Raw genomic sequence first — 72,089 nt, 5'->3', positions numbered from 1 at the left:
TGAAACTGGAAAAGGTCGGCTGGGCGTGGCTCAGCGGTTGAACGTCGACCTAGGATCCAGGTGATCGGGGTTCGATTCCCTGTCAGGGCACATGCCCGGGCTGCAGGCTTGGTCAATGACTCTCTCATCGTTGATGTTTCTATCTCTCTCTCCCTCCTTTCCTTTCTCTGAAAAAAAAAAAAAAAACTAGAAAAGGCAAGGAAACAGGTTCTCATCTATAGCCTCCACAAGGAATGCAGGCCTGCCAGCACCTTGATTTTAGCCCAGTGAAACTGATTTTGGACTTCTGATCTCCAGAATGCTAAATTTGTATTAATTTGTTACATCAGAAATTGGAAACTAATATACTATACTGTCTTACTAGTGTGTATTGGGTGTGTGAAGGAAAGATAACTTGTCTTATTTCACAGATCTTTAATCCTGAGGAATTGCAGGCATGTATCTCTAGATCTGGCATAGATAGTGATATACTGGATTTCATGTATGGGCCTGATGCCATAATGGGCAGAGGCTCTGGAGTACGTAGAAGGTACTTTACATGTACATACAAAGAATGTACTTTGCATGTGGGGAGATCATTAATTGTGTGGCCAGAGGATGAACTGGAGTAGATATATTCTGAAAATAGTTGCCATCCATTCCTTCCCTCTCTGCATGTACATGCTGCTCCTCACATCAGGAGGTGAAGTTCATTACCCTTCCCCTTGAATATGGTCTGGCTTTGTAGCTTCTTTGCCCAGTAGAATTCAGGGAAAATGAAGCGATCAGTTTTAGATCTAGCATTTAAGAGGATTGACAGCTTCTGCTTTCTTTCTCTTGGAAGTAAGCCATCACGTAAAAAAAAACCTGTTTGAAGACCATCTTTGTGTGAAGAAGTTAGGCACAGTCAGGGACTGCACTATAAGAGAAAGACACTCTGTAAATTTCCTGTTATTCCACCCATCCTAAATGATAAAGCCATCATTAAAGACTACATGGACCAAAACCAAATTAACTAACTAGTTAACTAACTAACTAATCAAAACACCCAAATACTCTTAGCCTTAGTTGCAGAATCATGAAAAATAATATACACGTTGCTGTTAAGTTTTGGATTGGTTTATGTGCAGCAATATATAACAGAAAGAGTTAATATGTTAGTAGTAAAAAAAATAATTTCAGGATTTGTTTGTTTTCACTTTTAATGTTAGTAAATCTAAAATTATCATTTTACATTGTTCCAAGAGGGAAAATTTTAATACAATATGATTTGGTTAAAGCAAAACCTCCTGTTTTAGCAAAAAGTTTCCCAGTATACCTGCCTCAATAGAGATGGATTAAATTGTATTTGCCATGGTTTTATTGTTTACTTAGAATTTTTTCTGCTTTCAACTGTTTTTTCATTTTCTCTGCCTAAGATTGTATGTTATGATTTCACCACTTAACACCATAAAGTATCATTGTATAATGAATAACACATTAAGAAAGAAAATTAAACTCTTGAAGATAAAATCAGTCATGCAAAACGATTTTGCCCAATTTAGAAGCAATAATCTTGACTGTTCATATTCAGGTAGAGTATGCTTGATCTAACTTCCTAGATAGAAAAATACATCAATGGACAGATGGATAGACAGATGGATGAATAGATAGATAGGTAGCTAAATAGATAGATAGACAACTAATTTGATGGATAAGCACACAGATAAGGCCTTGTTAACTTGGAAATATCTTGCACAAAAGGCAAAAGAACATACTGATAATAATAAAACCTAAAGTATGAAATAAGTACGTTTTACCAATATCCATAGATCACAAATAGCAAATGCTACAAAGTGAATTATGCTGTCAGTCTTCAAGTTATTTTTTTAAATTTAGCCTTAACTAGTATGTCCAAAGAAATAGTTCTTGCTCATTCTGTATTTGTGTATGTTACTTATTGCTACACAATAAATACCTCAAAATTTAGCAGATTGAATATATTTATTATGTCACACAGTTTCTAAAGTTCCAGTATCCTAAAGCAATTTAGCCTAGTGATTCCAGCTCAGGGTCTCTCAGTAGTCAAGCTGTCTAATAGGTCTGCTGTCATCTCAAGGCTTGACTAGGGATGATGGGTCAGCTTTCAAGTTTACTCATGTGGGTATTGTCAGACCTCAATTCCCTCAAATTACCATCTTGTATTGTCATTAACATAAAAGAAATTACATTTGAATATATAGTAGGAAAAATATAATCAAAGACTAAAGAAAAGTCCCTTCTGATAAAGTTGTGAAATTTAAAAAGATATAAAAAGATATATCCTAAATGTTTAAAACATCTACGCAGACTGTTAACACTTAATATTTTATTTTACATTATACACTTTACCTATCTTCAAGGATATTACAATACACCATGGATATGTTTTATAAATGGTTTAAGAGGAAAGAAGAAAGTCTATTATTTTAGAAAATGATAAATTGTGCAGGTTCTCATGGATGTCTAGTCTATGTTAACTGCTTATATTAAATAATAACTATTTATTTAGCATGTGGTGCAGGTAACATCAGAAATGTGATGCATTTCTGAGCTTAAATATCTGTGTATATGCCCAGTTCTGCTTGATTATCTTGTGATACAAACCTCTTAGGAGAAAAGGAGTGTCTTTTTTGGCTTCTGAATGTTTTTTCTTGTTCTTTTTAGTGCCCTTAAAGGAAATTTCAATGATGATACAGATGACTGTAGGCCATAGTGATGAGTGATTTTTGTGATGATAACTTGAAAACTTCAGAAACTGCTTCAGGGATCATAAGTACCAGGGAGAGTATCAGCAACAGCATTGCACAGGTGACCAAGTCTCTGAATTTTGAATAGTTTGCATTGAGAATTTATTGTATGACAATCTTTTGCAGAAAGATAGAGTGAATTCTTATATTATTGATGATGAAACAATATACACAAAATGTAAATGAATTTCTTTTTAGCAAAACTATCACTTAAATTATGGTTAGAAGCATCCTTTGTTTTGTATTTTTTTAGCATAATATTGATCTGAAGATGGAAAATGACAATTGTTTTATAGGCAATATAATCATAATTAGAGCTGGATGGAAAATTTTCACATCATCTGTGAAATTATTTTTTGCTGGAATTTTTTCATTTTTTTTGCCCAGGGCATTTTTGTTAATTTAGTCATACATAAAGATAGTTTTTGTGTAAGAACAACTTTCCATATTCTCTCTTCTAAAATTATGATCTATTTTTTCCCCCAGGAAAGAATATAGTAAGCTTGTATGTGAACTGGAAAAATCAATGAATATAGAGATCCCAGTAAATTCATATTTGATTATTCAAGATTTTTGCACAGAGAAGTAAGTTTGGATCATTTAAGGAGGCTTTCAGCCTCCATAAGACACAGCTCAAATAAATGTGGCTTAAATAATAAGAACAATTAATTCAAGAATTATAACAAGAAGCTCTACTATCTGTGGCTCCAGAGTGTTGAATTCGACACCTCTAAGAGGCTCTTGGCTTTACTGTCATGGTGACAAGATCAATCATGCTACTCCAAGTACCTTGTTTTTCCACATGAGTGACAAAGGCAAGAAGAAGGGCAGGAGTTTCCTTCAATGAACTATCCCTTTATCAGTGCAAAGTTCTCCTCAAGGTGGACAGCAAAAGCAATTCCTCTGGAGGGATCATCCCATGGTCCACACCAATGAACTGAAAGTGCCTATAGATTAGTTGCCTTCTTTAGTAGGTGCCCAAAGTCAACTTATCGACTTGGAGTTATGTCTTCTTTATAAAATAGGACATAAGAGAAAGTATTTGATTTTTTTGTTTTTTTCAGATTTCTAATAAAGAAATAATTTAAATATATTTTACCTCTGAACATTTTGAATAATCTCATTAACATATTTCTGCAGTTGGCTTCCCTAGATTCAATCTGAATATTATTAGCAATGATAGTAACTATGCTGGGCTAAAGTTCAGTGTGTAGAATCATAAAGACCTAAGTTATAGCTAAGTATATGATTTTGGGAAGGTTGCTTTTCTTCATTTGTAAAGGTGGATAATGGTATTTCATAAGATTTGTGTGTGTGTGTGCATGTGTGTGTGTGTGTAGAGGGGACATTAAGTGAGGTCATGCATATAAACTTCAGGCATGCTGTCTCACAGAGTAAATCTTCAATAAACATAACTTCAAAAGGTTGTTCATGATGATGAAGAAGAAGGTGAAGTCAGTCTCTTATATCTCTTGCTCTGAAATAAGCTAAATATGTGCCAAATGAGGCACATATTCATAATCATATGTTAATATAAGATAATTGAATATTGAGCATTCAGTTTAATTGAAGTCTTTTTTTTACTATCATTTATTGAACATTTACTGTTTTCTAGGTACCATGCAAAGACCTTTACTTACCTTATTTCTTTTGTTTTCTTTGCATGTTACCTCATTTTTGCTTTTTAATTGAATTTATTGGGGTGGCATCAGTTCCTAAAACAATACAGGTTTCTTGTATCTGTGTATTATGTATATGTTTTTGGTTAAACCCTTCACCTTCTTTCCTCCAGCCCCTCAACACCCCTTCCATTGACAGGTCATTTATATGTGGAATCTAATGAATAAAATAAACTGATGAACAAAATAGAAACAGAGCATGTATACATGGAACTAAACTTATATCTTTTAACCTTCAATTATTATTTGTTTTGCAGAAGTAGATATAGGTTCAGAAATGTTAAATAACTTGTACAAGTCACAACCGGTTTGTGGCAGGACAGGGATTCAGGCACACGTCAACTTTGTTCCTGGCCTCTGCTTTTAATCACTGAACAGTTTTGCTTCTCTTTTACAATGGTTTCATTATAATTATTATTTTTTAAAACTATCTAAATAATATAAGTTCTAATTTATAAATGTTGCCCTTGGGTTTTGACACCCTAGAGTTTTGTGTTCATTTTCCCCCTTTCTTTGGTACTCTTTATTCTTGGCACTTTCTCTCAGGACTACATACTTACTGTACTTGTGAAGGATTCTTATAAAAACTGCTGCAGACTGTTAGCTAGTTTCCTTGAACAAACATTGGCATTTGAGATAATTTCTTGATTTTCACCCATTAAATTTTATTATATTTACTGAATTTCTTCCTATTAATAAAATAGTTTAGATTTCTTGTAGAAAGATCATGTGCATATTTTGTCTAAACATATAGTAATGAAATTTTACAAGTTAAAATTTGTCTCTCATATTGTAATCTTGGATTTGGAGTGGATGGTGTAAATGTTCATAGTTCATGTTATGGGCTGGATTATATTGTCCTGAAATCATGTTGAAGTTCTAACCCTCAGTATCTCAGAATGTGATTGTTTTGAAGATAAGGCCTCTAAAGAGGTGATCAATTTAAAATGAGGCTGTTAGGCCTTGTCAGCGTGGCTCAGTGGTTGAGAATTGACCTATGAAGCAGGAGGTCACGGTTTGATTTCCAGTTTACGGCACATGCCCGAGTTTGGGGTTTGATCCCCAGTAGGGGGTGTGCAGGAGGCAGCCAATCAATGACTCTCTCATCATTGATGTTTCTATCTCTTTTTCCCTCTCATGTTCTCTCACTGAAGTCAATAAAAACATTTAAAAATAAACAAACAACAACAAAAAAACCACAAATGAGGCTGTTGGGTGGGCCATAGTCCAAGCAGACTGGTGTGGTGTGGTAAGAAGAGGAAGCTTGGATACACAAAGGAACACCAGGAATGCCTGCGCAGAGAAGAGATCATGTGAACTCACAGCTAGAAGGCAGCCACCTGCAAGCTGAAGAGAGAGGCTTCAAGGAGAATCCAAACCTGCCGACACCTTGATCTTGGACTTCTAGCCTCCAGACTGTGAGAAAACATATTTCTGTTGCTTAAGCCACCCAATCTGTGGTACTTTGTTATGGTACCCTAGTAAACTAATGGAGTTTATTTATTTAATATTTATTTATTTAACAAATATTTACAACAAACATCTACTCTACTCTAGATATGTTCCTAGCACCTGAAGGTGTAAGGTTAAAAAAGGCAGAGCATCTTGGCAGCTATGAAATATATGTGGAATGCTAGTACATTGAGGAAACAGAGTAGAAGGAACATCTGAGAGCTTTTTTTTCTTACTGATGTTGTTGTTGAAGAGAATAATCAATATCACGACCATGGTAATGTACCATGAAAATAACTTCCAGGTTAATTTTTGTTTATTCCTTACCAGAGGATATGTTCAGAAAGAAGAAAGGGGAGAGAGAGAGAGAGAGAGAGAAAGAAGGAGAGGGAGAGAGGGAGAGAGAGAGAGGGATGTGAGAGTAAACACTGATCAGTTGCCTCCCATACACTCCCCCTCTGGGATCAAACCTGCCACCTAGGTGTGTGCTCTGACTAGGAATTGAACCCCCAACCTTTGGATCTGGGAACAATGCTCCACACAACTGAGCCACCCGGTCAGGGCTTCAGGTTGATTTTTGATAAAGACAAATATATTTTTCATTAGAGATTATGAAATTATATATAGATCACAATTTAGACCTTTTTAAGTTGATATCATTTATTTATTTGTAATTATCTTAACAATGTAGAAATACATGTTTTTGTACCTGGGGTAGCTGAATGTTATGCGTGACTTATAGAAATAGGTAACGCCTTTTTCTCCATATCCTGTTTTCACCTAGTTTATGCACTCCTTCTGACTTACGCAGAAGCTGAAATGCCTCATAAGAAAGTGGCATATGTAGATTTATAAGGTAAATAGATTTGAATATGAGAATGGTGACAGGTGGAGAGACTGCGTTTTCAAAAACAATCTGCCTTGGAACGTGTGAAGTGTGGCATGGTGAGGCGCTCACAGGGCCTGGGCCGCCTGGTGCTGCTCTGTTACCTGGACCTAGCCTTTCTGGATCAGGTGTATGCTGTGGAGATAAAGCACTGTGTGAAATTCTGAAAGAGCCATGTTTCTAAAATCTGGTTAATTTGAGGCTCTTTTGTACAGAAGCAGAATAACGATAAAGGAGACATTTCACTGTCCTCTTCAGAACAACCAAGATGACACCGTTGTCTGGGGCAATGCATGAGCATTAACCTGTCAGCCAAAACGGAAGAAGAAGAAAAGAAAGGAAGTTAATAAGACAAAGACAAAAAGACTATATATATATATATATATATATATATATATATATATATACATATATACATATATATATATGAAAAAACAAAAAGAAAGCTAGCTTAATATCTTTCTAGTTGTATTAGTTGTATGCCTTACATGTTTTTTTTCTGTTTATTGTTGAAAATACTACAGATGTCCCCTTTTTTCCCCATTGATCCCTTCCACCAAGCACCCATCCCCTGCCCAGGCCTTCACCATACTATTTGCCCTAAGTTTTTAAAAATAGAACTTCAGTAGCTCTAGTTTCTCTTAAGTTAGAAATGTTCGCTATTACGTATTTTGTTAATAATTTGTCTTAAATGTTATTCATTATTGTTATGAAAGTATCCTTTCACTTCAAATTGATCAAAATTATTTTGCCTTTAATTTTACTTTGGAGTACTTAGGGGAATATGATCAAGAAGCAGTTAAAATAACAATCTTGAGCCCTGGCCTCGTGGATCAGTTAGTTGGAGCGTCATCTCACACCCCCAAAATGATAGCGGTTGGATTCCAGGTCAGGGCACATACCTAGGATGCTGGTTTGATTCCTGGTCAGGAAGCCTAAAGGAGGCAACCAAATGATGTTTTTTCTTCTCTCTCTCCCTAAAATCAATAAAAACATATCATCAGGTGAGGATTAAAATAATAATAATAATAATGATGATGATCTTAAATTCAAAGGCATGAGCTAGGACAGATATTAGAACTGGATATTAATTACATAAAGATATTAGCTGGCCCGGTTGGGCATGGCTTAGAGGTTGAGCGTGGACCTAGGATCCAGGAGAGCGCAGTTGGATTCTGGGCCAGGGCACATGCCCGGGTTGCGGGCTTCATCCTCAGTGGAGGCGTGCAGGAGGCAGCCGATCAATGATGACTTTCTCATCATTGATGTTTCTACCTCTCTCTCACCCTCTCCCTTCCTCTCTCTGAAATCAATAAAGATAAAAATAACTGTATCAGTCACCTTGAGAGATTATTCACTTCTTCAAAATATGCTGCTTCAGCATTTAAAGACTTTTTGGAAAAGGAAACAAGAATAAAATATATGTATTTATACATAAATACATTTATGCAATGATGTTGATATAACTATTTTAAATGTTTTCCTTAAACTTATATTCAGAACCTGTGACATACTTTTTCAAAAACAGATTCGAAGATAATAAAGGTTTATTCCGAAATTTAGAATTAAAGGAGAGTTTCTACATACTAAGCATGATCGACATTTTGATTTTGTGAAATGAATTATACATAAAGGTAATTATTACTGCAGAGGAAATAGACTCCATTGGTTTCACTAGTAACTTTAAAGCATACATCCTTTTGTGCATCAGACATCTTCAATTTTTTTCCTTGGATTTTGACATATGTTTTTGCATAAGCCTAGACACCTATATTTCCATCCTGACAAGTATTTTACATAGAAATGCTTTGCTCTGTTTCCCATAGAAGAAGAAAATGAATGTTTATCACTCAAAATGTGAAGCATGATGTTCAGTAGAAATATTCCACATGTTCATGATGTTTTCAGAAGTAGTCTGACCATTGTTCTCACAGCTCTAATATTTTTATTAGTACTAAAGTTAACTTGAAGGCTGTTTTGTATACCATATTGACCCTCTTCTCTATAATTTTTAATCCTTTTGTGCTGATAAAAAATTTTATTCTTGACATTATTTTATAGACTTTCTAAAAAAAGTCAGTTGTCTCATATGAAGCTTTTATTAGTTATGCAAATTGTAAAAGCATCCCCTTATATGATAAATAGCGTTACTTATTCATCACCATAACTGTTTATGTGAGAATGAATGGTTAAACTTGAATGTGGTGCTGTGAGATGAAATATGTATTTGAATCATTGTGCCTCAGATTCTATACATGTCAAAAGTTCCACATCCTTACTTTTGTCTAATGTAATAAATGAGCTAACTCTGTACTAGCTCAAGATATGAATATTTAACAAGTGGTTCTTAAATTGTATGTGAGCTGATCTTTTATTTTTATCATCATCAACAATCAGAGTACTAATAGATAAAGGCACAAAAAAAATCAATGCGTGAACATTTTGTTATCAACTTGTGACATGTTACCTTGTTGCCTATGTTAACTTTGTGCACAAGATACAAAAATAGAAGCTGAATGCTCACGGTCAATTTGGATTGGCTGAAATAAGTTTCAAAGACAATTAATGAATCATTTATTGTAAACTAGGAGAGAGGTTGCTACCATTTGCATTTATAGCTATTTTATTCAATACTTTTGATAAACAATTTTGATTAATAATTTTTCATATTCGTTACACTAGTTACAGATTTAAGAAGAGAAAATCAAGTGAATTTGTGCCAAAAGGAAAAAAAAAAAGATGACCTGCCTATTTAGGATGAGACCACTGGTTTTTAACAGCAATGTGTATTTAAAAATTCTTAGAACTTTTACATGGCAGAAATCTCAAAATTAGTCAGTAGAGACATATGGTTGCTAAAAGTAATACATATTTTTTAAGAATAAAGGAAGACATGGTTTTATATTTTGTCTCACAATAACTTGGAGTGTTATTTAGAGCAATAACATTAAGATGAAAAACAAATGAAAGAGTATCAATGGATTTAGAGACATTTGAAAATGTACCTGAAATATGTTCCTTAAGATTGGGAAATTTTACCTTTAAAAAATAGACTTTGGGGAAAACTGATGTTTGTTTAAGAATGTTTGAGAATGTTTATTGGTGAAACCTGTGGACTTGTAGCCTGTCTGGCCATTAATTGTTGAGCCATCAGAAAGGCAGATGTTTTTTTTCACTATAAGAAAGAGCTTTATAATACTGATAGCTATCTTGAAAAGTGGTGAGGTGTATGCTACTGTGAAAATATATTAATAATCTGTGATTTTCAAGCTCAGGAGATGTTCCAGGGCTAAAGAAATAAACTGGTAGAACAAGGGGCCTCCACCTCTAACTCAATAAAAACAATAAAAATAATTCCACATTTGTATTTTTTATGTATCCAGCTTTTGTAAAATTGAAATTAAAAAAAATTTTTTTATTATAAAATGTTTTAAAACTTTGCAACCACTGAATTACATAACTATCTGGCAGTAGTGCTGTTCAGAAAATTTAAGCATTTACAGGAGAGTTTAACTAGGTGACCTTTAAAGTCTAATCAAGTACCGTTTTAATAACACTTAAAATGAAATTATAACATTGCCCACAAATAAACTCTTTGAGAAGTTTACAAATTCTATCTTTAACAGTCACCACAGTCTTAAACGAAAGCAGTGTTATTGTCCCCCATGAGAGAAGTGAGGACCACAAAAATTTAACAGATTATGCAAGGGCCAATAATGTGTGGAGAAATCTGGGTTTCTAACTTGCTACACTTTTACCATTATATGATATTATAAAATCATAGAACAAGCAATTATCTTAGACATCATATCCTAAACCATTCTAGCTCTGATATTTTAAGACTCACATACAACATCACCATTCAGTGATTTGCTAATCATTTTTTTAATATCTTCAAACTCACTTCGTTGTTCTTGAGTTATTTTATCTGGGGTAGTTCTAGGTATTACAATTGCCTTCTTATGTGAGTTGAAATTTGCGTTTCCACATGACCCAATTCAAGATGTATGTGCTTTTTCATGGTCATCTGTGATGAATTCTTCCTTGAAGGAGTTTATGTTTAAATTGGGTAAATACAATATGGAGACAAAGCATAAGAAAATAGTAAGGGTTTCTGCAATGGGATATACCTTCAAAAAGTCTTTCTCTCCATAATAGACTCTATTTTGAAACAAAACGGCTAACACAAATACTTATTATCATTTGTTCTTTTCTGGGAAACATCGTTGTAAGATAAGAGATTATAATGACAAGCATAGTCACTGTTCAACAAACAAACATTCTTTCAGAAGTGAGGTTCAATTGGCAACTGAGTAAAAAGTATAGACTAAAAATCACCAACTATTTCTTTCTAATTGGTGTTTTGGGTTTCTTAAGATATATTCTTAGAAGTGGGATCACTGGGTCAAATGGCAGTTCCATTTTTAACTTTTTGAGTAAACTCCATACTGCTTCCCACTGTGGCTGCACCAGTCTGCATTCCCACCAGCAGTGTAGTAGGGTTCCCTTTTCTTCCCGTCCTTGCCAGCAGAAAGAGTTTATGCTCCCCTATGTCCATAGCAGCACAATTTACAATAGCTAAGATCTGAAAACAGCCCAAGTGCCCATTAGTAGATGAGTGGATAAAAAAGCCGTGGTACATTTATACCATGGAATACTATGCAGCTGTAAAAAAGAAGGATCTCTTACCCTTTGGGACAGCATGAAGGGAACTGAAGAGTATTATATTAAGCAAAATAAGCCAGTCAGAGAAAGATAAGTACCACATGATCTCACTCATATATAGAATGTAATAAACAAAATAAACTGATGAACAAAATAGATCCAGAGACATAGAAGCATGGTACAGACTGAGGGATCTCAGAGGGAAGGTGGGGGTGGGGAAGTGGGTGGGGAGAGAGATCAAAGAACTTACATGTTTATAAGCATAACCCATGGAAACAGGCATTGGTATGGGGAAGGCCTGGGGGTGAGGTGGATGCAGGGTAGAGGGGATCAATGGGGGTAAAAAGGGGACATTGTAATACTTACACCAATAAAAATAAATTTAAAAATAGATAGATAATAAATAAATAAATAAATAAATAAATAAATAAATAAATAAAAATTAAAATCACCCAAAAGCAGTCTAAACAGAACTCTCATCACCTCCAGGGCAGTTAATTAGGGAAAGGAAAATTAGTATCACACAGAAGTGTAGAGCATGTCTCTGGGGTAAGAGAGCCATAAGTTCCGGGTGGAATCTCAGCTATTAGGGTTGGCTAAATCAATCAGTAGGTAATGAACATGTTTCTAAAATGGGAAGAGAAAGGTATAGCAGAATTTGACAACAGAAAGGTATGTGTTAAACAAGGGAGCTTTTGCAGAGGGCACTGGGGCACTCACTTATGAAAATTGAGCTTTCAAGACAGCATTTAATGCCCGAGCCAAGGCAAGATCTCACTCTATGGGTACCAGTCAGAAACAAAGCCGATGTTGCAAATAAGAGGTATCTGGTTACTGGATTGCAATTCATCTCAGAATAGTAGTCAATTACTTAAAGTCAGGAAGAAAGCTACAAAGCAATTATAGAGTGACCATACTGAGAGACTGAATTATAAATATATATATGTGTGTATGTGTGTAAATATACATATAAGATCAATCTCATTTATCTATCATATTAATCATAAGGAGCATTTTCATTTTTCTCCATTACCCTATGGTAGTAAGTTGTTATCATTCAGAGGACAAATTTTAGCTTTTTAGATAGAACTGTGTTTCTGTGTGTCAGTGGTCTAAAATGGCAATTAGTCAAGCTACCTACGTATAAAAATATTCACATGGATAAATTATCAGTTGCCTCATGTACAAAAAGGTGTAATGTAATCTGAGATACAATAATTATCATTAAGCTATACCTCATGTTCAAGTGTGCTTAATATGTTTTATACAGTTGTACCTCGGTTTTCAAATGTAATCCATTCCAGAAGACCGTCTGAGTTCTGAAACATTCGAAAACCAAGGGATCCACAGCCAACAGCTAGGCCTCAGGATCTTGCACTCAGCGGAAGCCGTGTGGCATGTTTGACTTTGAGGCATGTTAGAAAACCGAAGCATTTACCTCTGGGCTTACTTCGTAAACCAAAATGTTCCTCAATGGAGACATTCGAAAACCGAGGTACCACTGTACTATTACTTGAGCATCAGTTGACCCAAAGGTGTGCTTTCCACTTTGGCTTTAGATTACCACTGAAGACAATAAAAGCTGAATACAAGTAAAATAACATTTTAGGTACAATTATAGTATTTATTTCCTCAAAAGAACATAATGCATCTTTAGCAAATAGAACTATGATTACTAAAGCTGAGATACAGTACACATATAAGACTCCAAAAGATCAAAATGAGAGCTGCTGTTTCTTCACTGTTTTTATTATGTGATGCTGTTATAGGCAATAAAGGGGAACTAAATATGCTTCTTTTCATTTCTTTTTTAGTTTTTCTAGCCTCTAATTTTATGAGTTCCCAGGAAACTATAGAGTCTTCTGGGAAAATAGAACTTCATTTTAATGGAAATATGGAAATGAAAGAAAGCAAAGTCATAAACAATATTATACATCACACACACAGAAGTATCTCATAACTTGTCATTATCTGGCAATCAAAATTTTAGACTGATTTTTTAGTCCTGTCTAAGATTTCAGGTCCAGATCCTCAAAAGAAATATTTCTAAACTTCTGTATATATTATTTTCTTTAAAAAAATTGTGAAATAACTTTATCATTGCACTTTTATACCTTAAAAAGGACCAGTATACATTCAAACCTCTGTCCCGTTATAAGGAAATGCACTGAGTAACAATAACTAGAAAGAACTATGAAGAGTGTTGGTGCGCTCAGATAAAGTTTTAATGGGAGTCATGAAAAGAATTGGAAAGCTGTCATCGTTTGCTAATACATTCTACAATGACAGCTTAAAAGCAAAAAAGTTATTCTTTTCTTAAATCACATCTCTATGTCACTCCTGATATATCATTTTAGCTATCCTCTGTAGTTGTGCTTTTTTTATTATAATTGGATCATATTTGTTTTCATTTTACAGAACTATGACAGCCCCAGGAAAAACACTGAGAATTCTAACAGAGCACCAATAATACAACAGGAAGAAGAAGGAAATTAGTATTTCAACCCCATTTCGTTCTCACTCTCATAATTTGGAAATAGTTTCCTAACTGCAACTTGGTAGCAGTTTGCTACAGGACAGAATCAACTCACTTTTTAAATTCTATTTAGTTATTAGCTTTCCCTCTTAGTTTGGGAGGATGGTGTACAATTTTGGCATTGGCTGCCTTTTGAACTTAAAATTTCCAAGGAGGAAAAAAATAAACCATGTAATCGGCTTTCCCGTCCTCTGTGGTTATTTTCTGGAAGACGATATGTGAGGAAACCTGAGTGATGCTGCGCCCACCAAGCTGTGGTGGAGGCCTGCTTCAAAGAAGTTAACAACTGTGCAACCAGCCCCTTATAGGTGTCCCCTGTGTGCGATGGTGCAGAGTGAAAATATGGGGAAGATGAAAGGGAAACTGTTAATGTAGTTTGCGTTTCAGATTCTGTGCCAATTTAATAATGTGTATTAATGATGCATTTTGGCAATAAAGCTATTTAATAATCATTAAACAGAATTGTCATTCCCCATTATCAGCAGACTATGTTATAACACATTGGCTAACTCATTAAATTCAACATAGATTAAATAACAGATTTTATGTGTATAGCTAAAGAGAAAGACCCCTTCATTTTATTTTCCTAAGAAAATAAACAGCCTTAGGGAAAATTGGCCAAACCTTCAGATTATAATTAGAGAACAAAACAGAAAGCTTCTTCTTCTTTATTTTTTTATGTTCAAAAATACAGTTCAAAGATAGTCCAAGAAAATGAAGATTGTCTCACTGTGGTATCTTTCAGGAAAATGCCTGTTCAATGTACAATTCAGATTTGCAAACTATAAATGTATTTGACTTTCAAAGTCATTAAAGATACTCTGAGAAAAATTAATTCAGAGATTGTCAGCTGTGTAGGGTTAGGGAGGAGAGGACAATGATTCCAGCGCCAGCCTCTCCCACTAGCCCCTCCCCACCATCGCCCATGCATGGTTTGGACATATTCTAATAGGCGGGATTCAGTGACTTTGATTCTGCCAAGTGAAGTATGATGGCACTGCTCTTCTCATTGGTCTCTATGTATCTGTGAAAGTCAAAAGACTTCTGTACTAAGCAAACTGACACTCCATTGTAGTCCAATAGAAGTTCAAACATATTAAATGAGATTTGATAGAGTTGTATTGACCTTTTCTTGATTATGGGGAAACTCAACAGAGGCCCCTAAGAAGAAAATTAATGTAAAGGAAGACATTTGAATTTTTAGCTAGACTTGCACTAAGGTCAAGTTATTTGAAAGAATTTGGGATCTGGATAAAATTTACATACATAGAGTGACTGTTTAAAAACTTTGCTTTTGCTTTGTGAGATTTGGAGTCAGGTTTTAACATTATTCTTTATTTTTAATATTCTTCCTTATATTTTCAGTATTATTTGAATTTCTATATAACTATTTTTAAATAAGAAAAATACTGGAAAAAATCATTGTTGAAATAATTATATGGAATATAAAGACAAGGAAAAATTAAAGACAATGAATACATTTAATGGCATGAAATATATAGAATATATGCTATATAAAAAGTTTAGTTAGAATGAATCAATCATATTATACAGCCTCCTTTTAATTTAATGGGAAATAATTGTAGTGGTCATCAAATAATTAATCAGATGAAGACTTTTTTTCCTTCTTATGATTCAATCAGCTCAGAGTTTATTTAAAGAAAAAATAATATTCTATTTCTAAAATGTGTCTGTGTAGTCTGGTGACTGATGAATGGAGGGGATGGGTGGAAAAGGAAAATGGCATAGAGGAGATGAATGGTGATAGAAAAAAAATCTCATTAAATTAAAAAAAAGGGCGTTCACCTTTACTTTAGTTTTGTGATTATATAGCTGCTTTAAAATTTTTAAAATAATAATAATAAAATGTGTCTGTGTAGGGTTGAGACATAATATCGGGTGGATATGTGAATCTATAGTTAATGCCATATTCATAGTTTTGAATATTCCTAGCTCAAAATAATCTTGTGATGCCTAAGAAAGTAAGGATATGTTTCAATACTTTATAAATTACTCATGGAGTTGAACATGTCTGTGCAGTTTTGTAAATAACATTGTTTGGGTAACTGGACCATGAGGAACTTCTGAGAATCACCCAATTTTTCCCTTTGCCAGTTACTAGGAAAGGACAGTACCAAAAACCTTACCAACCTTTTTAAAATACTATAATGTTCTTTCAAATCTTTTAAAATCCATTTCTGTCAGCCCTTCTACATTTCTCTGCCCAGCTTTCCCAGTTTTCTCACAGCTTAATTTAATATGGATGCTTTTAAATTTCTATCCAGGTGTTAAAGTAATACTTGCCAAGGCAGTAACAGTGCTAATACTATCACACTTTACTGTTTCCCTTCCAGACCTATTCAGGTATTAAGGCGCATGTTAAATGAGATTTCCTGGCCTCTAGTGCTCCAGTCCCCACTTACTGCAGCTCCCTCTTTTTTCTTGACTTTACTCCCCTGCCAGTCAGTCTCTGGACCTGTTTCTCAGCTCCTTTTTCTTTTCATAGCTCAGTCTTACCCTCCAAACTGCTTGCTAGTTTCTAGTAATAAATCTCTTTCCCCTTTATATTACTACCTAAATTGTTTCTAAACACTGGACTTTTGCTTTGGGACGTGCTTGTAAGTTCTGACTCCCCTCTTTATACAAACATTGGAACCCTTATCTGTACTAAATTCTCTCTCTCTGTATTTGATTGATCGTCCTCATGGAAGTGAATCATGGACCCAGACTCAAGCTTAGAAACTGCTGCCCTGCATGCCGTCAACCAGCCCACCTCTGATTTCCAAGAACTAAGCACCCTCTGTGGGTGACTACCTCCAGCACACAGCTGAGGCAGGCCTGAAAACCAGGTAGGACATAGAGATGAGACACCAGCATTAATAAGCTACTTCATAGCAAGCCTCAGCTCTTTCCTTACTGAGGAAGCATAGTGGTCATTCTGCCACAGACTCAGGTTTGAAGTCTTTTAATTCTACAATGTAATGCTTATGTTGTGCTCACATATACAACCAGTTTGATCATACCACATTGATTGGATACTAATCAGACTAAACTCTAGCCAGACTAATTGGGAAGAAAAAAGGAGATACAAATTAACACTGAGTAATTGACCATTGGCATGATTATGAATTCTAGAAATATTAAAGGGTAATAAGAGAATATTAAGAACAATTTATATCAACAAATTCAACAATTTCAATGACATGAAAAAATTCCTTAACAGCCACAAACTACCAAAGGACATTGAAGAAGAAATAGATGCCCTGAATAGCCCTTTATCTACTAACAAAATCTAAATTTGCTGTTGAAAACCTTAACAAGAAGAAAATTCTAAGCTTAGTTGCTTTCACTAGTGAATTCTACCAAACACGTAAGGAAGAATTAATACTAATTCTACACAAACTCTTTCATAAAACTGAAGAGTAGGGAATAGTTCTCAACTCATTCTGTAGGTCAACATCATCTTAAGCAAAAGTGACAAACATTCTAAGAAACAAAAATCCACAGACTTATAGTCACCTAAATGTATACCCATAGTTGGAAAAATTTTAAATAATATTTCAACAAATCAAATCAAACAATATATAAAATAGTGTGGTACATCATGAGCAAGTAAGTTTTATTCATATTTGCATGGTTGTTTTAACATTGAAAATCAGTCATTGAAATCCACCATATTTGCAAACAAAAAAGGAAAAATATATGGTCATCTCAATATATATGGGGGAAAAATTTTTGAAAAAATCTAATGTCTCTTCCTGATAAAAACTCTCAGCAAAATAGGAATTGAAAGGGATTTTTTTCAACCTCATAATGGGCATCTATAAAAAACCTACAGCTAAAATCATAATTATGAAAGTCCTAGTGATTTCCCTCTATTATCAGGTGAATGAAAAGAATGTTCAGACTCAGCACTTCTCTTTAACATTGTACTGAATGTTCTGGCCAGTACAGTAACACTAAAAAAATGAAATTAAAGGCATCCTAATGGAAAAGAATGATGTTAAACTATGTTTATTAGCAGATACTTGATCATCTATGTAGTCAATCTGATGAAATGTACAACAAATCTACTAAAACTAATAACTAAGTTTAGCAAGGTTGCAGGGTAAAAAATTGATATAAAATATATCAATTGTGCTACTCTATTCTTACAATGAAAATAAGAAAGCAAAATTTAAAAATACAATTTTCAACTGTATTAAATGTATGAAAGTACTAAATGCTTAGGAATAAATCTAACAAAAAATGTACAATACCTGAATACTGAAAACTAAACAACAATAACAACAACAAAATCCCAAAACATTGTTGAGAGAAATTAAAGAAGACTTAAGTAAATGGAAAAACATATTTTGGTCATGGATTGGGATATATAATATAGTTAGATAGTTAATATCATTACATTTCTCTCAAAAATTGATCTATAGATTTCTATTATCCCAACCTAAATCCTGGCACATTTTAAATAGAATTTAATAGGCTGTTTCTAAGATTCACATGAAAATATAAAGAATCTAGAATGATCAACCTTGAAAAAGAACAAAATAGAAGAACTCACACTACTTTATTTCAAAACAAACAGCTAAATTATTTAAGACAATGTAATGCTTGCATAAAGCCAGATCATAACAGAATCCAGAAACTAACAACCGATTTTTGAGACAAATTTTGAAAAGGTTTTCATCAGTGAAGAAAAATGTAATTACTTTGATAACTGGTGTTGGAAAAATTGGAATTCAACACATTCCCCACGTGTACCCTAAAAGAATTTCCACCTACACATTGCACTATGCAAAAACTGACACAAAATGGACATCAGATTTACAGGTAATATATAAAACTATAAATTTCTAAAATAAAGCATAAAATAAATTTGTGTAACTTTTGGTTATATATAATATCAAAAGAATGATCCACAAAAGAAAAAAACTGATAAGTTTGAATTCAACATTAAAAGTCCCTGTTTAGAGAATGAAAAGCAAAGCTATAGACTGGGAGGAAAAGCTCTAACATACTTGTGTTATAATATAGTGAAATCTAGAAAAATTCCAAGACAAGTGGAATAGGGAAATTGAGACAGGTTGTTAAACAGTTTGCAGCCACCTAGTAAATCCTATCTTCCCTAAACCAAGGACACTTGAGAGTAAATGGTTTGTGTTAGATGGGCCAGATACAGAAACCCAGGTAAAGAAATTAGGGTACAGAAACTCACCAGAGCAGGGAGCCCTGGATGCCTAGAAAGGGGTGAACCTGGGAAAACAAGAAATTTGTCCCCAGGGTAATCTACCCTCCCCCAGCACATTGCTGGTCATGCCGGCGTTTCATCTAGAAGATAACATCTAGGCCTGGAGTTGTATTTCAGCCCCAGGATTTGTATTCTTAGGCCCTCAAAAGCAGCAAAACCAGATAAATGACACCCTAGCTGCCTCAGGACCAGCTACATTGACTAATGACCCCTTGTCCTAGCACCAATCAGTCAGTAGAGACCCTGAAAGAATACACCTGAAAAGCTGAAGAATGGCCTATTGAGACACTCTCCTGAGACCCCCCCTAAGATTTCCTTCTTTCAAGAAAGAGATAAATATGCTCAGGACAAAGGACCCAGGGCCCACTTTCCCCCCTTCCCTAGGGGAGCCAATGCCATCTCCTTCTCCCCTCTCTGGGGACCCCATGAGACTTGCAACCAGGGGAGCAATGGGCAGTGGCAGCTCATCCCAGGTTTACCCCTTGAACCTGTCTCCAAGGTCCCCGAGTCTGTTCCCTTCTGTCTCTTGGACTTCCCAATGAGACAAAGCAGCCCAGCCTAGGCTCTCCTGTTGCATCTCCTATGTCCTTCCTTGTTCCATTGTCCTAAGTATATTTTTGCTGCAGCCAATAAATTCTTGCTTTCTTTTCTACACTTTGCCCCTTGATTGAAATCTTTTCTGCAAGAAGACAAAAACCAAGGTCTCCCTGTCTCTCAGGTAACCCTTGTATTCAGAATATATAAGAAATACAAAGAACTCTTAAAACTCAATAAGAAAACAATAAAAAGCAAACAGTAAAAAACAATAAAAAAGCAAAGGATTTGAACAGAGCCTTTATCAAAGAATACACATAGAAAGCAAATATACACACGAAAAGAAAGTCAATATCATTAGTTATTAGTGGAATACAAATTAAAGCCACAATGTTATATCACTACATACCTATTAAATGTCTAAAATTAAAGATTGATTAGATAAATTATTAGTGAGAATGTGGAGGATCTGAAACTTCATACATTGTTGATGAGATTAGAAAATAGTAATTAAATACGTGCAGTTGGTATATTTCTATTATACCTCAATTAAAAATGAAGATAAATATGATGGCACTTAATTAGAAAATAAAATGTATATGTTGTGCACACACGTAAACCAGTTTGATCATATAAAAGTGATCAAACATTAACCCAAATCTCTTACTCTGGGCAAGTACTTCCATATATTTTTATTTAATTTAAAATGATTTCTTAAAGTCTCACCACTATATATAGAGATAAATATAACAGCAAATTAACTCTTCTGTTTGAAAATGCCCTTAATTGTTCTCTTCTGAACAATTTTCTTTAGTAATAGAGAAAAAATAATACTCTTTTTTGACAGTAGTAATTTTTATTCCTTTTCTCTAAGTCATGGTTCACATATTCATTCAAGAATACATTATAACAGAATACATTAAGTCCATAGTAGTTCTCTAATTTTAGAACGCCTACTTGATTTTGTCTAAATCATCCAGGGCAATAGGTCACCTGTTCTAATTCAGTGATTCTCACAGCTAATCTGAGGATCAGAACTAAGTTAAATTTATATGTACCACCTGGAAAGGTTTGTTAAAATTATCAGCACTTGGTGAAGATCCTTGTAAATGCTAATTCCTGTCAGGGGTGTGGAATTTTTATTTTTTAAAAGCCTTCCTGGGCTGATATTTAATGCATGGCCAGTCTTGAGAATCACTCGCCATTTTAAAACATTAGTACTTTTTAAAAAGCAGTAAGAAGCAGAAAAATCTTGGTAAGTGGATGTTCATTAATTTATAGCATCAATTTATAGCATGCATGCATTTCTTCAAAGGAGAGCCTCAGCTATGATTAACAGTTTTGATGAAATAGCTTCTCAACAAGTTAAAGAGACCTACGTTTCTTTAGCTACTGAAAAAATGGGGAAGATGGGCACTTGCTAAGAAGCCCGGCAAGTATAAAATGAAGGGAAGAGTAAGTGCTTCTTTAGCTTATATTCTGATAGTAGAATGAAAAAATGAATCAATAATTAAGGTGATGCGACACTTTTACACTTGTGCCTGTACTTCCTAAAAATAAGTAGCACCCTGCAATAGTTATGTAATATATGTAAAACATATTTATGTCTTATTTTGGCATAAATTATTTAGACAGTCACTAAAATGCTCTACTTCATTTAGTTTGAAATTAAGTATGGTTTCAATATTAGGCTAAACATTGAGAAATTACTTTTGCAGCGAAAACAAACAACTTTGTCCTGTATGCCACCTCCACTTCCCTCCCACCTCCTGACTCATTACTTCTAAAATTATATTTTAGGGATGCTATTAGGATCTTTGTATCCAAAATGCTTCCCCCAACATTGGAGAAAGATTAGAATTTAATGGCAGACAGGCTGGCATTCCTTTCCTCAATTGCCATACTACAATCAAGTGAGAAGTCAGGGGTTTTGACTAGACATGCTGAATATCTTACTACTGTAAAACACCTAAAATGCTGAACAAAAAATATTGAAAAACAAATATTGTAAAAGTATAGCAGAACTTTCAGTAAAGAACATCTGTGTGGTTCAGGTTGATGATGGGATGGAACATTAGAGTGGTAAACTTATGACCTGATATTAGAGCTTTACTGCCAGGGAAGATGGGAACTTAATTTAGTAGCTTGGCTCCAGTGTCCACATCAGCACAGAAGATAAGCAGGGATGATCTTAGTGAGTTGTAACTGTCTTCCATGTAAAGTTGAGATCTGCAAAGTGCTAAACCTTCAATGAAATGATAGAATTGAAAAACAATCTTCCCATTGGCACAGCAAGATGATCCAAAAGCATTTTTCATTGTGAATTGAACTCTGGTTGGCAAGTAAAAAATACCCACCTAGAATTTGAAAATATGCATAGAAGATCCTCCTGAGGCTTTATAGTGCATGTTCCAGGCCCACCTTCAATTTCTGCTCTATCTTGAGTAACTGTCCCAGCTTTTCTCTGAAGCCCTCAGAACCCAACAATCCCCAGTCGATGAAAGATTCAAACCAGGAAAGCTTTTCTCAACTTCTTTCCTTCAAAGGAAAGATTCTGAGAAAACTTCCACATTGTTTCTCAGAAAAACCCCCAGGAAGGCTGCACTTCATTTGCCTCCAGGGATTACTATAGCTCAATAGCATGGCCTTTATCTGTAGTCCATCTTTCCCTGGCTTACTTTCTTTACTCCTTCCTTCTAACTTCCTGGGATCACCTGCACCTACACACAAGTCATTGCATCAAGTAATGCTTTCAGAGAAATACAAGGTGAGACAACAGATTTTCAACTAATATGAATTTGGGGTTTACATTTATGTAACCCATATGATCTGGGGATCCTCAGGCTAAAATGTTAATGTCAAATTACACCCAGGCCAGTGAATCCCCTTATTCACCTGACAGAAGCAAAAGGAAAACACTCTAAAATGAATTCATGATACAAACTTACAAAGCATGGGAAGAAATCCATTCAAAGTACCATGAAGAACTAAAGACTGTGCTTTTTAACCATTGCCAATTGGCTGAGGCAACACTAATCATATTATCTCACAGTTTGTATAGTTCACAAACTCAGTGTGGAGAGCATGACTCGTCTCTGCTTCCATGTGGGTTGTATATGAGCTGGAAGGCTTGAGAGCTGACTAGCTGAAACTGTCTGAAGACTTATGTCTTAGTCTGTTTGGGTTGCTGTAACAAAATACCATAGATAGCATAGCTTATAAACAGCAGACATTTATTTTCCATAGTTCTGGACCTTGGAAGTTCAAGGTCCTGGTGCCAACATATTTGGTGTTTGGTGAGAGTCCACTTTCTAGATGGCACCTTCGCTCTCTATCCTCACATGATGAAAGGGGTGAGGGATTTTTAATAACACCAATCCCACTCATGCATAGTCCACGGTTATGACCTAATCACCTCCCAAAGCCTCCCCCATCCTAATATCACCACCTTGGCCATTCAGTTTTCAACATATGAATTAAGGAGGACACAGTTGTTCAGACCACAGCAATTTCACTGGTATTAGAGAGGCTGCTTCCAAGGTGGCTAACTCACCTAGCTGGCAAACTGGTGCTGGCTGTTGGCAGGAAGCCTTGGCTTATCTCCATATGGCCTTCTGTACAAGGCTGCTTAACTGTCCTCATGACATGGCAGCTAGGTGTCCCCAGAAGGAGAGATGTAGGAGACCAAGAAGGGGGCTGTAATGCCTTTGATGACCAAACCCGATAAGTCACACACTGTCACTTCGGCAATATCCGATTACTTACATAGGTCAGTTCTATTAAATGTGGGAGGGGATCACACAAGGTGTGACTAACAGGAGGCCATGATTATCAGGGAAATCTTTGAGGTTGGCTACCACAGAGACTGTAGTGGATTTGTGTTATAGCACATTAACTAGGCTCAAATTATGTTTCCCAGAATTCCCCTCTCAGCCTAGTTTTGTGTTAGTGACAGCTCTGGGAAAGAATTTATATGGGATTTAGAAGGGTGAAGTGAAGAAGGAAATATGTTATTTTGCCCTCAGAAGGTCAGTGCTGGGCACAAGTTACTGTTGCTGGTCACGCAGATTGCCGTTTATCCGCTGCCTCACCTACCGAAGCAGGACAGTGGCTCAGTTACAGTAACGCCACGCCTGCCTGATGCCTCCCGGCAGAGTCTCTGCTTCTGCATGAGGCCCGCTTTACTGCGATGAGCCCCTCCTGCAAATCACCACCACTTTGATTTGGGAGACTTGGAAGTGGTGAAAGATTGACCTGGAATCCAGTTTGTCCTGATGGATTCTGCCTTATCCTTGGAGGTACCGGTCTGTCCTTGCTTTCCCCATTTCTCACCCATCTTTTCTTCCTCAATATATGTCCTGATGACTTCAGTCTCAGCACCAGACACACAAACAATGACCTCATAAAAACTGTTTAACCAGCTCCCACAAATTTATTAGAGCAAATTCCTATAATAATTCCCTTATTAAATAAAATCTTGTAGTTCTTTTCTCAGATCACACTCTGACTGACACCAAGACTATTAAATAAGTGGCTTTAAATCGAATAAAGCAGGAAAGAAGAAATCAATTACTATAAGAGATAAGATGACATAAAAAAAGATATATTTGAAAAGAGGCCAAAAGAGTTTATAAAAATGAAAAATATATTAAATTAAAAAACCCTTCCAATATATGGGCTTATTAGATATGCGCTCTGACAGAATATAGGGGACTGTAACAAAATTCTAAATAAATGGTAATTCAAGTAAGATAGATATTTATTTTTCTTTCATAAATGCCAGCAACTCAGGGCTCTTGTGGCTAAGAAAGCATTTCCATGTTGTCAGCAAATCAGATTTCTATTTGTAACATCCTCAGTAAGTTCTATGTCTGTGCCCAGCACGGCTGCTCCATACCCTGCCATCACCTCTACACACCACTATTCCCCAGCCGTAAAGAACAGGAGGGCCTGCTCCTCTCCTTTGAAGGCTGTGATCCCCAACTCCTACACATCCACTTTACTTATGTCCCATTGATCGGACCATAAATAGTTTCAGGGAGGCTAGGAGATACTGTCTTTAGGTGGGTGCATAATTATCTGAATTATCTGTCAAAAACTTGTATAACTACAGAAGGGAACATGGATATTGAGAGAACAAATGGTAGTCTCTGACACAATGGCCATAAAGAAGTTAAGACAATTCCCAAGAGGCCATAATAAAGAGAAAAACCTGAGGATTTTACAGACTAAAGAAAGTTGGAGAGAGAGAAAAAAGAATGGAAGAAAGGCAATAGATTAAAATAGGATAGTTGCAAGAGGAAAAAGGGTAAAGATTATGAATTTCTCAAAATTGATAAATAGAATAAATCCTAAAATTTGCGAAGCACATTGAATCTAGAGCAAGATAAAATAAACTACGTACATATATATTTTGTAAAAAAAAAAAAAAAAAAAAAGCAGAACATCCAAGACATAAAAAAGATCTTTAAAGTCAACATAAATAACCCCTGAGGAAAACTGATTGATCCTTCATAGAATATACGTTTCAATGAATTGTTGTGCTTACAGGAAAATAAGTAAGTCCTTAAGCACCCCTTAATATATAATCCAATAAATGTACAAAAAAATAACTGAAATCCTGAGAAAGCATCAAAGAACAGTGAACTGCCTTCAAGACAAATGGAAAGTTAGGCTAGCCTGAGACAAATGTTGAGATTAACATTCTTTTCCTGAGACCAAGCCTTTTCCGGAGACCAACCCTGAAAAAGCAGATCCTGGGAACCTGGCATTTTGTTAGTAAGTGTGGTCCCAGTTCTCCAAGCAGGAATCATTTCTGATACTTCCTGGAGAAAATGTTGAATCTAGAATATCCAAAGATTAAGATTAAATAAATCAAGCCACTGTGAGCAAGAGAGTAGCTAAGAAACAAACACCAAAATTAGATTCCTAAGGGCTTCAGATATTAGAAAGATCACAAATAGAATGTAAAATGACTATATATAAAATGTTTAAGCAAATAATAAGTGTAATCACAAAATAAGTAAACTACACAATGCTATCAAGAATGAATAGGGAATTCTGCTGTGGCCATGATGTATAACAGGGGCTGGAGTTTTCCTAACATTCTGAACACCTAAACAATTGGAAAACATATGAGTCAGATGCTTTCAGATATAAGCTAATAGGGAATATAGAATTGTAGTCCAAGAGAAAAGGAAACAGTCAAAGTGAGCCCCGTGATCCTCCTGGAAGCATTTTCTAAGTGATGGTGCAGGAGGATAATCCTGCATGATCTCACTGAATTGCAGAGACAGGTTAGAGTAAGGGAAGGCTGAGGTACCTAGAGTGTGGAATGTGTAAAGCAGATTACCAGACAGAAGGAAGGTATCTGAAGGAGGACCTCCAGGGACATACACAGGGGTGCCCTTGAACATGTTACTAAATACTAAACTGCTCTTGCATGGGGGGAATTCAATAAACTGGAAGTTTTAAGGTGAACAATTCCTGGAGCTAATACAAGGCTAGAAAATGTTTGCTTTTCAACGAGCCAGAACATTCAGTAAAGACATCAAAGAGGTCATGGCTTGGTATTAGAGCTAAAGTAATCCTTAAGTAAAGAATCCTCTAAGCCCATCCTAAAAAGCATAAAAACAAACCTCAAAAGCTGACCCTAACCCTAACCTGGAAAAAAGTGCAGCTAGAGAAAAATGATGCATTACTTACTGAGGAATCCAAGTAATAATATTAGCACAGTTCTTATCTGAAACATTATAGTCTAGAAAATGATGAAATTGTATTTTTATGTTTGTGTGGATAAATATAATAAATATTAATTTTAATATATTAAAATATCAGCAGAACTTTTTTAAAAATTGAAAAGATGATTCTAAAATTTTTATATAATGGAAACAATTTAGAATAGTCAAAGCAATTTTTAAAATAAAGAGCAACGGCAACATTGAAGAACCATACAGTACCCTATTTTAAGACATTATGGGCTACAGTGATAAAGGGAGTGGAGTATTGGAATCAGGACAAATATTTAGATTAATGGAACAGAATGTAGTCCAAAAATGTATGCATGAATATGTAGCCAGTTGGTTTTTATCAAGATTTTCAATGTAATTTAATGGGGGAAAGAATGGTTCTGGAAGAACTGGATTGATATAGGAAAAAATTAATATCTCACATTACAAAGAATAAGGGCTGACAGTGAAATTTAGTAGTTCAGGGGTTTGGGGCTCCAAGTGACATCTACGTGGTAAAGGGAAAAGTATTACTTATTGTACTTCTTACCAACAAGAAGGAAGCACAATATTAAGTAGTCCTTTTGAATACAGGAGGCAGCTATTCCACATTGAAGATGCTGCTCCTACACATTTATTAGATATCACAAATGTTCACATTCCTCCAGTGTATAAGATCTATGGAAGAAGTAAAACCTTAGTTGACAAATTACCTGCTCAGTTGACAGCAACCAACATGCTGGCACAATGGGCTTGTGAACATGGTACCCATGATGGTGTGAAGGAGTCTATGCATGAGTTCAGCAGTATGGGCTCCCTCACCACAACACTAATCTATCACAATTGCACAATATCTAGTCATACAGAAACAAACACTGATGCTTCTTAAAAGCACCATCTTATATAAAGACCAATCTAATCCATCACTTGTGCTGGCAGGATAGAACAATGGCATGACCAATTAAAATTTCCAGTGAGACACTTAACTCAGGTATAAGTAAGATCATACACATATGGGATGTCACTACTAGGATTTGTAATTATTCTAAATCAACAACCATAATATGGTTTTGTGTTTCCAAAAGGTAGAATGCCTGAAAATCAAGGTCTTAAGATAACTCACTTAATATCATCCCAGTTCCCAATTGGGTAGTTTGAGCCTCCAGAACCCATAACTCTGGACTCTGTGGGTATAGAAGTTCTGGTTGACAAAGGTAGAATGTATCGACCACAGGACACTGCAAAATTGCCAATGAATTTAAGCTATAGCTTCTTCCTGAGTACTTCAGGCAATTTTTGTTCAAGCAGCCAGATGAGGTTAATTGATCTAAACTTCAGCAAAAGTTAACGCTCTTGTACAGGATGAGAGCAGAGAGGAATATGTTTAACACTGTTCTGATTCTCTTGTTACTCCTTTGCCCAGTTTTGAACATAAATGTAATAATACAACAAACATGGCCTGAAAATGTACAGTGAACAAAGCTATAGAACCCTCATGGATACAGGTCTGAATCACCCAAAGCCAGACTACCCAGACCAACAGAGGTCATATTTAAGACTGAGGGAATGCAAACGGGTATTTGAGAAGTGTCTTTGTCAGCTCAGGCTGCTATCACAAAATATCATAGACTAGGTGGCTTCAAGAACAAAACATTTATTTCTTGCAGTTCTGGAGGCTGAGAAGTTCAAAGTCAAGGTGCTGGCAGAATCCTTTCCCAGTGAGGGCCCTCTTCTGGGTTTGCAGACACCTGCCTTCTTACTATGTCCTCACATGATGGAGGTCGGATGTAATGGAGAGATGGAAGAGAGAGAACAAGAGAGCACTCTGGTATCTTTTCCTTTTTTTATTAGGATATTAATTGCATCATGGGATTACCTCATTAGCTCATCTGAACCTAATTATCTCCCAAAGGCCCCCGCCTCCAAATATCATCACATGAGTTTTAGAAACACAAATATTGAGTCCATAATAAGGAGGATGATATTGAGTATCAATTGAAACCTCAAGCTCCACTGCAAAATTGGTGGCGGTGCTTCCTTCCTCTTGAGATTTTTCTAACAGAAAAAAAACAAAAACAAAAAAAGCATATCAGAATCATAAAGAAGCTGCTGCTTTTAACACATATGTGGAAGTGGACTCGAGTAGAATGAATTCTAAAAGTGAGGATATTCTAAATTCTAAAGTGGACATTGTGTTTCACTCCTTTATTAAACTAATTATCATTCTGTGAGCTGTTGGACTGCTGCTGGCTAGACTGAACAGCCTCACTGGAAGCTCCTCCCCCTTCCCTGAAGCACCCAACAGTGTGGATGCAGGGCTGTGAAGTCCTGGCCCTGGCCCCAGTCACATCAACTCAGAACTCTTAAAGGCCATCCCAGTTCCAGAACTCTCTGTGGGACTGACTGGGGCCTTTGTTGTGAAAGAACAGAACCCAGTTTCTTTGTCTTTCAATCCTTTCCCTTCCCCTGCAAGCATTTACTTCAAGAGCACTACCTAATCAGCCTACTGTGCTAAATTTCACCTGGAGTCTGCTTCCCAGGGAGCATGATCTGCAACATCAAAAACTTGAAAGCAAACAAAAGTGAGAATTAACAAAACAACAAATTCTTTCTTTGAAACGATGACTCAAAGGGATTAGGTCTCTAGCAAAACTGATCAAGGAATGCAGAAAGTACAAATTTTAAATATCAGGGATGGCAAAGGGACATCTTATAAATCCTGAAAGTGTTAAAGTATAATAAGAGGATATTACGGACAACTTTATCCCAAGAAAATCTTAAATTTTGATAAGATCTTATTTTTTTAAAGAGTACAACTTAGGAAAACAGACATTAAAAGAAACAGAACCATGAAAGACATTACTAAAAAATTCAAAACAGAAAAAAACAAACAAATAAATAAACAAACCCAACTTACCAAAATTTACAAAGAAGGACTCAAATGCCCGTAAGTGAAAGAACCAGAGTTTAAAGACTGGCCCAGTAAGAAAACAAGAGGCTCAATGGTTTTACAGTGAAGTCTACCACAGTTTTAAGGAATTTAAATTCTATACAAAATTCCTGAGGATGGAAAATGAAAGAATACTTTCCAAGTACTTTTGAGTCTACTATAACATTGGAATAAATATCAGATGATAATATGAGAAAAGGAAATAACAAGTAATTAGAGGGAAAAATCCTAAGTAAAATATAGGGAAATTTAATCAACAGAGATCCAAAACAATAATAGTGTTGCTGGTGGGACTGGGGTCCTGGAGGTGTCATAAAAAAAGCATTTCAGGGACCATGCATAGGAGCATGAAGTGTGATGGTGAGATTTATTGAAGCTGAAGCAAAACAAAGAACCATCCCCAGTTCAGCCCCATCCCTCAGGGGAAGAAGTCAAGGCTTGTCTTCATCAAGCCCAAAAGGCCAGGGCCCAGAAATTCTTTGCTGTTGGTTCAGCCCAGTTCAGGCGCTGTCTCCATCTGGCTGGACTGACCTCTGTTCCCCGCAGCACTCCTGCCTGGGCAGTGTTGCTCTGCCTAGGCTTGTACTTGAAGCCTGCGCCTGGGGCCTACATGGCTGCCAGGCCCACATTGCTTCTATGGAGAGAAGTTGTGACCCAACAGGTGAACCAATGTGTGTTACCAGGCGCGCGAGAGAGAGAGACGGGAGAGGGAGGGGAGGGGGAGGGGGAGGGGAGGGGGAGGGGGAGGGGGAGGGGAGGGGGAGGGGGAGGGGGAGGGGAGGGAGAGGGGGAGGGGAGGGGGAGAGGGGGAGGGGGAGGGGGAGGGGGAGGGGGAGAGGGAGAAAGCCTTTGTTAGGCTTTCATTATATTACCTTGGAATTGGGATCCATGCTCTTTCAAACTAACTAATCAATTTCCTAGTCCTTGATGAGCTTGTGCTGAGCCCTCCCCTAACCAATGAATTTCCTAGATCCCCCAGGGTTCTGTGTCCCTTTGTCCAAATTCTATCTTTTTCTCAGGACAGACACTTCCCCCTATGGTTGCCATCTTGGACTCTATTGCACATGCCTCAGCAAAGGAATTTCTTCTGTTGTTTTTATCCCTCCCTCAGCAGTCCAAGCTAATGACCTATAACATCCTTCCTGCCCACTTCAGGGATTAGGTCCCCAGGGCAGAAGATGCAGTGGTCCCCTGGGAAGCCTATGAATGCTGCAACCTCCTGGTTTAGCTCTCTAGTTTATTATGTTTAATGTTTGATTCCTTTTGCTCCTCTCCTTTATTAATACTAACTAGCTACCTATGCTAACAATAGGATAGTTTAACATTAGAAAATCAATTAATGTAATTTATATTATAACAGATAAAGAGATATATTAGTTATAGCTGAAGAAAATTCAATTGATGAAATTTGGCACTATTGTCTGATAAAAACTCTTAGCCAAATAAGAATAGACTTCCTTAACCTGAAAACCAATAACTAATAATATCCTACAGTGATAATGAATCCTGATGGTGAAATGTTAGTAACATTGTTTTAAGCACACAAATATGAGAAAGAGATACAATGTCATCACTTCAAATCAACACGATAACAGAGGTGATAATAGAGGTTCTAATCACTGCATAAATACAATAAAAAGGAATAAAAAAGACATGAGGAAGAAGACATGAATAACACATTTTAAAATTCTTTTTATATAATTGTATATAATTGTCACAAATTATATAATTGCTTAGTCCTCTGTTGAGCTGGAAATGTGTATGGCCAACAGAGTCATGATTAGGGTGAAGCAGTGAGGCGCTTGCCCCATTCCAAAATACAAGGAAGCTCTACAAAACTTAGCAGTTACATAATATTTTTATGCAATGTTTTATAAATATAAATTATGCAAAAGATCTTTGGTGAACAAAATTATATATAAAGACAAGTCATTTTTTGTTTTAAGACCCTGTGCAATGCAAGAGGAATAGTTGTTTCTAATAAGCGGAGGTGCAGCTCAGGTCTGTCACATCACATGAAGTGGGTTAATGAGGGCTGACAATAGCATAGGAACAAATTAGGCAACTTAGGGCTTTATATCTAGTTATAATTTTTTATTATTGGACCTTTATTAACATTTTCTACTTGGTTCCACAGGTGGAATTTGTTGATATTTTGGGAAGCACATTTTTCTTTTTGCCTTAGGCTCAGACATGGCTTGGCACAGCACTGAAGAAGAGCTTTGATCTCCTTGACCCTGGGTTTTCCTCTATCCCTATTTGAACCTAAATTTATTGGGCTTCATTCATTTCCTAGCTCTGTCCCTCTGCAATAGCCTCTGGGGTCTCCTTTCCCCAATACAACTCTGAGTACAGAATGGTAGACCTTAGGGAATTATGAAGTAGGCAAAGACATTTTCCTCATTCTTTTTATATAACTTTCCTTCCCAATTATTTTCTTCCCAATGTTTATCATCTCTAAACATTCAAGGAATTTGTGCAATAAACTCATTCACTGAAGTATAATAGGCTGAAGTCAGCCAATTAGGCTCTCCACACTGCACAGAATGTCTGTTTTATGAAAATCAAAATTTTGCTAACTAAAATAAAACTCTAAATACTAAATCTCAAGTATCGGCCAGTGTATGAATAACTGAAGCCTTACTATAACCCTTTAAAATTTTGTAACAGTTATCTCTTCTTGAACTAGAAGTAAAGCCAGTTTTAGAATATTAACACACTAAAAAATACATAACTTTCTCCAAAAGGCTGTAGAAGAGAAAAAATTATTTTCCCTTTTACTCATATAGGTTCTCCAGCTAGAATCCTGTAGTTGGATTAAAGACAGAGTAACGAGAAAAACAAACAGAAGTTCATTAGCATGTGTGTCATGCATACATGTGAGAATGCCCAGAGAGGAGTAACTCCAAGGGTGGTTAGAACTTGGGCTTAGTAGCACCTTAACGAAAGGACAACACATTTTTAGATAAGTGAGATAAGGAAAAGGAGCTTTGAATTTCTAGGATGAGGCAAATTATGGAAAGCAAATATAGGGAAAAGGAAATCTAATGGTAGATAAGGGCTAGTTTTAGCAAGGTTTGCTATGGAGATTCCTCTGGTGCAGTCTCTGGGCTGATAAAAGCACAAGGTTGTCTCTCGTAATTAATTTCTGTCCTTCTAGTAAAGAGGGCAGAGACCACTTATCAAATTTATGTCCTGCTTTTATGCATATAGGGGAAGGTAGGTACCTTTTCTTTTATCTGCTTCTTTTCAATTGTATTAACTCAAAATAATCCTTATACTAAAGTGACTTATTTTGGGGCTGGCATATTCTGCTACCCTACAAGGCCCATAGTTTTATTTACAAAAATAATGTATCTGGATATGGACACTAAGAAGACTACTTCTAAGAAAATTAAAAATTTGAAGTCTTAATTAAATATAAAATAAGCAATGTGTGCCAACAATACAAAAGACTTCAAACGTCTCTTCATCTGCCAACTGCTTCCCAATTTGAGCATGAAATTTATTTCTCTCATGAATGTTATGTTATGCTCCCTGAAACCAGCAAGATAGTCATTAAAAACTGGAAGAAACATAGGGTGTTAGGTAATATATGCAAATTTTATGAGCAGCACAACAAAAAGAATTTACTGAACACAATGGACATTTTCCAGTGACTAAATCTCTAGAATTAGAATGACTGGATTTATAACTTGGATAAATTGGGTTTTTTATTTGGTGATTTTGGGTAAAAAATTTGCATGGAGATAATACTTTCTAAGTACTTACCATTTGTTAGGCATGATTTTAGGCTGTTAATATGGTTATCTCATTTACTCCTCAAAAAGTCCTATTTATCTCCTTTTACATATGTTTCATATGAGGAAACTGGGAGTTATACAATTATTATGGAATTTGCCAAGTTCACACAGCTAGTACATGAAAGGAAGCCAGTCAGATAGCTGGGGGAAAGGCTTGACATATCACATTCCTACATATTATTTTAAATCCTTGACTCACCGTCACCGACCCATGGTTTAAAATGATCTCTCTTTCTTTTATTAAATCATCGATTTTTTCATGACTTGGAAAAAAGAACTCTTATATCACATAATATCAATCTGCATTCCTTTAAAAATTATTGAATATATTTATATGTCATACAAACATCAGCAAAATGAGTACCTGAAAGAATTATTCAGACCCCTGATCAATCTCAAGGGATTCTCTTTTTCTCCGTGTTCTAGCATGGATGCTTTATCAGCCTACTTAAGTGTGAAGAAAAAAACACCCGCTCCTCTTTTCTACCAAGCAGAGCAAACAGTAGGCAAAAAGCAAAAACAAAAACAGCTCATTAAAGCAACAATAGCAACTGAACAATTTAAAACAGAATTCTTTGAAAGTTTTTTTTTTGGGGGGGTGTTTGCTTTATTTTATTTTTTTTACCATTTACAACAATGTTCACACTGGCATCATGCTTACCCACACAGAGCAATTTTTTTCAAAATACAATACATTAAATCACACAAGCATTTTCCATTATAATAAAGTGAAACAAAGCATCAATATTCATAAAAACGCTTGGAACCTACACAACTCACTGAAATTCAGGCTCCCAGCCAAATACTGCAACGGCTTCAAATATCAGGTAACTGAGGCATATGATTTGAAACTGGTAATGAATTATTTCTAAAGAGATCTAGGTAGGTAAACAGTGATGATGCAATGAGTCATTTGTGCCAAGTATTTATTTCTTTGCTGTCTGACTGCTCCAGCTCCCCAGGGGTTAGGAGTCTATCACCTGAGCTGTTTCTCAGCTGCTAAGATCAGAGACTATACACAGATGGAGCACCTACATTCTCAGGGCTGCTGCTCCACAGAGATAAGGCTGCTTGGAGAAGTGCTCAGCTTTGCCTCCCTGGAAAGAGCCTGAACAGCCATCAGTAATAAACAGTTACTTCTCCACTGCTATGTTAAACAACACTACCTTGCATACACAAGTGAAGTTTCATGAAAAGGAGTTATTTAAATCCCTTGAAATGCCTATAGTTTTATTATTTCTGGTCTTTGTGTTCAATCTCCAAGTTTTCCTTCTCCTCCCCTCCCCTCTTCCTCCCACCCCACCACCACAATCTACTGTCAAAATGCAATGATTTAAAAACCTGATGGAAATATTGGGTCACATTTCTTCACCCCTTGGTTGTCTTGAACAATTTTTGGTGAGCTATTCTTTAGCCATCCTTGTCATTCTACTGTCATTCACAGCATTGTATTTCTGAGAATGAGAAGATTGCAAAAACCTACTATTCCCATTCAGAAACATGTTTTATGCCAGGTTATGACCTTGCAATTAAAATAAGCAACTTCCAGAGGTCAAAGAAAGGTAGCTGCAATCTCTAGCATCATAAGAATTTACACAGCTCTTAATTTTATGAAAGACAAAGGTAATTTTTTCTGAAAGCTCCTAAATATGCAAATTCAAACTCCTCACCCCACCCCCTTCCTGCCGCTGGAGAGCAGTAGAAAAGGTCAGATTATGCCACTAAATAGTGCTTCATATTCAAGTATCATAATTGACATTAGCTTTTTTTCTTTCCTTTTCTGTGATGCAGCACGTGGAAGGCACTGAGCTTACAAGCAGAGATCAATTATGGCTCAATGTTACCAATGTATTTCCAGTTCTTTCCCCCTAACAGGTCTTTGAGTACCCTGTTCGGTGGCTAGTTTTGTACTCCTCAGCCTAGGCATTCTGGGATTTTTGGGTAATAAGCTAAATTTCTTCTGTATGCCTACACACTTTATCAAGGACACTGGGTACCAATGTACCCTATTATATACAAATAATGATCCAAAATTCACTGTCACAGGATTTTTAAACAGTAAACTGATTAAATATGCATTGACTGAATTAATATTACATATTTAAAATCCACATATTTTAATGAATGTTTCTTCTATTATTTCCTGAACTTCTCTTACAGTACTAAAGGCCATATCCTTTATTGTTTATACAACGTTTTGATTCTCCTTTAAGCCCAAAGTAAACTGCCTCTTACTAAAAACCAATCATTGTATAAACAGGTGAACATGACTCACTGGAGACAGTGCTGTGTGTTGTGTTCACATTTGTCATGCAAGGGAGGTAATTTAAATGGAACTTAATTTTGTTCCTTTTTTTTTTTTTTTTTTTTGGTAAGCTTATATTGATTTACCTAGACTTTAAAACCACTTTGCCAAATGTAAATTATTGTTCATATTGTAACTTAAATATTATTACTAATTTATTAGTGTTATTTTCAAACATTTGTGCATCCATTTATAAATTTGTGTATATATAAATTTTGAACTTTAGCTTAATTATAAGGTGTTAAGTACTTTGTAATTCTTAGGAGGAAATTATTTTCCAGATGAACACATTTCTAATTTTATATAAAATCCAATTAGAAAGTAGCACATCAGGGCTCTTTTAACATACTACAACTTCTATTGAAAACACAAAATTCTAGGTTGCAACCTTCTATTTCTATGATTTTCTACAATACTTTCAAGCCCATTGGGCTTATGGAGGGTCAGTCAGGTTTTTCTATGAGAAGCAATATTTTAAAGCCTAAGCATTTTAACCCATATATTGTTTTGTACCAGGCTTCTCCAGCCCATGATGTCTCTTCAGCTTGACATCCTCCCTGTAGATGCCTCTATCACCAGCAGCCCAGGTTATATCAACAATTGCCAGCAGTATCCTCTCTAATCCAGTGTTTCCTCTTTTCTCCAGTAACTAGTACTATTGGGAACAACAGCTCTAAGAAAATCTCCTTACCTCCTATGATCTCTCAGTAGCTGGACAGCTCATTATTACTTCCTTAACTTCATATTAAAGATCTATGTTAGGCATAATTTTACATGCATTTAATGTCCTATATGTAGTACAATGTCACCGAATGGAGTGCCTATAAGGGGAGACATGGGAGATATTTTCTGTGAAGTTAGGAAGCACAGTCCACAGGACTATCCTTATTTTTAATACCAATTGCAAATTTGGGGTTTCCCAAGACCACCCCCAAGTTTGACAAATCATGGGAAGGGCCCATAGAAATTACTGAAGGTTGTTACACTCATAGTATTGTTTATTACAGACAAGAATACAGATTAAAATCAGTCAAGGGAAGAAACACATAGGGCTGAGTCAAGGAGGGTTCCAAACATGAAGCTTTCATTCTCTTTAAGGTACACTACCCTCCTGCATCAACATGCAACAGTACATACAGAATATTGCCAACCGGGGAATCTCTTCTGAACGTTACTACCCAGAGTTGTTCCTGGAGCCCCATATTTGGTTTTCCACTTGTCTGACCTTTGTCTCCAGCTCATTGCAGGTAGAGTGGCTATCATGTGGCCCAAAGTCCTCATCATAGTTAACATTGTTGGGCATCCAGTGGCAAAGACTGTCAGATAAACAAAGATACTCTTACCTAGGAGGACATTCTAAGGGCCTGGATATCACCTCCCACTGCCCCGTAGCTGAGGGCAGAGGTCAAACCTCTCTTTGGTTGAGGTTAAATTCTTTATTGCCCCCTTTTCAAATGTGATCTGGCAAGACAGTTTTAAGAAAATGAGCTTTTAGATATTTGAGACTACTTTAACCATAAAAATGTATTTTTTTTACTACCTTGAGGACATCAAACCAAAGCAACTTATTTTAATGATTTAATTAATGCACCCTAAACCTACAAGGCTTACTGTTTGCTTCTATCACAAATATGCTTTTTAATAGTGAAGTATATGAAGCACACAAAACATGCTCCGTGAAAGGGACATTTGACTTCTTATATAATATAATGAATCTGATATATGGCAGAGAATGTGGTAGGTAGGAAAACAAATTTTCTTTCATGACATCACCTCTTTTAGCCCATCTACTGGTAAGGAATGCATCACACTTGAGAGAGAATGCTGTGAGCACAAGAAAAAGCATAAAGAAATTATTGAATGCTAACAGCATCTTCCATCTCTCTGACTTTAGGTATTTAAACAGTAAGTAATTCTTTTAAGCTATTCTCATTACTCTTCCTCATAATGAAAGCATTTTCGAACTGCAGAATCAATGTAGTCCAGTAAGAAAGATATTTAAAAATGTATCTGGGGTGTTGTATAACAAAATTCTCAAGATAGAACGTCTCAGTGTAACTTGTGTGTGTTTGTGTGTGTGTGTGTGGGGGGAGAGTTAAAACTTATCTTATTAAATCATATCAAAAGCTATAAGTCCAATGAAGGGTAACTCTTATCTTCTTATTTACACTTATAAAAATATTATTTCCTCTATCTCTAATTTGTAAATTGTATTCTAGCTATCATACTTCTATTAGTTTTAGCAATAGATAATTGTTTCTTTCATTAAATATATAAGAAAATATAATTGTGATATATATAACAAACTGAATGGATTTATTTCTGATTTTTATTTTTAATTCTTATTTAATCATTCTGAAAGCCAAAAATACATGCTCCCATACAAGCTTTTCAAAGGAACATTATATATTTTATCATGCTTTTTCAGAAATTATAAATTTTAACTACACACATTGCATACCTTATTGAATTAAAAATGAGAAATATCATATTGACATATTATCTAATTCTTATAATTTAAAATAAAATGGATAAACTCATTATATCAGATGTAGGACATTTCAATCTTGGGTACACAGCATTTATTAACCTATCTTTAAGATGTGTGTCACTATTTGTTTCTCAATATTTTTAATAATATTTCTTGAAACATATAACACATATATGCAAATTGGTAAATGAAACGACTGTATGTGACAAAGAGAAAGAACTGAATATTTGGCTTGACATTGTTAATCAGGTTGTATTACAGACATATTTCATAAATTGAATGAGCTTAATGTGCAGCCCCAAAATATCTAGCAAAAATATCTTTGAAGTTCAAGATAAGAATATTTAAAACATTAAATTAATATTAAATTAATAAAATTATAACAAAATTTCTTCATTACTTCAACTCTGTATCAGTCTAGATTCAATAGATGACACACTAAAATTATTATTATTTTTAACCTTCACCGGAGGCTATTTTTTTCATTGCTTTTCAGAGATAGTGGGGGGGGGGGGAGAGAGGGAGGAACATTGATGTGAAAGAGATACATCTATTGGTTGTCTCCCGCATCATCCTGACCAGAGCCAGGGATTGAGCCTGCAACCCAGGTACCTGCACCTGACTGGAATCGAACCCTAGATCTGCAGTCCAAGGGCTGGCACTCTAACCACTGTGCAAAACTAGCTAGGGCTAAAATTAGAATTTTTGAGGATAATTTATTTACGAAAGGATTAATTAAAGAGAAATGGTGATGTTACAGAGGATCCACAAGTCATAAAGTGGAAACTAGGGACAAAATCACTTAGCTGAAGGGACAAAGGAAAGGAGAATTTATTGAACCCTGGAAAGAGTTAATCCTGTAGACAAGGCTGCTTGTAAATGAGAACTGACCTGTGGTTAGGAACACAGCCAGTCTGAGACAGCCTTAGGGCAGGGATCCTGGAGAATAAATACCTTGACTTCATTCACTTCTCTCTCTCTCTCTCAATAATTACTAGGGCTTCCTATTAGCTGAGGCCAGAGAGAAATTAGGAAGCATGGAAGCCCACTAACTACTCAATATTAATCAGCGTGCCAGAGCAGAGAACAAGGCAAAGAATGAGGGTGAATAAATTTGTAGGGTCACACAGAAGTTACCCAATACAAGCCCTTTCTTAGTATATCAAGTTAAACAAGATGAGTCTAAGAGAAAAATTAACAAGTACTGTAAATTGTCATTTGCAAAGTCTTGATTAAACACTTTTGGATAGCTCTCCTGTATGTATAAGTGGAGGTTCTTCAGAGAAACAACCTATAGGATATGTGTGTGTGTAGAGAGAGAGAGAGAGAGAGAGAGGGAGAGAAAAAAATTTACTATGAGGGATTGACTCATAAGGTTATGAAGGATGAGAAGTCTTACTATCTGCTGTCTGCAAGCTGGAGGCCCAGGAAAGCAGGTGGTGTAGTTCTAGTCCAAATCCCAAGGCCTGAGAACCCGGGGAGCCAATGATGTAAGTCCCAGTCCTAGTCTGAGGCTTGAGACCCAGGAGCATCTGATGTCAGAAGGCAGAAGATGGATGGCCCAGCTCAAGCAGAGAGCAGATTTGCCTTCCTCTGCCTTTTTTTTAGTTCTACCCAGGTCCTCAACAAATTGGATGATGTCCACCATATTGGTAAGGATGATCTTCTTTACTCAGTCTGTCAATTCAATGGCTAATCTATTCATTTGATAAACAGTTGAAATTGCTTACTTGGTCTATTTTTTTTCTTTTTTTTATTGTCTTGAAATTATCAGTGAGTGAGCAATCATATAATCTGCTGATAATAATTTCTGTTGCTTCTTTCCAGTACTATGAATCTCCACTTCTCCCTTTTTTGTGAGATATCATTGACAAGACTTTCCATTATGTAACTGAGACATATTAGTGAAACATGTGATGTTAATTGGAAAGTGTCCAGTATTTCACAGTTCAGAATGCAGTGAGCATTTGTTTCAAGTGGATATTTAATTTCTAGTTTAATAAAATGTTCGTTTGTGTTGATATTTATGGTTGTTGATTTGTTTTGTTGTTGTTATTATCTACCTAACTCAATTTGCATAGCTAATGGATTTGACCAAATGTCTTCGTAGCATAAATTATAATCATTTTATGATAATTATAAACTTAGGTGGATTATAATGATACATTAATCAGGGATCTACATAGAAACCAATAAATTTTTATATAAAAATTTGTACATACAAAGGAACCCCATGGTATGGGAGAACATATTTGCCAAGGATACATCTGATAAGAGGCTAATTTCCAAAATATACAAAGAACCCATACAACTCAACAAGAGGAAGATAAATAATCCAATTTAAAAACAAGCTAAGGACCTGAATGAACACTTCTCCAAAGAGGACATAAAGATGGCCAAGAGACATATGAAAAAATGCTCAATGTTACTAATCATCAGAGAGATGCAAATGAAAACTGCAATGAGGTATCACTTCACACTTGTCAGAATGGCTGCCATCAACAAATCAACAAATGACGGGTGCTGGCGAGGATGTGGAGAAAAGAGGAACCTTGGTACAGTGCTGGTGGAAATGCAGACTGGTGCAGCCACTATGGAAAACAGCATGGAGGTTCCTCAGAAAATTAAAAATGGAACTGCCTTTTGACCCAGTGATCCCACTTCTAGGAATATATCCTAAGGAACCCGAAACGTTAATCAGAAAGAACTTTTATACCCTTATGTTCATAGCAGCACAATTTACAATAGCTAAGATCTGGAAACAGCCCAAATGCCCATCAGTAGATGAGTGGATAAAAAGCTGTGGGACATTTACACCATGAAATACTATGCAGCTGTAAAGAAGGAGGATCTCTTACCCTTTGGGACAGTATAGATAAACCTGGGGAGTATTATGCTAAGTGAAATAAGCTAGTCAGAGAAAGGCAAATATCACATGATCTCACTTTTATATTGAATCTAAAGAAAATAAAGTGATGAACAAAATAGATCTAGTGACATAGAAGCATGGAACAGACTGAGGAATCTTAGAGGGAAGGCACAATGGGTGGGTGGGGAGAGATTAACCAAAGAATTTATGTGCATAAATGCATAATCCATGAACACAGGCAACAGTGCGCTGAAGGCCTGGGGTGGGGGGAGTGAGAGGTAGAAAGGGTCAATGGGGGGAAAAAGGGAAATCTGTAATTTTTTCAACAATAAAGATAAAGAAAAAAAAAATTGTATACACACACACAAATCACATGAGCCAATTCTAATTATATATATTAGAATATATAATTATATTCTATATATATACAATTATATGTATGTGATTATATGGGCCATTTGCCATCTGAAACTTCTAGAACCAGGAAAGCCTATGATGTAATTCAGTCAGAGTCTGAAGGCCTGAGAACCAGGAGAGCTGAGAATGTAAATCCCAGTGCAAGTCTTAAGGCCCAAGAACAGGGATAGCTGACACTGGAGGGTGGGAAAAGATGGATGCCTCTAAGCAAAGAAAGCAAATTCACCCTCCTTTGCCTTTTTGTACTTTTCAGTTCCTCATCAGTTTAGGTGATGCCCATCCCGATTAGAGAGAACATTCTTGTTTATTCGGTGTACCAATTTTTGTGCTAAACTCTTCTGGAAATATCCTCACAGACGCACCCAGAAGTAATATTTTATCAGCTATCTGGTTACCCTTTACCTCAGTCAAGGTGATATATAAAATAAAACATTATATCTCCACAAAATCAAGATAATTAATAATGCTAACAATTGGGTTAAAAATTTTGTAATTCAGGTTATTTTGTGTTCTTTGCTTTTCACAAATATGAAGTATAACCTAATCAAATTGCCAACTGATTTATCATTAATAATAATACTTGGTCTTAGACTATTATATTTTGGCATGTGATTATAAGTGAGATAAAAAAATTCAGTAAAATTGTTAAAATAAAACCTTTTCATTCCTATAAACTTATACATATAAACAAATATCTTTACTACTTCAAATAATAAAATAAAAATATCAGTAGGATTAATTATAAATTGTCATATTCTAACAATAATTTATATGTATCCATGGATAAGTTCACTAATTTAAAGAAAGCTTTTAAAACCTCTTATTAAGATATTTATTCTGAAAAATTAATTTTATGTTAAAACTTTTATTAAACATGTAATATATTTATGCTGATTAATTATGTACTATAGTTACAATGCAACTAAATCCAGAATAAAAACAATTTAATTAAGATTTATATAGCAAAATGTTAAACTTTAGTATATATGTACTAAATATATATACATATTTTGTGATAGAATTAAAATGAGGTATTTAATATGAGAGCTTTAAGCATAAAATAATATTGTATTAGTATGTAACTTGATGCAAGTGAAATTAAAACATGAGTTCAAGATGCAAAAAGAAAATTAAAAGACTTCTGAATCTTAAAGAAGGGCCTTTTCATTTCCTTTTCTTGTCTTTGATTACCTATGCCTGGATAAAACTTCCACCAGAATATTTGGAATAACTTTTTAAAAAAAATTAATCTATGTTTTATTTGTTTTTCTGAAATATTTATTTTTATCACTTCTTTTTATTTTCCTTGTTTTGTTATAGTATGAGGAACAGATATAAAATATGTTATTTTCCTTATCTTAACACTGTTTTATGAACAAATATAACCAGATTGCTTTATGAAATCCTATATTTTCTTATAAATTTATTTCTGTACCTTCTGCTTTGTTCTATTGATCTGTTTGTCTTATGCTGTGACTGAACTTTTTATTTTCAATATCTCTTTCCTTCCTTCTTTCTCTCTCCCCCCCTCAAAGATTTTTTAATTGATTTTTAGTGAGAGCAGAAAGGAGAGGGAGAGAGAGAGAAACATCAATGTTGATCGCTGCCTCCTGCACTATCCCTACTGGGAACTGGGCCCTCAACCCACGCATATGCACTTAACAGGGAATGAAACCAGCGACCTCTCAATGCAGGGGAAGATGCCCAAGTGGTCAGGGCTCTCTCTTTCTTTCTTATTCCACTAATACCACTTTTCAGAACTGTTACTGTGTGCCAAGTATTCTTATTTTTGTCTGTATTACATTATATAATTTTTAACAGAACATCCAAAACTTCATTATAATGGTAAACAGTGTGGCTTCCAATCTTGCTTTACTAATAAAACTTTTGTTTTGATCTCAATGTTTCAGTCTAAGAGCATTGTCATTGGTCTCGATCATTCCAGTTAATTTCATTCTTCTGGAGAGATCTTTGCTTTCACAACTGTACTTGTGCGCATGTGACCTAGCTTTGTCCAAAGAGTTGTAACTTTAGGTCTCCTGAGGAAGCACAGGGAAAGGGATTTCCTCTTAGATAATAGGGAAACAACTATGTGAAGATAGCTCTTGCCTCTCCTGCCACCTGCAATTGAATAAAATCTTCTGTATATGTGACTGCTGCAACTGTGGCAATCATTTGATATTTCATGGGAACAACAAGAAAACAGCAGGAATACTGTGGAAGCAATAGGCTTTCTGAATTTTAGCTGTGTCCATGACTGCTTGGAATAAAGCCAATATGTACCAATTTTTCTTTATGCTAGTTTCTGTCAGGTTATGAAGTTCTGATCATGGACATGCAACTTCTGATTGTTTCTTTCTCTACCCTTTCTTGTATAGTTGTCTAGAATGCTGATTACATGGCTCTAGCAATCCTTCTATACTATAAAGTGAGTGGGAATGGAAGCCATACAAAAATGGTGCAACAAGATGAGAGGAGGCTGGATTTACAATTCTGTGGAGCACCTTTAAGGCCATGACCATGTACCTGAGCTTTTATGTAATAAAGATTAAATTTTCATATTCTGACTTTCATTTTAATTTTGGGTTCCCTGTCCTTTAATTCCAAAACTAATCTAAATTAATACCGATGCTCATTCACATTCTTGATTTTTTAAGTTACATAACGGAAAGAGTAACTACTCTAATACCAGGTTCCCATTAAGCGAAATAAAAATTATTTTCCTGCTTCTTGTTTGGTTTCTCTGTTACTTGCAGACAAATCATTCACCAGGATTAACAAATGAAAGCTTCACAGATATATCCATAGACTTTGATAATTAGTATAATCTGTGCTAACACATTTTCTGTGTGAGAAAAAAAATCTGCACTAATGATTATTTAGATTTGATTCTGCTGGGGTACATTTTTAAAGAAACCTTATACTTGAAAACACACTTACTGACATCTATTGTTGATTTTCATAGGCAAAGCTTTTAAAGAGAATAATCCTCCTTAAAGTGTAGTATTTAAACTTTCATATTTCATAGCTATATTACAAAATTTTCAGCATTATAGAATAATTTCCATTTAATTTTGTACTTGACTTCACATATGTATTTGTATATTTATATATAAAAATGTTTGAATTCTAACATTCAAAATTATTTTTCCAATGGTTATACTTTTTGTCCTTTATTTTTCCTCCTTCAAACAGCTAGCCCAGTCGGTGTGGCTCAGTGGTGGATCATTGACCCACCCACCAATGGGTCCTGGTTTGATTCCTGGTCAGGGTACACTCCCCGTTACAGGCTCAGTTTCCGGGGGGGGGGGGCTGCTGTTCGATGTATCTCTCACATTGATGTTTCTCTCTCTCTCCCTCTCCCTTCCTCTCTCTCTAAAAATCAATAAAAACATATTTAAATGACATAAATAAAAGTTTTCAAATGTTGAGCTTCTTTTTATCCATTATGTATTATGAAGATTATGACTAGTGGGCTGAGTTTAGAAAGTTAACATGTATAAAGTTAATTCTTAGCTAATTTCATAAAGAATGTTCAGGGTCAGTATCAGGAAGAAGCCAATTATTCAATTTTCTTCTGCAGCTGACTTGTATTTCAGGGTCATTCTCTGTATTTAAATTCCCAGCCTTGCTACTACTTGAATATTTTGGAGATGTCAGAATATTCAAGATATGAACATGGTCAACTCTTTCATAGCCTTGAGCATTGCTAAAGGATATCCAAGCTATTTGCTTATCTTTAGCTATATTTAGCCAAATTTTATTTTATGAAGAGCCTTAGACTCAGCCACAAGGCATTTTTATGCCTCCTTTGATTGATGCTTCCAGCCATAGCCCTCAGTGATTTGGTAATATTTTAAATCCCTGCCTAAGTTGTTTTTCTACTAGATAACCAGTGTGTAGAGCCTCCAGAATATTTGTATTCCTTTCTCTATGGCCAAGAACTGATTTAATAGTTCCTGAGAGAATTTTATTGTTTGATGGCTCTCCCTAATCTAATGTCTGCTTTCTGTAGTTTCACAGAAAACTATAACCTTTGAAGTTAAGCCCCCCTACTTTTCCTTCTGATCCTATCACCTCCACATGTTTTCCCGTGGGAGCATGGAATTAAAAGTCAATCACACCTCCTTCTGAAAGTAAACCCTGTTAGTTTTTGATTTAGGCCAGGATACTGACCTCTGAGTCATGAGTTCCATAAAATACACATTGAGAAAGTAAACAAAGTTGTAATATAACAGTGACAAGCACATAGTAAATACTTTAAGTAAAGTTTGGTTTCTCTACCACCATTTTACCCATACTACAGTTATAACTAGTCCTTTTGTATTGAAGAACAAACTTATCAGGAACTTTTAATATATATGTAGATTTCAGTCAACATTTATTGTATATCTATACTTACATTTAATCAAGTATTTGTTTCTCTTCTCTTTGTTTCTAAATTACATGGTTGTTAATTTGTATGTCAGAACTTTCCTGATTAATTGGACAATTATGCATTTTTTAAATTAGAAATATATATATTTTTTAAATTAGAAATATTTTGTTGAAATATAGTAATGTCAATTTGCTACTACATTGGAAGATTCAATGCATTTTGGAATTTATTGAATAATGTCTGTTTTGATGATAAAGCTGTTTATTAGTAATTTTATCAATTTGAAGTTTTCAAGTTTATATTCAAGGTGATTGTATCGCCAAATGCAGATAATATTTTATATCGAGGTTATGTCAAGCATGTTTTTTCTTTCCTTCAAACTTTAAACACTGCTTTACATAAAGTTTAAGAAGTGGACCCTTTATTTTTTCAGTGATTTTCACTAATTTTCTATTATTCTGAAGATTAGACTTTAAGCAATGAATCTTTCTATTCAACAAGATATTTTGTTTCCACAATTACCTTAATCTCACCTGGACTTTTGCACTTACATTTCAGATTTTATAATCTTCTCTTAGTTCCATAGACATATTATTCTAGTTTTACATGTAGGAAAATATCCCTTGTAATTCTCATGGGAAACCAGAATATTCTCTTAGCAGTTGTATATTTGATTCATGACTTGAGGCTTAATAAACTCAGGACCTAGAAATTGTATATTGTTCTGAGAAATCCCAAAGATAGGTATTGCAATATTTTAATTTTAATTTTTTGTTAATTTTATTATAATTAAAAGTAATTAACATCTAGGAAAAAAGATAAATTAATTGCAAATATTTAAAAATTTTTAAATCTTTTATTAATTATTGTTCAAAGGGATTATTGAAGAAAATAATCCATTCTACATAAAAGATGGGGATTTCTGCATCCAACTTGTGTGTGTGTGTGTGTGTGAGTATATATATATATATATATAATTTATTATATATATATATAATCTATCTATCTCTCTCTATATATATACAATCAGTTACATATATAACTGTAGGAGGATGTCTCTCCACCCTAGTAATAAGAACCTTAAAGTCATAGTTTCTTAAGTTCATTAGAGATATGAGCACGCAAAGAAACCTATTGAGTTATAGCCCACAAAGGTGATTAGCCAGTCCTAGAAGGGAAGGGACCCATGGCTATTTTACATCTCATGAAAGAGCAGAAGGAGGAAGAGGCCATCATAGCTGTGACTAAGGAGAAACAGTTATACTTTTAATAGGTTGTTAAAGATTGATAATGGGCGGATATGCCAGTTTAGAATCCCAGGGAGGCAGAGACAAAGAAAATCTGCAACTGCCTGCCAACTCTTTCCCACAAGCTTTAATGAGCATTCATGAGAAAAATTGTGAACAGCACAGGAGAACTGAGCCATTGCACATGAGATTCAGGTGAGTAGGGGCTGCTGAAATCTGAGGGAAGCACAGCAGAACTGAGAGAAACCTTGGTCGCCTCAGGTACTCATTGTGCGGGTGTGATGGGTCTGCTAAATGTGAAGGCAGGGGCAGAAAGCCAGGCTTTACACTGAGCAGGGAAAACATCTGTCTATGCTTGGAGGAGAGCTGACAGTAACCCTTATGGAACAGGTGCACAGAGATTCCTGAAATATGAGGACCTTGCAGAAGAATAGAGGGACCTCCCCAAACACTCTGGGTTTTACAATGAGCAGGAGGTAAAAGTGATGTGTAGCTGGGTTTGGGGAAAGAGAGGTAAGATAAAACTACCCAAGGTGCCTGAGCATGGGGTCTTGCTGAAGTTAGAGGACAAGAAAACAAAGAAATGGCCCTGGTCCCTCAGATTCCAAGTTTATTAACGTAAAGCTTCTGATCCTACCCCAAAATAATTTGAAACCTCAGTGAACTAAATCTAACTAAAACAACAACAAATTCTAGACCAACCTCAACTACAGACAAGATTGACTCAAAAGAATGGTTATGCTCTTTTCTAGGCATAAATATTATTTACTTCAGTCTCTATTTTTTTTTTACCAACTGTCTGGCACTTAAGAATAATTTATTAGACAAATAAAAAAGACAGAAAGTGAGGCCCATAATAAACAAAGAAGCAGTCAAGAGATGTTGGAATTATCAATCAGCAATTTAAAAATAACCATAATAGAAATGTTAAAGGGTCTCATAGAAAAATGCAGCCATTTTAAAGTAACTATGATAAATATGTTAAAGGATATAGAACAAAAGGCAGATGACAGCAAACATGAACAAATAGGTTGTATCAGCAGAGAGAATAGATGTTATTAAAGAACATAGTCAAATACAAATGCTATAAATGAAAAGATACTGTATCAGAAATAAAGAATTTCTCTGATGACCTTATCAGGGGACTGGGAACTGCAAAGAAAAAAAAAAATCAGTGAATCTGTGTTTTTAAATATAGGTCAATAGAAAGTGCTCAAAATGAAATACCAAAGTAAGAAGAGTGAATATAAGAGAACAAAGATTGCCAGACTATTGGGACAATATAAAATGGTGTAGCACATTTATTTTGAACCCAATAAAAAGAAAGAATGTAGCAAAAAATTCATTTAAAGGGATAATAACAAAAACTTTTGCACAACTGATAAAACATCAATGCAGAAGTTAAACATGATTATATATATATAAAAAATTTTATATATTATATATATAATTATATGTATTATATATATAATATTTCATATATATATATATATATAAAAACTATACAGGAAATTGCATAGTCAAACTGCTGAAAACCAAAGGAAAAAATAGTAAAAACACCTAAAGAGAAAAAGATATTACATACAGTGGAATGACATTAACAATATTGCTGATTTCTTAGGAGAAATAATTGAAACCAGATATTGGAATAACATTATAACATTATTTTAGTATTGGGAGAATAAATATGTACAAAGATTTATATATTCAAAGATAATATATTCTCAAAGGTAAAATAAAAACATGTTCAAATAACAAAAGTTCAAAGATTCATTTGCTGCCAGGCTATACTACAAAAAGTTCTAAAGAAGTTATTCAAATTATAGAAAATGAAGAAATGAAGAATATCAGAAAAAGCAAATATGTAAGTAAATATTAAGAACATATTTTTATTTTATTTATTTTTTTAAAATATATCTTTATTGATTTCAGAGAGAGGAAAGGAGAGGGAGAGAGAGATAGAAACGTCAATGATGAGAAAGTCATTGATCGAGCCCGCGCGCAACCTGGGCATGTGTCCTGACCAGGAATTGAACCCTGATCGCCTGGATCCTAGGCTGATGCTCAACCGCTGAGCCACGCCCGGCTGGGCAAGAACATATTTTTAAAAGATTTCTAAATATCTACATCTGTGTTCATGTCTCTGTATCATTATTTATCATCTATCATCTATCTATTATCATCTTCTCTATCTCTGTATCATCTATCATCTATCTATCATCATCTCTTTAAACATTTTTAAGACACTACTGACTCTTTAAAATAACAACAATGGATTATGAGATCTATAGCATATGTAGAATTAAATATATAATAAGGGTATGAAGAACAGGCAGGTGGTGACTTGAAGTTTAATTTTGTAAGATTCTTGCTTTGTTTATAAAGTAGTAGATTATTTTTGAAGGTAAACCTAATAAATTAAAAATACTTAACAGAAACCTCAAAATAAATAACACAAAGAGATATGACTAAAGTGTCAACAGAGGAAATAAAATGGAATACTAAAAATATCAATTCACTCCAGAGATGGCAGGAGAAGATGAACAGAGTAACAAAGAGCAGATAGGCAAATAGAAAACAAATACCACTTTAATAGCATTAAACACAAACAGATCAGCTATTACATTAAAAGTAAATGTTATTTGGTTCATCCAGAAAATTTACCCAAGATAAAATTAGAAGCTCAAAATATTTATTTATGTTAACACCTGTGAATAATAAAGGGGAGAATCATTAGGAATAACTAAGAAAAGCCTTCATGTTGCTAATGTAGGTTTAATACTAATAAAACTACGAATAAAAGGAAAATGGATTGTACAAAAAGAGCTTCACATTGTGAACTACCATTTTCTTCACTTCCTAACAAGAACACAGGCAACTTGACTTATAGTTGATGGTGTTAACATTCATCAGCTGGCCAAGGTAGTTAGTGTCTGACAAGTTTTCCCACTGTAAAGGCACTCCTCTCTCCCCCATACTCTGTTTTTTTGACAGCAAGTCACTTCTTGGGGGAGTGAAGCTCTACCTCCTTGAAGGACAAATAGCTACATAAATTATATAAAATTCTTAGGTAAAGCATATTTATTTATTTCCCCTCCTTTATTCACTCATTCAATTACTTTTTTATATCACTATGAACTAATCGGGGTATGTTCTATGAGCACATAAAAATTAAAATAGAAACTAATAACAGAAAGATATTTTAAAAACCAAAATGTGTGGGAATTAGTCAAAGCACTTCTAAATGACCCATGCAGATGCTCGGAGATCCAAGATGGCAATGGGCTGGATGGAGCTATGTGACGCTCCTGGGACCAATCTATATTTACAACTAAAGCATAGAAAAACCATCCTGAAAGCCAACTGAAGACCAGCTGGAGAGCACCCTCATAACCAAGGAGGAAAAGTGGAGACCACAGAGACTGGTAGGAAGGGTGGACACAGGAGGGCCGGCTGGGCTCCCACAGGCAGCCGCTGAAGGTCCCCAGGGATCTCTCAGCTGAGGGGTTCCCACTGAGGACTCCGGGGCCTAAACCCAGTCTGGGCTTCCCAGCCAAGAGCATCAGAACTGAGAAAGGTGCCCACATAACATCTGGCTGTGGAAAGCAGCAATGTTTTCCTCTGCCAGGGAGAGGCAGCTGGAACTGCAGGCACCCTCTTAAAGGGCCAACACACAAAGTTTCATGTGCACCCACGCACCTTGGGCTGTGGTGGTCGACGGGGAGCAGAATGGACTGGAGCTGTGTGGGGAGAGTCTTGGGTTGTGGGCTCTGGAGAGTGAGATCAGGGGCCGCCCGTCTGGATTCCTGTGCTGAGTCATTCCTCCAGACTGTGGAGGAGATCTTTTTGGATAGCAAATTTTCGGCTTTTGCCTGAGGGGAGAAGAAAATGCCAAGAATCTAAGACAAAGAGAGAATCTTAAAGGAAGCTAGAGAAAAACAATCTGTTACCTACAAATGAGTCCCCATATGGCTGTCATCTGACTTCTCATCAGAAACTCTACAGGCCAGAAGGGAATGGCATGAAGTATTCAAGGTAATGCAAAACAAGGATCTAAAATCAAGACTACTCTATCCAGCATGGCTATCATTCAAGATAGTGAAATAAAGAGTTCCCAGACAAAAAAAGGCTAAAAGACTTTATCACTACAAAACCAGCATTACAGGAAATGTTAAAAAGACTGCTATAATTAGAAACAGAAATAAAGAGAATGAGAAACATAGGCATAAAGAAACAAAATGGCAGTAGATAAGTATCTTTGGATAATAACGTTAAATGTAAATGGATTAAATGCTCCAATAAAAAGATGTAGGGTAGCTCAATTGATTTAAAAATTGACAAAATTCAGTATCTGCTCTTGGGAAAACCATTAATCAAATAGTAAATATAAGGAAATTATCTTCAATAGATAAAATTATTTTAAAATTATGTGGCTGATATGATAATGTGAAATAGTGAATGCCTTCTTCCTGAAATTAGGAACACAGCAAATAATTTTTCTCTCGTATTTTTTAATTCAACATTATAAGTAGGTACTGGATAGTATAAGGCAAGATAAAAAAATTAGTGACAGTAATTAGGGAGAAAATATAAATTGTCTTACATGACCTATTGTGTATGTAGAAAATTCTGAAAAACTTACCAAAAAAAAACACTATAGAATTAAATGTTTCAGGGCACAGTATGAATACACAAACAATTATATTACTCTTATTGATATCAGTTAACTGGAAAATAAAATAATAAAATATCTAGAAATAATAAATACACAAAACTAAGGTCACTAAGTTAATATTCATAAATCATTTGATTCCCCATGTAACTAGTAAATGATCAATTTGGAAAAAAAAAATTTCAAGTACCATTTACAGTATCATTCAAAAACATAAAATACTTCCTAGTAAATTTAATAAAAGGTTTGCAAGACTTCTCTGAAAAATCTTTTGAGGCTCTAATAAGAGTATTTTAGGGATGGAAAAAAAGTGAAAGAAGACCTAATAAACAAAAGTTACACTGGTTGAGAGGACTTTATATTATTAACATTTCATTTTCCCCAAATTGATATATAGGTTTAATATAATTTTAATAAATATCCAAAGATTTTTTAAAAAAATTGACTTGCTCTTTCTAAAAATTATAGAAAAGAGGCCAAATAATATTGAGACTTACTCTGACTTTAAAATTAATTATAGGATCTCGATCTAGTCACGAAGGTGGCATAGATAAATTCAGTATTCACATCCTCCCACAAAGGACATCCCAGTTACAAGTAAATTACAGAATAACCACCATTTAAAACCCCCTGAAATACAGCTAAATAGAAGGTATACAACTAAGAGTATAAAGAATAAGCCACTCAAGATTGTTCAGGGAGGTCTGTCGGACCCCAGGGCCGCGCCCTCCCTCCCGCTGCTGGACTGGAGAGGCGCTCGTGGGCTGCGCGGCTGCCTGGAGCAGGGTGCGCCCCGGTGGAGCTCGGGTGGGTGGCGAGAGGCGGCGGAGCCTGGGGCGGGGTGCTTGGAGTGCACCCAGGGCTTGTCCGGGCCTGCAGCTAGGCGAGGTACGGTGCGCACGTGTGTGAGTGTGCATGTGAGTGAGTGTGTGATCCAGCACTCGGAAAGCACTTGGGGAGAGGAGCACATTGTATATAAATGGGAGAGAGGGGATGGGAGCAACTCTGCTCCGTTGGGTGCCCTTTCTGTGTTTTCCTACCCAGTGGGCAAATGCGATAGACTCAAAGGATAGCTACAGTGTCAGCACAGCCTTCGCAGTGGAACAGGAGGCGCTGCGCCAACCGAGTCCGGCCCCATCCAGTGTACGTGCTACTGTGAGTGCGTGTGCGCCCGCAGATGGCAGGGCCACGGGAGACTCTAGCACTGCAGTGCGCTAGGCTCACTGCTCGACTGTCCACGTGGGTTGGGGAAATCAGCTTGCCTTTGGCAGAAGGGAAAGAAATGATCTCATATTTTTTCCCCTGGCTGCAAATAGAATAATTTAAAAACAAATCTTACAGGCTGCAATTAGTACCCATTCATTTTGTCATATGTATTTGTTTTATTGGGGGGGGGGGGAGGGTCAGTTACATTGTTAAATTACATTTTAAAGGCCAACAAAGTTTCCCTATGTAAAAACAAGTAAAACAAACATAATAATCACAAACCTCTGGGGGGGGGGGGGGCGGGGATTGTTCAGGGAGGGCAGAGAAACTGAATTGGCTGGTCCCACATCCACATGTGGCAGCTGAACTTCAGGAGACATAACTCCACTGGGAAAGGACCTCCTGAGGATCTAGGGGTCCCAACCCCACATCAGGCCTCCAAGCCCAGGGTTCCAGTGCAAGGAAGTCTGGCAGTGACGTCTGGCTATAATAATCAGCAGGGATTGTGTCTGAGTGAAGCAGAGGCTTCTGAGGTCCCAGGAGTACCTCTTAAAGGACCAAAATGGGCTTACTCAGATGCACTTGCTAAGAGCTCCCATACAGAGTCAGCAGCTCAAAAGAAACCAGGGCCTTATGGGGAGGAAGTGAATTGTCTGCCATCAGAGTGAGGGCTGGAGGTACAGCTTTCTCCGAGACAGAATGGTGGGCAGAGGCCATTTTTCTCTTTCTGAGCCCTCACCCCACAGAGCTGGCAGGCAGACACCATATCTGAATCTCCATCGACCTGGCTAAAACTATTTGCTCTGCTCTGGTGAGTCCCTGAGACCCTGTTCCACCCAATTTGATGACCCACCTAAGCTGTTTCCAGTAGTTTTTCCACACAAATGGCCTGTCTTGGCTCATGCTTTAGACTTTCCTAAAATCTCTTAAGTGTCTGGCCTTGGTTGCCCCATACCTTTTGCTAAGTGGCCCCAGACTCAGCACTAGCAACAGTTGGGTTAGTTCCCAGCTTGGCTTCTCCTAGGCCCTCTAAATGAGCATAAGTAACAGCCATCTGAAGATTGCATTGAAGCTCATGTTAGGTAGCCCTGGGAAGGGCACAGGTGTGGCTGAACTTGATCTGCACCTTAGGTGGCCCCAGAACCAGCACATTAGGTGGACAGATTCAGACTATGCCAAAACATATCCATGAGCAACACATTCAAGGGGCAGTCTCAGAGGTCACCAAAGCTCTGCTGAAGTGGGTCCTACTCCATGGGGTCAACCACTGCACAACAGATCCTCTGCTGTGGTGTGGACAGTCTTCACAGATGATCAGCCTGTGGGTAAATACCTTCTATTGACTCTCCAACAGCAATCAAGGATCAACTACAACAGAAGAGTGCACACAGTTCACATGGGGGTGTGAGCACCTACAGCAACCAGCTTGGGTGACTAAGATGGATTTGTTACTGGACCTTACAAAGCACTTACCAGATAAGGCCACTCTACCAAGACCAGGAGACATAGCAGATCTACCTAATACATAGAAACAAACACAGGGAAGCAGTCAAAATGCAGAGACAAAGAAATATGTCCCAAATGAAATAATAGAATAAAACTCCAGAAAAAACTAAACAAAATGGAAACAAGCAAAATGCAAAACAGATGCAGAGTTCAAAACACTGGTTATAAGGATGATCAATGAACATAGGGGAAGAGTAGATGAACTTAGTGAGAGCATAAACAAAGAGATAGAAAACATGAAAAGAGAACTAGAAAACATAAAAAATAAAGTTAGAAATCATGAATGTATTAACTGAAATGAAGTATACATTACAGGAAATCAGTGGAGTAGATGAATCAGAGAATCAAATCAGGGATTTGGAAGATAAGGAAAAAGAAAACACCCAATCCGAAGAGCAAAAAGAAAAAAAGAATTTTAAAAAAAATAAGGATAATATAAGGAGCCTCTGGGACAACTTCAAGCATACCAACATTCACATCATGAGGATGCCAGAAGGAAAAGAGAGAGAGCAAAGGAATTAAAAACTTATATGAAAAAAATGACAGAAAACTTTCCAAACCCGGTGAAGAAAATAGACATACAAGTCTGGGAAGCACTGAGTCCCAAACAAGATGAACCCAAAGAGGCCCACATGAAGACACATCATTATTAAAATGCCAAAATTTAATGACAAAGAGAGAATCTTAAAATCATCAAGAGAAAAGTGGTAAGTTACCTACAAGGGAGCTCCCATAAGACCGACAGCTGATTTCTCAACAGAAACTTTATAGGCCATTAGGAATTGGCAAGAAATAATCAAAACAATAAAAAGCAAGGACTTACAAGCAAGATAGAAGTTTATCACCAACAAACTACTATTATGAGAATGTTAAAGGATCTTCTTTTAGGAGAAGAAAAATCAAAAACATAAATAATAAAATGGCAATAAATACATATCTATTAACAACTATTTTAGATGCAAATAGAGTCAGTGATCCAATCAAAAGCCATATAGTGGCTGAATGTATAGCAAAACAAGACCCTTACATTATTGTCTACAAGAGGCTCACTTCGGATTGAAAGGCAGTCAGAGACTGAAAGCAAATGGATGGGAAAATATATTTCTTGAAAATTGAAACAACAATAAAAAAGCTGCAGTAACAATACTTATACCAGACAAAATAGACTTTTAAACAAAGGCTATAAATGAGAAAAAAATACCCCTAGCAATTTCACTTCTAGGTATTTATTTGAAGAAACCCAAAACATTAAATCAGAAAGATATATGCATCCATATGTTTTTACACTATAATTTACAATAGCCAAGACATGGAAGTAACCTAAGTGTGGATCAATAGATGAATAAATAAAGAAGAAGAGGTGCATATATACATTGAACTATGTCTTAGCCATAAAAATAATGAAATCTTATTTGCAACAACATGAATGGACCTAGAGAGTATTGTGCTAAGTGAAATAAGCCAGACAAAGAAAGACAAATGCCATATGATTTCACTTACACGTGGAATCTGAAAAGCAAAATAAACAAACAAGCAGAACAGAAACAGACTCATAGATACAGATAATATTTTGATGGTTGCCAGTTGGGAGGAAGGTTGTGAGGACGAGTGAAAAAGCAAAGGGATTAAGAAGTATAAACTGGTGGTTACAAAATAGTATGAAGATGTAAAGTACAGCATAGAGAATATAGTCAGTAATATTTTAATAACTATATGTGATGCCAGATGAGTACTAGATTTATTGGGGTGATCACTTCTTACGTTATATAAATATCTAATTACTGGGTAATGCACCTTAAGCTAATATAATACTGTATATCAACTGTAACTGAAAATATAAATTATTTTTAAAAAGATTAATTATAAAATTATACTAATCAAGATAGTGTGGTGTTGGTGAAAGAATAAACTATAAATGAATGAAAGAGAAGTAAAAGTAAAACAAAACAAATGGCAATGGATATCTTCAAATGAAACAGTAGCCAAAGCGAGTCAATGGGGAATCAAAAATTCTTTTCAACAAATGGAGTCAGAACACTGTATATCCATATATATTTTTTAAAAATTTTGACCTCTATCTCATAATACACTCACAAATTAATAGAATTTGAGTAATAAGCCTAATTTAGGAGCTAAAAGTAAAAGCTCTCTGGAGCAAATAAAAAACAAACAAACATCATTTGTGAAGTTTCAAAAGTATCACTGAATATTTTGCTGTCCTAAATCAAATAACTTAATGTTTTATAAAACAGAAGCAGGATAATGGAAGAGAGGCCCTTCCAGGGAAATATATTCTAATAGATGTAATTTGTTCAAAGCTATGTCTAAAATACAATTGTAGGAAATGGTTTATAAGTGAACATGGAGACATTTAGTGAAAGAAAATATAAATACTGATTTGAAAATGTATAAGTGCAATATATAAAAGCATGCACTATAATATAATTTTAGAAGTCAGGAGTGACTTGTTTAATGAAAATTGAATCTTTGAAGAGATGTATAAAAGTTTTGGTAAATTAACAATTAATTTCTGATAAGATTTGATGAATTGTTACATGAATAAAGTACTAGTGAAGCAAAACAATGACATATTGTGGTTTCATTATTCAAATTAAGAATAAAAAATTATTAAAATTAGTTGGCATTTGGGGAGAATTATCATTGGAAAAAATAGGTGATATGATTTTTTAAATTTTATCAGGACATACATGATAAAACAAAAATAACAATGTTTCTAAAGTTAGTAACATTTTCAAATGTTGAGTGGATTAAGTCAAACCCAACAAATCAAATAATAAAAAATTAAATCAGGAAATATTTCAAAATCTTCTGTGTAATAGCTTTTTGTTGGTGTGCTATGAATGGTATAGGATATAAAACATATCTCCTATCAAAAAGCTCATATTACAACTGAGGAGATGAAAGACACAAGAAAGATTTTGTAAGAAGCACATTATCATTACTCCAAGATGGGTGTGAATATGCTACTGGAGATAAGAAAAATAAATATTTTGAGTTGTGGTGTTTGATATTTCATTAGTTAGAAATAAGTAGAATAATTATATAAGGATAAGAGTTTATAGACTTCTTATTTTTTTCTGCTTTAAGTTTAGAAGCAAAGCTTATCATAATGGCATTATTGATGTTACCAGTCCCAGGTAAGCCTGAAAATGCCAAACTTTAGCCTTGAAACAAATCCATGGAGCATCATTTGTGTCCAGATATTTAGTCTCAACCATGGCAATGAACTGAATGCTTGAGATCCATTCCAACAAAGTACTCCAGGGATCAGGATTCCAGCAAGCCAAAATTTGTCTCATTACACAAATATATTTTTCTGAGAGATTATAATGGAAATGTAGGCTTTATTTACCACAGACATAGCTGATATATTTTTATTATGGGTTAATTTTACTTTCTTCAATTTGTAATAGAATCATGAAAAATATGCTAGAATAGAATAAAAGAACTGAATTATAATTTTAACTCTTTCATTGACTAGTTGTTTGAATTTCTAAAAGTTGCTTAACCACTGTGAGACTCAGTTTATTTTTCTAAAAAATAGAATGTATCTCAGGGTGTAATAATAAACATGTAAAAGCAAACATATGTTCAGGATGCCCAGTATACCTAAGAAATATTTCTTAATTTCAGTTTAACTTAGGCCACTGAGAGGTTACCTCAAGGTTGCATTATCATCTTGTTTTGTTGTATCTGTAAAGCAAGTAAAATTAATAGGTGCTGTGTTTGGCGGTTTCTATTCTTGTGTAATAAATTTATGATGCTGTTTACTGGACTAATCTTTACTATAACTTCCATAACAATGATATCTATTTGTAAAAGATATTATTTTTTGTGTGTGAGAAAAATATTTCCTCAATAGTGTGGTAGCTATAAAAAAACCAAAACTATGACACTCTTGTATTTGGTGCCAAGTTATTAGGGAAAGATAATATTTCAACTTAACCTAATATTTGGTATACTCAGGTAAAAATTAGATTTTATGGAGATAATGTCTTCAATGAGAAACAAAAGGTTTCCATTCATGATTATCTTGGTAATTACGGCAGACTGATACTGGGAGCTGCTATTTTGTGGAGAGAGGCATGCCTGTAAATCATATGAAGAATGTGGTTTACAATCAATACTTTACGAATGTCAGCTACATCATGAGCAGCATTATCTTCAAACATACAAAATTTTTAAAAAATTAAGTATGTCTTTCTCTCCACATAAAATTTACAGACTGACATATCTCTGGTGGGAAGATGAGAACAGATAAATGAAATAACGTATATGCTTATATGCACAGTCCATGGACACAGACAATAGTGCGGTGAAGGCCTGGGCGGGGTTAGGGGCTGGGCAGAGAGGGGTAAAGGGGGGAAATGGGGGACATCTGTGAGACAGTCAATAATAAAAATATATATATATTTAAAAATCTATGACAGTAGAATCACCATAGGGGTGGAAGGTTGTGGGACTGGGTGAAAAAAGTGAAGGGATTAAGTAAAAACAAACAAAAAAACAACTCACAGATATAAACAACAGCATGGTGATTACTAGAGGGGAAGGGGGTGAAGGAAATAAAAGAAGGTATCGTGGGGATAAATGGTGATGGAAGAAGACTTGGGGTGGTGCACACACAATACAATATGCAGATGATGTAGTATAGAATTGTACACTTGAAAGCTATATAATTTTATTAACCAATGTCACCCCAATACATGCAATATAAAAAAATTAAGTATATCTTTCTTTCCATATAAAACTTCACACAGAAATCTGAAGCAAACTTCACAAAAATAGAAAACAGAAAAATAGGTGATGAATTTCATTTTGTTATGCAGGCCAGTGCTATCTATGCATGTAAAATCAGAGCGGAATTTTCTTAGTTTGAAAAACCCCATCACTGATTTTCATACATTACACTAAGCCACCATAAGTCAAAACCTGCATTTGCAAGTCCAATACTGTTTTATTCTTCAGTCGAGTGCCCATCTATTATAATTTTTTCCTCAAATCCCATGGAACAAGTTAATATGTAAATAAGTCATTTGCCAAAGGGAAAGGGAAATAAAAATTCCCCAAACTCAGCACTAATAAGATTTCAGATGGGCTCCTAGTAATAAGCATATGAAAATGATAGATCGACTTCCTACTTCCTCCAGGGAGCTTCTCTCTGACCTAGTTGCAGTGCTCCATTGTTGAGTGTGTTTTCTACACACCTGTCTTATAAAAATGTTAAGGGAGATTTAGGAAGCTTTATGATTTCTAAGTGTAGTAAAAGAGAAGTGAAACAACTCAGGGCCAAGAGGGTTAATCAAAATAAAACGTTGGTTTGATGAGAGTGGAAAAGTAAAACCTTTCCTGATGATAATATAAACGTATGATAATTTAAAATCCCAACAGAATATAAAGTAAATATGTATATTTTTCATTTCCAGGAGTCAAAAGCAGATCGAAAAAATAGACTAAAAACAGAAAAATGTGTATCTCCAGAGCTATCCTGCAGCTAAGGCCACTGCAATCAAGGCCCTTTTGAAATGACAGCCAGCAGGTGAGCAAGGTGGGCTAGAGGAGCATGTGGGGAATGAATTCCTAGGGCCAGACAATGCAGAGGTGATTGCTTCCCCAGAATGTTTCAGAACTACCTCTCCCTGCAAACACCCAACATAGCCCAGGGTGGTGCCAGATGCTGTGACAGAATCGTTTGACAATAAACTCCTGTAATCTGGAGTGGGCTTTTAGGAGACAACATACTGCCAGTAGAATCTGCACACTTTATAGTGAAAAGGGAAAAGAACAAAATAGCAAAAAAGTGCGACTTTTGTGATTTTTTTCTTTCAAGGATCCCATTTAAAATATGAGAAGTGCTTTGTTGGAAGTGAAATCAGACAGGTTCGAATAATGTGAGAATTTAAATGGCTTTGTAGGAAAAAGGGGCGCTAGTTTGTCATGTAGAGACTACATGACATGGATCATTGAAAATTCAGTCATAAGTGGGAATAGTGTGGGAGAAAGATAAAAGTGAGTTGGATACTTTCAGTTTGTTGTAAAGCAGGTCTCAAGTGGAGTGAGATTATAGTTAGCTCAACAACAAGCAGTGAGAAGAGTTTGGTAGGAAAAACCGAAAAGCCATTAGAGATTATAAATGGACCAATTAAAATTTTTTCAGCTACCTCTCATTTCTTAAAAAGCACTCCTGCTGGTTCAGCCCTCACCTCCCTGAAATCCAGAGGGTAATAGTTCAGCTTGGTTGAGATTTTGAAGTCGTGCTAAAGGACTAAAGAGGATTTGTGTCCATTTTATTCAGTAACTTGTTAAAATTGCATGCCAAGTAAAATATTGATTTGTTACAATAATTATAAAGTTACTCTTTTCAAATCAAGGCAGTGTTTTAAGCACGAAACAGTTAACCTCCGTAAGACTTAGTTTATTTACTTTTTAAAACAGAAAATTATTAAGTAATGCTTAATTTTTTAAAAACCTTTGGTTAAATTAACTAATTACAAATATGTTCTAATCTGGTAAAAGCATAGATTAGAATTACATCAAAAGGTAATGTTCTATCCATTCTCTCAGACTTTGAGGAGAAAAAAATAGACAAAGGCAAAAGTAAAACAATGATTCTTCACAACATACAAACTATGAGTTACAAAACAATATCACTGTGTAAGAATCAAGAGTATGATAGTAACTTCTATTTACTGAGTGCTTAGTAAACATATGATAGCTGGTAATTCTCATACACCAAATGCTGTGCTTAATGCTTTCAAATTGTATTTTATTCAATCCCAATAACAACTCTGGGGGAACAGATTTGCTTATCCCCATTTTCCAGATGAGCAAGGTGAGGCTGCAAATGTTTAATAACTGGTGCATGTTTACACAGCCAATAAATGGTGAGAAAAGTATTTGAGTTAAGATTTCCTTGACTCCAAAATTTATTCTCCTATCTACTCAGCTATACTTTTCTTCATTATTCTAAATTCATCTTCAGACTCAGAGAAGCAAGCAATTCTTAGGCTGTTGCTCCCTGAGGGCCTAGTGAGTAGTGAGAACCTCAAAACAAGACAAGGTAACCCCCAAAATTTTGTCTAACCTTAACGCTTTGGAAATACCAATGACTTCAATAAGCCCCGCTCTTTCATGAAAGTGATGTATTTTGAGAGAAGAGGCCAGGATCTTCTAGTTGGACAGGCTCTTGAAGCAGTACATGTCCACATGCACATTCAAGCTCTTCTCACTTGGGGTGTCTGAGTCATGATAGTTAATAGCCACAGAATTTCAGTGTCTCAGTACTACATTTAATTTTCTCTGAGGGTGTATGTTCAAAATGGGTTCTTAAGGGGCTCTGCTCCACAGCCACTCAGAGACCATCTAGACCATCTTTGGTCATAGGGTTATTTTCATTGGCATTAATATTGTAGGTTCACACAACAATTTTTTTAACTATGATAATATACACAGTTTAAAATTTTATTTTAATGGCAATATTGTCCTATAATACTTTAAATTATCTATAATTTAGAGTCATATGTAAAAAATTATTTAAATAATATAAGGTACAATGTTATTCCATTTTTTTAAATTTTAAATTTTATTTTTGTTTAAAATATTACAGATGTCCCTTTTTCTCCCCAATGACTCATTCCACCCCTTCCCACCCCTCTCCCCTGTCCCTCTCCCCACCATTGTCCGTGTCCTTGGGTTGTGCATATATGCATATAAATTCTTTGGTTACTCTCTCCCCCTCCACCCACCTGCCCTCCTCTATCCATCTGACATTTGTTAGTCTCATCTATGCTTTCATGTCATTGAATCTATTCTGTTCATCAGTTTATTAAGTTCTTTAGATTCCACGTATAAGCGAGATCATGTGAATGTGCATATATTTGATTGTCATATAACATTTAGACCTTTATTTGTATATTTAGTGATATTAAATAATTTTCTATTTTGTTATTTTTAGTGAGATTAAACATTTTGAATATATTGGATATGTTGTTTATTCAGACACATGACTTTCCGGAAGTCATTGTAATGAGTTGTACCTTACCAGGCAGATATGTGGTTTCGCTGTTCCATAATCAATACAAACTATAGGGAGTGAATGCAAGGATCGGAATAATTTAATAAAATGTGTATTTGTGGAGGGTCTGTCCTGGAATGTTTGTTTTCCTTTGTTCTCCTTTTTATGAGCAGACTTTTGTAGTATAAAAAGTTTTAAAATTGCTCTGTCATTATTTTTAATTATGCAAAAGCAAATGTCCCAATGTACGTGTTTGTAAATGTAAAGTGAATTAACATTTAAGACTTTTTCTTTTAAGAATATTTTACTCTGTAAAATGTGTATAACTAACTTGTTATTTTCTGGATTCTTGCTTTTAGTTCCCTTACATTATATTTTAATTATAAATGTGAGTTTAATTTTCAGAATGTTATACCTGTTTTCTGCCATAAATCTTAAATGCATGAGACCCTTTGTTCCTATTAAATAATTTGATATTTATATCAAAATATTTATAAGGTCAGTAATCTTATTTTCTTCTTTTAACTTTTTATAAAAAATATGTTTTTATTGATTTTTAGACAGAGGAAGGGAGAAGGAGAGAGAGACAGGAACATCTATGAGAGAGCAATATTGATCGGCTGCCTTCTGCATGGGATAGAGCCCACCATCTGGGCATGTGCTCTGACCTCAGAATCGAACTGACAGCCTCTTGTTGCATGGGTCCAGGCCCAACCACTGAGCCACACAGGCAGCACTATTTTTAACTTTTTCACTAGGCTAATTGTTTTGCATTATGGTCAAGTAGGCAGTATCAATTCCTTTTTCAACTAGTTTCTCCTCTTATCTCTAAAAATCATAGATTTTGTCTTGTATCCTATAATTTCTACCTCACCTTCTTTCATCATTGTCAGTATCACATAAACCAAACTATACATACATACAATTCATAAGGATTCGTTTGTTTTTAAGGTGGAAAATAATAGCAGTTGTTTTCAAGTTTTCCAGCATTCTGCAAATTAATTTTTTTAGGAAAAAACAAACATTTATGGATTATCCAGTGAGTAAAATAGCTTTATGGATATAAAGAATGAACAAAAAGCAGTATCTGGCCTCATGGTGGTCACATAAACAAACAGGAAGTTAAAGTGCATTAATGTCAAGAATGAGAACAAAGACAATTTTACATGGCTTTCCTGCCTCAATATTAGAAACGTTTAATTGTGAGTTTGAGAGAGTAGTGAAATGCTGCGTTTGTGGAGCAGGGGAGAATGAGACCCCAGAGAACATGACAGTGAAGCTAGTGATCTCTCCTGGGGACACTCTTCAACCCTTTCAGGCAGCAGGGCTTTACCACAACATGCCCAGGCCAGGAGGAGTTTTCCTCCTTCCCCCCGCTCCATAACTGGGTCTAGGCCTGCTGTTCTGAAGGATTCATACCATGCGCAGGAATGTAATGTGGAGTTTTCTGAGCAGGGGCCTGAGAGCTAAGGCAGGGAGGCTGGCCTCTTGTTCTCCAGCACAGGGACACACCCCTTGGGCCGGAAAGTTAGGGGACGATGACTGGAAAACAAGCTGTGGGGAGAAACATGGACTGGGCCAATCAGCAAAGTAAAACTACAAGAAAATTGTATAAATCATCACAGGAGCAAGTATTTGCAAACCTAAGTTTACATCGAGGGCTAATGAATTGTCTGGTGGGGCTGAAACTCTTTAAAAGTGAGAAGAAACGTGAATTCAAGTAAGAGAGGGGTAAAAGCCTGAGTGGATGCAGGAAGATGATACATAGCTTTCCAAATTATCCCATCATAAATGCTGCTTTTCAATCTGACTAATGTGAATGAAATAGATGACTTCTGGGTATTCAAAAGAAATTGTGATATCGAGAGAATCTCAGGAGAATAAAATACTGGGGAGCAAAAGTCTAAAAAGAAGTCAACAAATTTAGTTCATACTGATAGCTCTGATGAGCTTTCAGAAATGGGATTTTCCTAGAGTTCTAATTATGAAACCTTAAAATCCTTCCACCATAGTACAACTTTTAAATTTACCTGTTTAAGGAAAATCAGTACTTCCATGTAAATGTAAACACAGTCACCTTGGCTTGTTGTCTTCAAAATCCATGTTGTTGAAGCCTAGGTTTTCAGAGTCCAAATTGATGGTGGTTACTGGTCATTGGGACTTCAAATTCTGCTCCCACGGCAACATAGGTGACCATTGTCTGGAAAAATAACCTCTTCCAGGGATGAGCTGCTGTCGTTGTTGCCCCCGCCACCACATCAGCTTTAAAATTGCATCGCTGATCACCATGAGCATTCAAAACCTCCTGGCAGACCATGCACCTCATTCCAATACTCAGCTCTTGCCAGCCCTTCATTCATTTGCAACCTCAGGGTAGGACGCTGTTCCTGTGTGTCATCCAGATCGCTCAGATATGCTCACCTCCAATTGGGAGCCCCGAGTAAGGGATTCTAGCCTTCAGGGACCTCAGGCTCCGGGGTGGGCCGCAGGCCTCAGTAACAGCTACTGTGAAAAGTTATATTTTATATTTTAAATAAAGATGTTAAACAGCATATTTATACTGATATGATTTCATAAATGTAATGATTAGAAATACAAACTGACACAAATATGTTACATTGGTGACTCAAATATCACAAGCAACATTGCCAACCTTTTGGAAGGACAAGTACTTTGGTGTCATTAAATTCATGAATTTTCTAATATTGTCCTTTGCTCAAAAAGAATTTGTGTACATTTTAATATTGTATTTGTTATATTGGTCAAGGGTCTGAGTTCTTTAAGCTGGAAACTTCCTCCAGAAATTAATATCCATGCAATTACTAAAAACTAACATTGTAATAAAGGATGGTCTCTGGTAAAAAAAGAAATCAAATGTAAAGAAAACATATTAGTGGTAATCACCTGGTTATATAACATTGAGTTTTATAGTTTGTTCAATAGTTGAACAATTCTTACATTCCTAATCTGCCATCACATTTTAAAATGAAAGAAAAACTAGAGAAATATAGTGCTAATTTTACACAGAAATAAACTAATTAAGTTAGCAGAGGATATATATTTCTGAAATGTATAGGAAGAGTTTGAAAACTGTATTACTGTTACCAGACTGTTTCAAATACATCCTAACCAGAGGAAAAAAGGTCCCATTATTTCTTATAGAATAGCACAATGTATTGCAAGATGTATAAAACCAAAAATATTAAAGAAAATCAATCTTTCTAGCTGTTTGAGAGGTTCTTATTTTCATTTATAGAAAGTCCAAGTGAAAACATATTCTTGTGTTTCACTGAGCAATGATATTGTATCAAGAAAGCTTGATGAGATTGTGAAAAAGTTGTTAAAAATCAGCTTTGTGATAAACTACAGTCAAGCACATTTTCATATAATAGACGATAGTATTCTATTTAAAAAAGAAGCATCAATGCTCATATATACATAAAGATTTTAAAAATAATGAAGTATTATTTTCAAAATTATCCCAACAGTGGAAACGAAGAGATTATCAATTCACAAAGCCCTTAAAAATATCTTATGTGAAAACATAATCACTTTCAAAACATCACTGCTTCTATAGCAGCTGTGATGGTTCTACAAAGTGTGCTTAGAGCTCACATTAATGGCTCTAGGTGCTTTCATAATTATATTATTTACTGACATCGGGTATGTTAAAATATACTTCAAAATCAGTACCCATTGTATCTGGTGTTGCTAATAAAATTAAGAGGAAACTATGCAATGGCAATAAAAAGAGGCTGAAATTGGAATTAAGGTGAATTTTCCATGTACAGTTTAAAAATTGTATTTTTAAAAATAATCAGAGAAAGTTTTGATTCGTTAAATGAAAAATTAAGTATCACAATTAAATATTACAAAAACATGACACATCTTGGCACATATATTTATATGTTTGCAGTTAAATGGAATCCTTTATAAAATAGTAGGAATGAAGACCAACCTCATATTGTACAGAATTATCATAGAATCTGTCAGCAAACATGTTTCATTTAAAATTAGTCTTTGCATTAAACATTTTTATAGTTTTCATCTTTGCAGAAGTTAGAGAAATGCAAATAGATTGCTTTCTTTTGAATGGCTACTAAAAAGAGAGAATGGTTAGGTTTAAAAAAGAAAAACAACTTTGGTTTAATTTACAAAACTGGATTGGGTAATTAATCCGTTTGAAACAGATGAAGAACACATTAGCCAAAATTTTCAGAAAAATTTAATTGAGCTGAAAACCAATGTTGGGGCCAAAGCACACTTTAATCAATCTAATTTTGAAAGTTTTGGCTGCTGTTAAAATGTATATGCACTTCTTCAGAAAGAAACAAAGTACCCTAGGTTTCCAACAACATATTGGTTGAAATGGCTGTCAGGGCTGTAATACTATTCTGGCAAAAACGCCACCAACATGTAAGTGCAGCAGAGCAAAGATGAGATTCCTTTTAACATTCCTTGAGCAGCTTTGATAACATATATAAAATTCAGGGTTCTCACTGAATTTCATTAATAAAGATTGTTTCAAAATTATATGTATATCTAATTTAATATTCATAATGCAGAAATAAGTGTAAATTGTAGAAATTACATATTGAAAGGATGCTATCTTTGTTATAGAATTTATATATTGAAACAGATCGGAAAGAGTCCTTATCATTGATAATTTTTAAACTGCTGCTATCCTCAAGGTTTACCACAGAAATACAAAGCAAGCCACAAATGTGAGCCACATATATAATGTTAAAACTTTGAGTAGCCATATTATAAAAAGTAAAAGAAGCAGGGGAAAGTATTTACAATTATATTTAACATACCGCACCTTCCAATTATCATTTTAACTTATAATTAATCAATGTAAACACTATTGAGATATTTTACACCAATTTAAATTTCAATATTAACCTAATTTAATTAAAATTAAATAACATTAAAAATTCAGTCCTATAGTGGCACTGACCATATTTCAAGTGCTCAACAGTCACTCAGGGATAATACTTTTCATATTGGACATCAGTGGTTTATAGTTTTAGTCATCACTGTTATTGGTTGTCTTACCAACAATGAACAATTAGTTAGCCTAACATCAGTTTTTATTTTAGTATCCACGCACATCCCTGTTCTTCCATTTCCCTGCATTTACTATATTAACCTCCTTCTCTTAAATTCAAACATACTACAGGAGGTGCAAGAACCTGGCTACTTCATTAGGTCTTTTATTGTAGCCAATTATTTTACTGAAAATAATATTTTTTTCCTTTAAGTTATACAGTTAACATGTATGATTTTATATTAATATTGTGCAACTTTGAATTATTCTAATGTGTGGGTTTAGGTTATATTCCTATAAATGTATTTTTAGGCAGTAAAGGGAACTCTAGAAATATTTGTTATAGAGTTTAGAACCACTGATCTACATAAATGCAGTAATAATGGTTTTCTTCTGTCTCTGGCAGAAAGAACAAGCCACATTTTATTGGGTTTTAATGAGAGAATTGTGCTGATTGATTTCTAGACTTGTTAAACTAATACATCAGCTCAGTTCTCTGAGCACAGCAAGACGTTATTGGCAATTACACTGACCTTCTTTATTCGATTCTTCTCCATTGCTCTCCTCTGGTCACCATTTCTGTCCATCTCACATTTTCCCTAAGCACATTAGGTATATGGGTCTTTTAGTTAAGTGGTTTAAAACATGAAGTGAGAAAATTTTCAAATATTGAGAAAAAGCATAAGAAAATGGATTAATGAGAATACTAATAATAAAATGATAAGGCAAAATATATTCAAGCATTTACCGTGTCTCAGTTATTGTGTTAAGAGGTTAACATGTATTAGTTGACATATCTTCAAGTGCTCTTTGAGGAATGTACCATTGTTTTTCTCTCTTAAGATTGAGAAAGTTGCTATTTGCCTTAGGTCCGATCAGTACTAAGCAGCTGAGTTGAGAATCGCATTAAGAACTTCATTACCCAATTCTTTGATCCTAAGTGCTGTGATATACTGTCTCACAAGGGAACAGATATGGGCTATTAACAGATGGGTGGATGCTTCACGCTGACACACCTGTATAGAGTGCAAGGGAAGATTATTATAATTGTGGGTTGTATAGTTTTTACTTTAGCTCTTTTGTTTTAATTTCATAAACCATTGCTGGCAGCCCTCAAATGAATAACACAGATGCATTTATGTAACAGTGCCTCATAACCAAAATATTATGTGTTGTTTCACTATCTGTCCTGTTTTACAATATTAGGTTTGTGTTAGTCATACAGCTGTTGCTAAATAGAGACTCCCCAGAACTGTCTGAGTTAATACTGGCTCCAATCATTCTGCTGCTTTGCAGAGTATTAGACCATGACAGGGCTGTAGTTCCATTTCAAAGGCAAAGGGCCTCACTGTTCTCAGATCACGCGCACTGCACACGCTGGTCCTGCGTAACTTGCCCTTGTTTCACTTTGTTGTTACTTTGCTCCCAGTATATGGAGTCCTTTGCTTGTTAGTTCTTACAATTTGCTCATGAACTTCTAGGTTTACTTCCCCCCCCTCCCCCCCATAGATGGCTTGGTTCAGCTTGCATTGAGAAAAGTAAAGATGTAAGCAATATTTATTTATTTTTTAAAGGGGACATCTGTAATACTTTCAACAACATTTATTTTCTTAAAATGTTTTCTGTACATGAGGAAGCACTCATGCTTTTGAGGGGGCCAATTTAACAGGCCGTTTTTCTTTCTCTCTCTCTTTTTTTTTAAAGGACAGAAATTATACTCTTACTTCCAAGGGTTTTTCTAAGGAATTGTTTGATGGACACTTGAAGCTACATTTTACCCATTATCACCTTGATACATATATTGTAATGACATTTAGGAAAGTGGCTGAAAGAGCTGTAGCTGGTTTTAAAATGGTGAGGGAAAATAATATTAGCAATTCTAAAACTTTCACATATTTTCAATTATATCTATTAAATATATTAAAAGCATTTTATTTAAATAACATACAAATAAATTTTATTACCATTTCTACTAAAGAACTTAATCTTCTTATCTGTAAAAGAGGAATGATTATTAAAATAGAAATTTCTCAACATTATAATAAGGATCAAATGAGCTAATATATAGAATTTAGTTTATACATGAAATTTGCACATATTTTTATTTCATAAAAATTTCTGATGATTGATATTTGATGATTTGATAATAAGTTCTATTTCAAAACTTTTTTGAAAATATTCATCCTGGCAAACAGTGAAACCTCCTATAAATTTACTGTTATTAGTTTAGATTTTTCCATCCATGAACATATTTTCACTAAGCCTTTAACAAAAAAGAAAAATACTCTTCAGAAGAAAGAAAGATTTGTGCAAGGTCAAAAACTCTATTGTCAGGTGTGTTAAAATTTTACTCCATGTTTTATTTTAATTATGAAAATTTTCAGTTTCTTATTATTTTTCTTATAGTGTTTTTAACATCTTTTGACCACTCTTTGCCTAAAATATGTTACGTTAATTTGGCTAAGTTATATGAGTCAGAACAATGTTCTATAGTTTAGAATAAAAATATATAATTGAAATAAAGGTGTATCAGTTAATAAAATGATGCTGCAATAATGCTGTGTAACATCTGTTTGCAAATACAGTGGTTTAAAAATTTTTTAAATTAATTTTCATACTCAGGAGTCATGGAGCAACTGCATTCTGGCTGGTCTAGGCTGCACTCCAGAGGCCAGGCTCCATCATCCCAGCCCTAGACTGCAGATTGGTTTTAGGTCTGCTCCTCACGAGGCTCAACCTTCTGGGCTCAGCAGTTACCCAAAGCATGTGGCCATCTCTATGTATCTTATTCTGCTTAATTCATCTTGAAAGACAGTGACTTTGTTAAGGGCATCTTCTTCTCATGGAGAATCATAAAGACTAAAGAAGGCAAGTCACACTCCACAACCACATTCCACTAATATCCGTTGGCCAAAGACATTTCATGCTCAAGTCCAGTATTTTACTCATAATGAAGCTCTACCATGGCCGCAGTTGTATAATTATATCACAGAAAAGTGAAGAACTGGAAACAGTCTATCATCTAAGTCATTTAAGTAAGGTAAGTGGTTTGTTGAGTGAGTATACACAGCAAAAGAAAAAAAAAATTTTCTCACTTCAGGCTTTTGTGATTTCTGTATATAGGAACCTCTTTTGAAAAAATATCAGACATATACCATACTTTATTTGGTCAACCTGAGATAATAAAATTAGAAACTTAAACCTTCATGTAATTCAGATATTTCTCCCTCCTCACTTTGGACTTAGAAGTTTGCAATAAAAAGAGGAATTGATGTTTTACATTTTTTTCTCTTTCTTGCCCAATTTGCTGCATTTGCTCCATTACTTGGTAGCTGCTTTTTTGTGTGTAGGTTTTTTTTCAGGATTGAAGAAAGTAATTAAGGAGAAAAATAAGAGGCCAGAAAACATCTTAAATGACCAGTACAGTAGTAATATGGCATCAGATTCTTTTGTGAGGAAAATGAGAATTGGCTGCTCTTTTAAATGCAGCATTTAGTGGGTGTTTTGGTGAGTTCTCTCCTTAAGACTTTCTCTATAGTTCTTTGATTGCAGCTACCAATAGCCTTTTCTTTGATAGATATTTTAGATTGGTTGACTCAACAACTATTTTCACTGCTTTCTATATGCAAAAAACTAAAAAAAGCTGAAACTACTCTGCCCGCCTGTCTTGCTTCTCATGATCTGGACATGATTTAGGTTCAAGCAATCAGAAGCATATCATGGAAAGCATGAATAGAATGGTAGGTGTAGTGACATCCATTTTAATAATGTATTTTCTAACAGAGGCTGTTGAATAGAATTTTCCAGTATAAAGTGATATATGTGTTCCTCCAAATCCTTGCATTATGCTGTTATTGAGTTAAAGGGGACATATACAAAGATAGGTGAAAACTATACATTAAGCCCTTCCGAGAATACCTGGCAAACATCCCAGAAGAAAGACCAGTGTTGGGGGATGCAAGGTAGTAAATGGTATTATGTTCAGGAAGAGAGTGCCACCTATTGGTGCTTGCTGCACTAGGCCGTATTATTGTATTTTGCCTTCAGGTGTTTGGTATAAAAAGATTAGCAAACTGGGGGGAAAAATTATAAACCAATGAAATTTTTTATGCAATACTCTTCTTATTACATTATTTAACGCTCACATATAAGCTAAATCAAGTAATGAAAACACACTTTATAGCAAAGGATACTGTAGCGGCAGCTTCCCAGCTTGACAGCAGCCGCCTGATCATCACTAGCGTAGCAGCTGGAGGCCTATATTCTTCGGGGTTGCTTTTGACCTACTTCAGGCGTGTTCTGTCCCATCATCCATTCCAAAAGTTCTCTAAGCCACTTGGCACTACGCCATAAGTTCCTTTCTGTTTAATTAGCTAGAATGGATTTTTAAAAATATTGAATACAGAGTAAATATTACCTGGAGATATTGAAGGTCAGAAACTTTTAAGAAAATAGAAGGTTGAGATGGCTAAACTGATCTCATTGGGTTTGAACATAGTAAATATGCTTCTAGATTTTAGAACTTAATATCCTTCTAGATTTTAGAACTTTAGAATAATGCAATGATAGTCGTGGTACATAGTCGTGAATGATCTACTTACAATATTGCCTGAAATCACATAAGAATAGAGTGCTTGTTAAGTAATATAAAGACAGTGTGCAGGGCTGGATAATTTTAGCTTCCT

The sequence above is a fragment of the Miniopterus natalensis genome, chromosome 1, assembly GCF_054644295.1.
Source record: "Miniopterus natalensis isolate mMinNat1 chromosome 1, mMinNat1.hap1, whole genome shotgun sequence".
NCBI classification, from domain to species: domain Eukaryota; kingdom Metazoa; phylum Chordata; class Mammalia; order Chiroptera; family Miniopteridae; genus Miniopterus; species Miniopterus natalensis.
Note: the sequence above shows the minus strand (reverse complement) of the source record.